Source organism: Oryctolagus cuniculus, chromosome X (genome assembly GCF_964237555.1).
Source record: "Oryctolagus cuniculus chromosome X, mOryCun1.1, whole genome shotgun sequence".
Taxonomy (NCBI): Eukaryota; Metazoa; Chordata; class Mammalia; order Lagomorpha; family Leporidae; genus Oryctolagus; species Oryctolagus cuniculus.
Genome location: NC_091453.1, coordinates 53274023 through 53346111, shown reverse-complemented (window position 1 = coordinate 53346111; position 72089 = coordinate 53274023). Strand labels below are relative to the sequence as shown.

General features: G+C 40.2%; 3 protein-coding genes across 3 annotated transcripts; all 3 read left to right on the top strand.

Moving 5' to 3' along the window:
- The first annotated feature begins 14378 nt into the window (after positions 1–14378).
- LOC100353719 (uncharacterized) lies at positions 14379–23879 on the top strand. Its single transcript, XM_051826923.2, has 5 exons — positions 14379–14503; positions 15062–15230; positions 16546–16793; positions 17479–17615; positions 20535–23879. Exons 1-5 carry the CDS (start codon positions 14446–14448, stop codon positions 23736–23738), a joined length of 3816 nt encoding a protein of 1271 aa, XP_051682883.2. The 5' UTR covers positions 14379–14445; the 3' UTR covers positions 23739–23879.
- An 893-nt stretch (positions 23880–24772) lies between these two features.
- Positions 24773–29851, top strand: LOC100353467 (RNA polymerase mitochondrial). Its single transcript, XM_070066676.1, is given in 9 exon segments — positions 24773–24787; positions 26337–26425; positions 26427–27499; positions 27502–27556; positions 27558–28080; positions 28082–28642; positions 28644–28769; positions 28882–29447; positions 29449–29851. Coding segments are annotated over 9 exon segments (3411 nt in total).
- A 16189-nt stretch (positions 29852–46040) lies between these two features.
- Positions 46041–54635, top strand: NAP1L2 (nucleosome assembly protein 1 like 2). Its single transcript, XM_070066972.1, has one exon. It carries the CDS (start codon positions 46452–46454, stop codon positions 47835–47837), a length of 1386 nt encoding a protein of 461 aa, XP_069923073.1. The 5' UTR covers positions 46041–46451; the 3' UTR covers positions 47838–54635.
- Positions 54636–72089: the final 17454 nt, after the last annotated feature.

Genomic DNA, 72089 nt, shown 5'->3' with positions numbered 1-72089 from the left:
AGGTCATTGTGAACATTATCCGAGCTGCTGTTCCGTGTTTCAGAGATGGTGTCATATTCTGGATCCACTTCTTGGAGGCTGTCAGTCATGGACCATGTATGCATAGTGCAAAGGTCCAGTCATGTATCTCTGTTTATCTCCACATGTATGCCTGTGTCTGTGTGTGCAAAGGTCCAGCTCTGTGTCTCTGCATGTTTCCCTCCTCACATGTGCATGTGCCCCTGTTTATGTTTTCTGGAGGAATCTCATTATTTCAGATGCAGGTGCTGTGGCCCATTTTCCTCATCAAGGAGATGCTTATTGCTTCAGGCCCTGGTATCAGACTCTTCTATGGGGCTCCTCAGTTCATCCCTCATTATTTCTCGGAAGCTCTTGTGCTGGGAGCCTCAGGAGGGCTGCTGCAATCTCTCTTCTGGGGCTGTCAACACTTCTGGTGACAGTTGTCAGTGCACCTGTCGGGATTCCTAATCTCCAAGAGGGACTGAATAGGTACATCTTGATTTTCAGATGATCTTAAGCTCTTATATGCAATAGCATATGGAAACAAAAAGTGTAAAGTACAGGAAGCTCCCAAGAGACATTTTGCACTGTACTTTGGGCAACAGGAGGAGGACAACAAAGGAAATGGGAGGATAAAGGCCATGTGGGCAAGAAAAGGGGGTGCATTTCATCAACGGAAAACTCAACATAGGCAGGCAGTCTAGAAAAGAGACTTAGGGCAGATTGAAAAAGTGTTCTTTGAACAATTGTCCAAAATGTGTTAATTTAACCAAAACACCAGCACACAGCCAAGGAGTATGTTATCCAAACAGCTGTTGGGAAGAGAATACTGCCTTACCTTTGGTGCCAATTCACACCAAGAATAGAATGTGAACCACGGCCTCTACAGGGTACAACAGTTACAAAAAACCCTGGGAAGGCTGAGGGGGAGAGAGTTCAATTAGCAGTTGCACAGAGAGGTGAGAGGCCAAACTTATAATCTCTGTGAGACTTGGTCTTGAAATACAGGGGTGAAATGAACCAAATTAAAGTTGTAGGCACAGGAGAGCCCTGGCCTGAGGATGTGATAGCCTTAAAACCATGGTATCCCCTGCACTGAGTCCACAGAAGGTGGGAGAGTCATCACAGTGCATAATCATCATTGCAGAGCTGAGTCCACTTAATCTCCCTAATGCCTGGTGAAGTGACATTCATTGTTCTCATCTTACAGATAGGGAAATATCTGTCTTTACAGGAGTTCTCCCACATTTGTGCCTGTCTATTCCCCTGAGGACTTCCTCCAGGTTTGCCTTTCACTTGTGGAAAAAGTGTTTGAAAATTTGTTCTACAGCCCTCTTGCTTCTCAGAGGAGAAGGTACCATAGTGGTCAGGTGAGTCTTCTGTGCAGAGGCTGAAACACAATGACAAACCGTTTACCTTGTGGTCATGGTTCTGTTTGAAGGCATAGACATTTCCATCAATAGGCCTGTACGTTTACAGCATTGTTTCATAGCTTGGATGTAATTGCTTCCTGACCTCCCAGTTCATCTTTATTTAGTTGTCCATTAGATCCAGAATATTCTCTGTGTGTTCCACATCCATCCTCTTAAAAAGATGAGAGGTTAGAATTTCATTTCCTCAATGAAAAATTAGTCAAATAATTCATGGATTTTGACTTCTTTTGACCCCTTCTCAACCCTAAGCACACCTCTGCTCTGTGATTATAGGGTGGAACCAAGGACTCAGGTGCTGGTGCCCTGCCTTTGTAGGCTTAGAGCCTTCTCTCTGGCCTTGGAGACCTTTGAAAAATCCTCTAGAGTATTAAGAACTCACATGATGTCTGATTTGAGCTTGCCATGCTTGCTTAGCTTGGGTAATTTGCTTTTTGTGTTGTTTTACTTAACATATCCTACATGCTGGGTAGGCTGAGATTCACCCAGTCAACATTGCTTGTTTCTATTTCCCATTGGTTTTTGAGGACCTGCATATTTTGATTCATAAGAAAGTTGCTGTCTCTGGGCTTCTGACAGGTTACTGCTGCTTTATTTTTTTCACAGCTTTTCAGGTTTTCTGTTGAGTCCTGTGGTTTACTTTAAGATATCTATTTATTTTAATTGAAAGGCAGAGTGACAGAGAGAGGGAGAGACAGAGAGAAGGAGATCTTTCATCTGCTGGTTCATTCCCCCAAAAGCTACAACTGATGGGAGTGAGCCAGGCAGAAGTCAGGAGTGAGGACTCCTTTCAGGTCTCCTACAAGGATGGCAGGAACCTAAGCATTTAAGCCAACTTATACTGCCTTCCCAAGAGCATTAGCAGGGAGCTGGATTGCAAGTGGACCATCCTGTACTCAAACTGATGGCTCCAATATGGGATTTCTTCATTACAGGCTGCAGCTTATCCCACTGCACTGCAGCACCGGCTCAGAATCTTGGTTTCTCAAAATTATTTCTCTTCATTTCAAGGTGAGAGTGATAGTAAAACTATGTCCATGTTTGCTCATTGCTCTGTTTTGATGCTCCAGGCTGAAAATCCCCCTTAATTACTAAAGCACAGACCTGGAAGTATCTTGAGGGCAGTTTTGGTTTGGCGTGATGTGGCGATATTGACTGGGTAGGGTTCCTTATCCTCTTTTCCATTCCTTGAAACCCCAGTCATCAGGGATGAGAGTTAGGACACGCAAACATTGCCATAGAGGTCCTGTTTCCTGGAGGGCTGGGTCAGTTTGCTGAATAAAATATCTTGAACAGGATCTTCCATTTCCCACCCTTGACTGAACTTATGTCTGCTCTTTGGTATTTTACAGCAATACAGTTTTCCTGTGTGATCCTGAGTGCTTTATAGCTTGGGCAGTAGAGAAAATTTCAAAAGAGGCAAACTAGATTTTCCCTTCAAAAGTAACAGTATCCTTCACAGAAGACAAATTTCACCACACTACACCTGGCCAAAATTATCAATGCTCTCCATGAATTCTTTCAATGATGACTTCACATCTCCCTTGGGCTGTTGTTACACTGATAAATAAATTTTTATATAGTTTTAAATTTTTTAAAAATGGGAACATACTTGTGGTGCCAGAAGCAGATTAGAGGCTATTCCAGGGGCTGAAGTGAAAGAGGTGGGAATGTCTCCTAATGAACGTTTATTTGTGTCCCTGTGAGGGAGGGTGATGAAAATGTTCAGAACTTTCGTAGTTGCACAACTTTGTGAATATACCAAAAACCTCTGGCTTACACAGTTTAACAGGGTTAATGCTGTATTATTCCTGGAGATGGGGAGTCTAGGTAACCTGATTTCTGAGATAGAATTGCCTTGCATCACAGTGAATCATTTCAGCCAGTGATGCCACTTTGCCCACTTCAAAGTTTATTGCAACTTCATCATGTGAGGTAGTAAATCACCGAAGTCCAGAACAAAACTCTTTTGATATTTTTGTCTTGATTCCTCTTGAAACTTTAATTGGGTGAGTGGTAGCTCAGACAATTGCTCTGATAGCATCTTTGCTGTTCTTGGTTGGCATAATGAAGATCAATGTTTCCCTCATTACTGTTTCTGGTCATCTATGAAACACTGATTAAAGTAATCACACTCCTGACAGGTAAGAGGCCATTGGCAGTGAACATACATGAATTAAAAAATGCATTAGAATAAGAATTCATATGGTCAGCAAGAATTCACTCTTCAGAGTACAGTGTGTGTTGTTTGTCGCTGTGCTCCATGGCCATGACACTAAGTTGTGGCACAAGAGGCCACTGTGTAGGTATCTGTAGCTGGCAAGGCTGCTGCTCGTAGCCCTGTTGCACATAGCCACATGGATGGACAAGATGTTTTCACTCATGTTGATGGTCCTTGGGCCTTGAAGAGCATCAGGTTTTGTTATGGTTGTTGACAGAATCGTAGTTGCATTAAATGACCTCTTTTTCCCAGGTCCTGAAGCTGCAATCTAGCGTAGAACATATGATTGCAATGTGATTCTACCCCTAGGGGTATTTGACAATGTCTGGAGACATTTATGATGGCCACAATGGGGAGAGGGTTTGGAGTGGAGGCTATGGGTGCAGCTGAACATCCCATGGTGCACAGGACAGCCCCACAATCAAGAATCATCTGGGCCAAATGTCAGTGGTACTGAGTTTGGGAAAACCTGCATTAGCTTTCAAACACAGCTCCTATGTTATATTGTTTAAAGAAGATGATGTCTTTGTGAGGGAGAAGGAATAAAATTTGTATCTCTGTTTTCCAAATTGAAAAACTGATACTTAGAGAGCAATGACTCCTCTCTATCCACAGGACCTGGTCACTGGTTGATTCCCTGATTCTCATCCTACCTTTCCTTGCACACATTGCACAAGATGATGTGACCTATGGGGTTCTGGGCTGCCCCAAGCTAATTGTCTACATTGGTTTTCTTCAGATGACCTTTTGCTTCCTCTATGGTCACCACCTGTCGCTCCCCCTCTTCGTGGAGGAACGACACAGGACCCTGCGCTGTTCTTTCGTCTGCTCGGCCCTCCCCGGGTTTGCTGCTGGTTCTTCCCGGGTTGGCTACTATCCCTTCCACCTCCGTGGAAGGGCAGTTCCCCCTGGCCACATTCCCCACTTCCGCAGGGGAGCGGCACACCGCCGGCCGGCTCTTCTCGGGGGCTGCACAGGTGTTCCTTCAGCTAGATGTTCCCCTTAGATGTTTCTGGTGCATGCCGTCTCTCTCCTCCTTTATAGTCCTCCTCCGCCAATCCTAACTCGGCTGCCCACACGCCGAGTACGCTGCTCTCCTCCAATCAGGAGCAAGTCCTACAGTTTATTAGCTGAACTGGAGGCAGCTGTGTAGAAGCTGTTTACTTCTCTCCCAGCGCCATATTGTGGGAGAGCAGATGCATAGAACAAGTCTTAATTCCAGTAACTCAGTCTAGTCCGGATTGCTCCCCACAACCACCCACATGCTACTTCTGCTGGAGTAAATTTCCCCTCTTATCTTCTTATAAGGGAATCTTATCATTCCTTTAAGCCTTTTGGCACTGGCAACCTCCTTCCAGGAAGTTGGGCCTCCTGCCTTAGCCGGCTTTTAGAAATGCCCTAACGCTCCTCTGAGAGCTGCAGCGTAGAGCAGGTGGGTGCAGGCTGGGAGTTTGCCTATGAAGGTGCTCTTGGCAACTTGGGGCACTATTTTCCCAGACTTATAATTCCAGTGAATTTATAAGACTTTAGTTCTCTCAAACCAATGTGACGTTTTGAAAGTGAGCAATGGAATCCAACATTTAGAAATTGATTCTTAACATGAAATAGAAAGGCTGTTGTTGCTAGCTGAAGATACGTCATTTAATCCAAATCTGTTATCCAGGTTTTCACCCATGTAGATATCTATTGATCCATCACCTTTCAATATTCATTTATTCACCTGTCAGTCTTCACCCATCTGTCTACGGTCTCTAACAGTCCCACTTCTGGATTGTCTCGCAGTGCAGCCAAAGCACTGGTGCTTGATTGGCAACGTCTCATTTCTACGAGACCCTTCACATGGTGCCCACACCTAATTCCCTGCTCAGCTGGTGTGCAACTCTCTCTTACTACTCTCTAGTCTTTTTTTTGTTGTTGTTCAGGAAAAGAAAGTGCAGTTTAGTTCTCTATGGCTGCCATGACAAAGTGATGCTGACTGGGTGGCTTAGGACAACAGAAATTTGTTGCATCACCCTCTGGAGGTTAGACATCCAAGCACAAAGTATAGGAAGGCAATTCTATCTGGAGGTTCTGGGGAAGGGTTTGTCCCAGGATCTTCTATTCTCTGGTATTTTGTTGGCCACCTTCATGTGCAGACTTGTTACCCAGATTTCTGTCTCTGTGTTCATGTGACATTATGTGTGTGTGTGTGCATGTGTGTGCATGCTCCATGTCTTATTTTGTTAATGATAGGGATTCCACGGGCCCCTGGAAAGAAAAAGAAATATACATGATATAACCCTCCAGGAAATCCAAGGGAGGGGGAGAATGGAGAAACATACACCATGTGCTATTCAGATGTTTCATCTGCCAAATGGATCTGATTGAGCACTTCTCTGCAAAACAGGTTACTCTGAGATCAGTCCCCTGATTGGTTCACATGGACTACCTCATTAGCATACACTTCAACCAATCAGGTGAAACTTCCTCCTTTAGAAGCACATACAGATCTGAGCCATGCAATCTTTTTTTTTTAACTTTTATTTAATGAATATAGATTTCCAAAATACAGCTTATGGATTACATTGGCTTCCCCCCCTCCCCAATGACTTCCCTCCCACCCACAACCCTCCCCTTTCCCGCTCTCTCTCCCCTTCCATTCTTATCAAGATTCATTTTCAATTTTCTTTATATACAGAAGATCAGTTTAGTATACATTAAGTAAAGATTTCAACAGTTTGCACCCACATAGAAACACAAAGTGAAAAATACTGTTTGAGTACTCGTTATAGCATTAAATCTCAATGTACAGCACATTAAGGACAGAGATCCTACATGAGGAGTAAGTGCACAGTGACTCCTGTTGTTGACTTTACAAATTGATACTCCTGTTTATAGCATCAGTAATCTCCCTATGCTCCAGTCATGAGTTTCCAAGGCTGTGGAAACCTTTTGAGTTTGCCAACTTCGATCTTATTTAGACAAGGTCATAGTCAAAATGGAAGTTCTCTCCTCCCTTCAGAGAAAGGTACCTCCTTCTTTGAAGACCTGTTCTTTCCACTGGGATCTCACAGAGATCTTTCATTTAGGTCCCTTTTTTTGCCAGAGTGTCTTTGAGCCATGCAATCTTAAGAAGAAGCTTAGAGCAAGCAGCCTTCCGGGGCTGGCCCTCTGAACTGCTGGACACTTTCAGTAAACGGTCTTCACTTTGCTCACTTCTTTCTTGTCCATGTGCCTCATTCCTTGTAGTTACGAGACAAAGAACTCAACATGAAATAAAAGTTCTAAAATGAAAGGCTGCAACACTCCTCAACAAATCTGACAGAGAGGAGAAGCTACAGCCTAGAATATTGCAGCACTCCTTGATGAATTCAGCAGAGAAACTGTAGCACAGAAGACTGCAGTACTCCTCTGAATGAGAAAGGAGACAGAAAGGACAGAAAGGAGAATCTGTGATACAAAGAGGAGCAACACAAAGAGCTGTAAGATGGGAGCTGTGCCATTTCAGACTCCTCCTGACACTACTTTTGCAAAACTGACACCAAAACTCCTGCAACATTAGGGTCTGTCTCAATGATCATTTCTTGACTGGATCACTGGTGTGGACTCTGTTTCTAGAAAAGGTCATACCACTCTTTTCTGTTGTGGTTTGGGGTACCACAGTTCCACCCTAATAATCCCCTACTTGCTTGCCTGTGTCCATGCCCCCCTCCACATTTCTTTCCAGTAATCCCTTTCCCTCCTCTTCTTTTCCTCCCACTTGTAAAGTGTGACCATTCCCCCACTAAACACCTACAGTTGTGGGCAGGACCTTTTCTTTGCACTACTAGAGTATGTACCACACTGCAATCAATTGCTTTATGGCTACAGTTGACTGTAAACGCCCCACTCTGTTTTTTTATTTCTTATTTTTTGGCTCCTATCTGATTGATACTAAGAATTTGCCATTAATGTTCAATGTGACTAATGGTAAGTGGTAACTTTGCCCTGCCATTTGCCAAAGATGAGTTCTAATATATGCTTTGAATTCCCTGTGATCTTTTGCTGTGAGGTTTCCTTCCTTTACCTTCTTTCATATTGATGACCGTGTTTCTGTGTGCAACACATCTTTAAGCATCTTTTGCAGGGCTGGACGAGTGGGGACAAATTGTTTCAATTTCTGTTTGCTGTGAAAGGTCTTTATTTCACCTTCATTCACAAATGAGAGCTTTGCAGGATATAATATTCTGGGCTGGCAGTTTTTCTCTCTTAGAACCTGGGCTATATCTTGCCATTCCCTCCTAGCTTGTAGGGTTTCTGATGAGAAGTCAGCTGTGAGTCTGATTGGAGACCCTCTGAGAGTAATCTGATGTTTCTTGCACATTTTAGGATCTTTTCTTTATGTTTCACTGTGGTGATTTTAATTACAGTGTGTCATGGTGAGGATCTCTTTTGGTCGTGTTTATTAGGGGTTCTATGAGCTTCCTGTACTAGGATTTCTCTGCCCTTCTCCAAACCTGGGAAATTTTCTGCTAATATCTCACGAAAAAGGCCTTCTAATCCTTTCTCCCTCTCCATGCCTTCAGGAACTCCTAGAACCCGAATGTTGTTTTTTTTTAATAGTATCCTGAAGATTCCCAACAATATGTTTTAGATTTCTAATTTCCTCTTCTTTTCTTTGGTCTGACTGTATCCTTTTCTGTGTTCTGTCTTCTAAGTCCGATATTCTCTCTTCTGCTTCACCCATTCTGTTTTTAAGGCTCTCTAATGTGTTTGTCATTTGATCTATTGAATTCTTCACTTCATTATGATTTCTCGTCACTATCACAGTTTCCTGTTGTACTAGTTGTTTCATTTCATTCCTCCTTAATATTTCATTTTCACGAGAGAGATTTTCTGTCTTGTCCATTAAGGATTTCTGTAGTTCAAGAATTTGTTTTTGAGAACTTCTTAATGTTCTTATCAATTTTTTGAGATCTGCTTCTTGCATTTCTTCTATCTCATCATCTTCATAATCTTGAATTGGGGTGTCTTTTTCATTTGCGGGTGTCATAGTGACTTCCTTGCTCTTATTACCTCGGTTTTTGCCTTTGTTTTTTGGCATATTGGAAATATTTGGTTTCTTCACTGTGGTGCTTTTTCTTGTTATACTATGACTCTTAGATTAAGTGGACTGTCTGTTTTTGATGGAGCCTTAGAGGCTTGAGATGGGTGTGGCCTGAGAGCTCTGTTTGGTGTGCCAACGGTGACACTCCCATGTTAGGCGTGATAGATCTCTCTCTCTCTCTCTTTCTTTCTTTCTTTCTTTTTTTGATTCAAAAGGGAAGTAATTCCGCACAGCTGAACGAAGTTGGATGTAGTTATCAGGCAAATGATATACCCACAGGAGCCAGAGATCAGAAGCTCTTTCCCAAGGACCACACAGGGAATCTGTTCTGCCCTCAGTGTGGGCTCAAATTCTCCTTCAGTCTCCCACTGGGTTGCCAAAGTTATGGAATTGTAGCGTCTCTGGAGAGTACTCACATGAAAACACTGGATTTCAAGCTTCTACTGGCAGTAATTGTTTTTCTCCCACCTTGTCATTCTCTCTCCCTTCCTCCAGCTCCAAATAATGCCACAGGCATAGGAGGTCCTCAACCCCCTCCAGTAACGTGGAAATTTGGAGCCAGTTGAAAGTAGGGCATTGAGTCTGTGTTTGCTAGTGTCCACCACAAGTGCCTGTCATAGCAAGGCTGATGCGATGTGGCCTGTGAAGTGTGGGTCTCTCAGGGTCTGTGAACACAGGCAGATAGCATCTGCCATGCTCGTCTATGTCTCTGGGGAAACCATGGCAGCTACACTGCTAAATAAATGTTCTTTGTGGATCTGTGTGTAAGTATACATCTGTTAAATGAAGAGGATATATGCACAGGCATTTTTGGGATGTATGACGGGTCCTCTTCTGTAACTTCTTTTCTTTTTCCCCTTCATTGTCATGTTCAATAACTTCCTCATCATCTACAGCATTTAGTATTTGGAACTAAAAAACAACTAATAGGTTTTATATTATTTCATTTTTAGAGCTATAAACTTAAAATAGTGATCTGATCCTATCCATCATATCTGGCTTTACGATAATCTGCTTGAATTTGGCACCAGCTAGGGAGTTGGACTTTATTGATTACATTTTTTGCTAGGCTCTGGTATTTACTTATCATATCCTAAACAATGTGATTGAATAGCTTTGGTTATGATACACAGTTAGGGATAGGAGGCTTTGATGTTAAGAAGACAGTGTTGGGATTGGCCAGCGCCGTGGCTCAATAGGCTAATCCTCCACCTGCAGTGCCGGCACACCGGGTTCTAGTACCGGTCAGGGCACCGGATTCGGTCCCGGTTGCTCCTCTTCCAGTCCAGCTCTCTTCTGTGGCCCGGGAGTGCAGTGGAGGATGGCCCAAGTCCTTTGGCCATGCACCCGCATGGGAGACCAGGAGGAAGCACCTGGCTCCTGGCTTCGGATCAGCGCGGTGCGCCGGCCGCAGCATGCTGGCCGCGGCGGCCATTGGAGGGTGAACCAACAGCAAAGGAAGACCTTTCTCTCTGTCTCTCTCACTGTCCACTCTGTCTGTCAAAAAAAAAAAAAAAGAGAGAAAGAAAAAGCAATTTGAAAAGGGAAGTTCATATCAATAAAAGCCCACACCTTAAGAAAATTGAAAAACTAAGACCAAAATTAATAGAAGGAATAAAACATTAAAGATCAAAGCAGAAGTAAATAAAATAGAGATTACAGAAACAATGTAAAAGATCAGTGTAATGAAGAAGTTTTTTTTTTCTGAAAAGATGAGCAAAATTGACAAACCTTTATCTATACAAAGAAAAAAAGAGATATTCAAACAAAATCAGGAATGAGAAAAGAAACATTACAAATGATAAAACAGATTCAGAGGATCATTTTAGACTATTATAGTTATTCTCCAATAAATTAGATAAACTGGAAGAAATAAATTCCTGAACACATAAAAACAACAATGAATTATGAAGAATTAGAAAATCTGAACAGATTAATAGCAAGTAAAGATATTTAGTTAGCAACAAAAAGGCATCCATTAAAAAAGGCAGAACCTGATGCTTTCATTGCTGAAAGCTATCAAATTTTGAAGATCTCATACCAATTCTCAAGTAGTCTAGAAAACTGAAGAGGATGGAATACTTCTGAACTCATTTTACAAGGCCAGCATTATCCTGATACCAAAAGCAGACAAGGACACAACAAAAGAAGAAAAGTATAGATCAATATCCATGATGAATATAGTAATGAGTATATAAATATTATATAAAATAGGCATCAGATAAAACAAAACCAGCAAGACTTAGAGAACTATATAATGATAAAATAGTTTATAAAAATATTAAAATTCGATAATGGTAAATGTCTATCAATCAACAGGACCTCAAATACATGAAGTAAAAATTATAAGATGAAAGAAAAAATAAACAAATCTACAATTATCATTGAGAATTTCAAGACTCCTATTTTAATAACTGGTAAAAAACCAGAAAGGACCAGAAGAACTAAACCAAATCATCAATCAACAAGATCTAATAGACATTTGTAAAAACATTCTACATACGAACAACAGAAAATGCATTCTTTCAAGTACTCATGAAAAATTTATCAAAATAGATCATATCTTGGGTCATTAAAGAAGTCTCAACAAATTCAAAATAACTGAAATAATACAGAATATGTTCTGTTTTATCACAATATAATTAACCAAAAATAAATAAAATAAAGATGCAGAAAATCACTTGATAAATCCAAGACTGATTCATGATAAAAATCTGTCAGCCAATTAAAATTACAGGTAAAATCATACTGAATAATGATAGAAGAATCAAGAACAAAACAGGGAGGGATATTTGCTTTTTCTATTTGTATTCTATGTTTCACTGGAAGCACTACCCAATGAGTTAACAACAATAATGCAGTAGAACAAAATAAAAGGCATAAATATTTGAAAAGAAGTAATGCTTTCTCTCCTTGTAGATGACATGATTTTCTATATAATTGTTCTTTCAAAAAGCCCTAGGAGTAACAAATGAGTTAATAAAGATTGCAGGATATATATCATCACACAAAATTATTCATATTTCTATGTATGAGAGGCAAACATGTGGAAACCAAAATTAAAAACATAATATCATTTTACATTGCTTAAAAACACATAGGTCTAGGGGCAAGTGCCATGGCTCACTTGGTTAATCCTCTGCCTGCGGTGCCGGCATCCCATATGGGTGCCGGGTTCTAGTCCCATTTGCTCCTCTTCCAGTCCATCTCTCTGCTGTGGCCCAGGAAGGCAGTGGAGGATGGCCCAAGAGCTTGGGCGCCTGCACCCACATGGGAGACCAGGAGGAAACACCTGGCTCCTGGCTTCTGATCAGTGCAGCGCGCCGGCCGTAGCAGCCATTTGCGGGGTATGCTCTCTCACTGTCTAACTCTATCTGTCAAAAAAAATATAGACATATGTCTAAATCTAACAGAGTATGCACAGGATCTCTATGATGAAATTTGGAAACGCTGATGAAAGCAATTACAGTGATGTAAATAAATGGAGAGACATTTATTTACATATTGGAATATAGTATTCTAGATATAGTAAGAATGCTAATTCTGCTAAAATTATGTTTAAGCTTAATGGAACTCCTATCAAAATCACAGAAAAATTTGTCACATACATATATATTAGCTTATTGTGAAAGTTACACAAAATGCCAGAGATCCTAGGATGGCTAAAACAATTTTGAAAAATAATAAAGTGGAAGGAATCACTGAACCTCCTATAAGGCTTCCTATATAACTACATTAATCAAAATAAAAGCATGATATTGGCACAGGAAAGTTATGCAAGTCAATATAGTAGAAGAGATATTCCAGAAATAAATTCATATAGACATACTTGTTATGGTTTTAATATGGTGTGTCTACAAAATTCATATTGAAGCTTAATATATAATGCAACGAAGTTAAGAAGTGAGACCTTTAGGAGGTAATTATGTCATACAGGCCCTGCCCTCAAAAATGAGATTATCATCCTTTAAAAAGGGCTCAATGGCTTCCATAGCCTGGGCAACTCACGTCAAGAGCCTCTGGTGATCATTGACATCATCAGAGTGTTAATTGTTAAATTAACAGCAGGTTCCACTGTGCACTTACTCCCCATGCAGGACCTCTGTCCTAAATGAGTCATAATATGAGATTCAACTGCAAAACTTGTTCTCAATTTGTTTATATTTAGTGTTTGCATGTATGCAAATAGTTGAAATATTTACTTAGTATAGAGTTGGCCTTCTATGTATAAAATTAATTAAAAATAAATCTTAATAAAGAATGGGACTGGGAATGGGAGAGGAAGGAGGAAGGAGAAGGAAGTTGAGGTGAGAGGGCGGGTATGGTGGGAAGAATCACTGTATTCCTAAAGACGTACTCTTGAAATTTATATTCATTAAATAAAAGGCTTCTAAAAAAAGAAAAGGGCTCTAACTTGAAAGAGTGTACTCTTTCTTTTTGCTATTCTTCCATGTGAAGACATTTTTTGCCTTCCCCCTTCTATTATGTGAGAACATGTAGATTGAACCATCTATGAGGAACAGGCCTTTACTAGATACTAAACCTGCCAGAGCAGTCCAGATTGTGGACTTTCCAGCCTGCAAAACCATGGGAAATGAATATCTGTTCTTTATAACTTACCCCATCTATATTTTGTTATAGTAGCGGCACAAATGGACTAAGACAATACTCAAATGACTTTTTAAACTTTCTGTTTTGAAATAACTATAGGAAGTTGCTAAAAGTATGCAGGAAGGTCTTGTATATCCTTCACCCACCTCCTCCAAATGATAGCATTTTGTATAACTCTAGTACAATGTCAGAATAATTGAAATTATATTGGTACACACCACAGTTTATTCAGATATCACCAGCTTTACATGTATTCATTTATTTCTGTGTATGTATATAGCTCCATGAAATTTCTAACATATATAAGTTATAACCACCATGACAATCATGATACAGAATTATTTCATTCTTGAATATTTTTTCTCCTTCATTGAAATGCCCATCCTGCTTTAAATCTCTTCCCTAAACCATGACAACTGCTAATATCTGATGTTCTCCATTTCTTTATTTTTCTCAAGAGTTTAATATAAATGCAATCATAGAATCATTTGAGACTTCTCTTTTCCAACATAAATTCCTTGTGATCCATTCAAATTATTGAGTAGGTCAATATTCCTTTTTACTGCAATTAATATTCCATGCTATCAGGATTGGCAGGGTTTTATTGAAGAGGTTCTCCAGAAATAATAAAAGCAACAACAAAAAATCCTTCTTTCAGCATTAATCAGATAATGAAACAGAGAGTGTATGTGGGAAAGATCTTTGAGTTTAGTGATGTGTAAGTCATCATAAAAATCTGAAAGAGAGAAGTGAGAAACACCTGAAAAAAGTACTTGGTAATGTGATTATGTTGGGGACACATGAAGGTACCAAAGGGATAGTAACCACTCAGTCCATGTAAAGGAAAGGAGGGTTTCTTAAAGCATACTGGACTAAGACTAACATCAATTTTTCAGTCTTAGAAGTTAAAAAATAAAATGTTTGCTTTTGAAGCATATTGTTGCCTCTAATTCTCCACCTTAAACAGCTCTCCACCTTAAACAGCAGAAGAGGGCAGGAAGTGATCTCACAGAAGATGTCATGATGTCAGACCTTCCAGAATCTTTGAACTCTGCCTGTATATTGCTAGGCTACTACTGCCTCAGGAGCTTCATCTCTTATCTCCCACTTGAGGCAGCATGAAAGCTGCACTTTGGCTCTACTATGTCTTGTGTCTGGTTTCTTACTGTAATTCTGGTAAGTCATAGACATGTGGACATCCTTTTCTCTTTCTCTTTTTCTTGAATTTATGAAAACATACTTTCTGTTACTTTCCTTTTCTCTATTTTACTTCATACTCCTTTCCAAACTAGTTGACCTACTCCATACTCTAGTATTTCCTCCTGTTCTCTTTTTCCCCTTCTGATTTTAGACACCCTTTTCCTCTATTTCCACTTCCTTCTTCTACTCTCTAAGTTTTCTTCCCTCTTTTATTGTCTCTAAATCAAATAGAATAACTTTTGGTACTACATATTTTGCTAAATCTGTATTTCACTAAACAAATCCTCAAAGAAGAAGGGAACAGTAGCATCAGGTTGTGATCATGGTAGATAACACGCTTATACCCACCCAAACAAATGTAGTTACATAGGTAGAAGAAATGAGACAACATAGAGTGGGAAAAAGAAATGTTATAGCTGAGGTCATTCAAATTGAGTAGTTATATCTAAAATCAGAAATTTCAACAGCATTGGAAGATTGAATTCGTTTTCACGTTATCTTAACCCATTCTTATCCCTATCATACTCTTTGCAGTGCCTGAAACTGAGAAGCTGTGGCTTCGCTCAAGTTTCTTGAGCCCAAGGGTATCTCTACTGGCTAACTCCATTGATGCATCATGGCTGGTGTCTATGTCTGGAAATTGTCAGGGAACAGTTTTGACTCGATGGTGGGTTCTTTCTACAGCGAACTGCCTGCAGAAGACGTGAGTAGGGGAAGAGCAAGTGCTCTTGAGACTTGGGTAAGGGTTAGGTGAATTTTCCTTTCAGGTTGTATATTGGTGGATCCTTCCAGAGAAACACAACGAAGAAGATGTTGATATATATCCTTTTTCTGCTACTGAAATCAGGTAACAGACTTGCTACTTCTCTTTAGCCAGCTTCCTTTTTTGTTTCCACGGTTCTCTCCTTCCATGTTGCTCTCCTGCTTTATCCTCTTGAAAAACATATATGCAGTGTCCATTTTTGTCAGGATAAGAGCTAACTTCTGGGGAATCAAAGATGAATGATGCACTCTCTTTTCTTGAAGACTTGATAGTCCTAGGAAGAGATTAACACATTTAATTAAAGATAAAGGAAGGTCTTATCTGCCATCTGAAAAAATTAGATTCTATCATACATACAAAGCAAAGTGCAAGTCTTTCTGTCTTGGTAGTGGCATCATCATCCTATCCACCTCTAATGCTTTAAACCAGAATTCTTCCATTCCTATTTAATCTCACATCAAGTCCGATGCAAAATACTGCTGATTTATATCCTCTATAATGTCTTTCAGTTCCACTCTATACCTTCATACACTACTTCTATGGTTCCAGTACAGATATTTATGATTTTGATTCTGGAATATCTCAGTAGCTCTTGATTCACCTATTTATACTCTACACTCTCCTAAACTGAATGCATACTCTTTTCTCTGCCCTCTCGGAGTTTTTAATAATTCCTCTTTTCTTAACTGCATAATACCATGTACTAGAATTGCACATGAGTTAGCATTTCTTCTCCATGGGATTTTGTGTTTAACATTTTAGTATGGAAAGAATTAAGCACATATGCAAATAGAGAGAAAAGAGAAGTCAACATCCATGTATCTATTGCTTCATTTCCAGAATTATTAGAGTATTAATCTTGTATCAACTGTGCCCTCCTCAATCTCACTAATTTTGACCCTTTAAATGAAAGGACTTATTCTTAACTTGGAAAAGGCTAAAGCCAGCGTGGAATTTGAATAAGCAATCCTTCTTTTATGAGTTTGTAGAAGAGGTCATTAAGATCCAAGCACATAAAGCAACTTTCTCAGGATCAATAAGTTGATGTGGGAGCAACAGAGATATGGAGAGACCAAAAACCTAGTACAGACCTTGAATAGACATAGTATTGTAATAACACAACCTATTTAATAATGTTGCCAAAAAAGTTAAGTACTGAGTCACAGATGCTTTCAATATCTTTCATATTAAAGTGTAATGGGTAATTTTTATTCTATTATCAACTATAATGTTATGCTTCTTATCCTGGCATTAGGAAACTGTCAAACCTGAGCATTTCAGGAATCATCGATCCACAGAACATCTTGCATGGCCAAAAGATCTGCCTACATCCCAGGTTTGACCCCACAAATGGAAAACATCCAGCCAAAGCAGATCTAGGCCTCGTTCTTCTTGCAGTGCCTATCCATTGGGATGAAGTATCACTATCTCATGCTCCAGGCATTTCCTTGAAGAGCTGTTCTAAGTGCCTATATAGAAGCTGCCAGGTGTATCAGTACTGGAGTAAGTAAAAGGAAGCAGGGTACACAATTCATGAGTTTAGTTCTAATGATTAGTTTTCCAAGGAAACTAAGCTTCTTTGAAGGTACAAGAAGAATCTAAATTTTTTTTTAAATTGGAAATTCTTTTCTATACAACCCTAATTAACTGGAGAATAAGCTGAAGCAAAAATAAGGAAGGAATATTTCCAAGATTAAACTTTCATACTTGCATATTGCCATGCTCTAGGGTTATATACAAGTTAGCATTTAACATTTTTTCCTTTTTTCTTTTTTTAACTTTTATTTAATGAATATTGTAGCTAACATTTTATTATGGAAGATATTAAACATATACACAAGTACAGAGAAAAATTAAACAAACTCCCATGTGCCTATTACTTTACTTCACTAATTATTAGCATATTTGCACACTAGTCTTGCTTCTTATTACAAAATCTTGCATTGGCACAGTTTGGCTTTATGTACTTTCAGTATATTACTCCTTCTATTCTCAGATTAAGGGAGGTGGGGGAAGTTCATAAAGCACAGAGGAAGAATATATGATTTTAATGGAGAAGAAGAAAAAAGAGAGGAAAGGGGAGAATGTATTGGGAAATCTGTGTGATTCAGTAAACAGGGTGATATTAAATTAAGTCTAGAGATTGAATGATTTGGGTCTCAACATCATTCATCATCCATTTTCTCAGGTAACAAGCAGTCGGGGATCACAAGAGTGAAGAAAGTATCAGTCCGACTCGTGGATCTGTCGCTGTGCTATCCACATTTTGACCTGACAGAGATGGAGGGCTTGTGTGTTCAGAGCCAACAATGGCGGAACTGTTGGGTATGCATGCACCAGGGCAACATCAAGAATGGGAGGGAAATGTAGAATTACATAAATTTGCAAGCAACAAGTAGATAACAAGCCATATGGAAGTTTATTCTTTTGTCCCAAACAAATAACGGATCTGGGAAGTTCCATTGAACATTTGAGGAGTTTACCACAGGGAATACTTGAGGTGGAGTGTGGCACAGGAAAGCCCTTTAGAATCAATGAGAAATACAGAAAACAACCAAGGAACATAAAAAGAAAACATATCTTTCTGTTTAAGTTTTATTATAGTCTCTCCATTGTCACAATAATAAAAGTTGTATGGCTCAAATTTAGATGGGGAGGTAAAAGACACAAATGCAACTCAGTTCACCATTCATATTCTCAATGTCCATAAATAGTATAGAATAATTGTTATGTACTATCAGGATAAAAGTATTATGGACAATAACAATACTTGTCCTGGCAAACTAGAAGGCATGCACACAAATAATATTGCAAAGACTTCAAGGGAAGCCTTATCCTGAATTGAGGAATCATGGATTATATTATTGGAGGATGTGATAAGTCTTGAAAGATAAGTCTTGAGGATGAGAAGGACATAATTAAGCAAGAATGGGTGGAATGACATTTCAAACAGAGATAGAGGAAACAGCAAGTACAAAATTAAAGAGGTAGGAGCTAGGACTTGCGGTTGGGAATAGCAGGGGATGAGGTAAATACAGATATTATTGCTGTGTACATGTACTGAATATCAATCCTTGTGTTAATTTCTAGAAATATGTGGTTGAAAAAAGACTTGGAAGAAGCATTTATTTAGTGAGATAAAAAAGTAACAGAGACCAATGTCCAGACTCATAGTCTGATAAGGGAGTTAAAAGAAACAGACTGGTTCCAATCACTAGAGAACTTACAGTATGATGAGAATTTCTGAAGAATCCTGCATTGTCTCTGCCCTCAAAGAGATCTCATTATTATTGAGCCAAGTACCTGGCTCCTGCCATTGGATCAGCGTGGTGCGCCGGCCACAGCGTGCCGGCCGCGGTGGCCATTGGAGGGTGAACCAGTGGCAAAAGGAAGACCTTTCTCTCTGTCTCTCTCACTGTCCACTCTGCCTGTCCAAAAAAAAAAAAAAAAAAGAAAAAGAAAAAAAAAAGAAAAAAAAGAAAGACAATAGGCCAGTAAATAAGCATAATAAAATACTGTATATTCATGATAGATGTCTACACAGTGTGAAATAAACACTGAGGGTAAAAGGAAGGAGTGATTGATTTAGAATGTATTGAAATTAGTAAGTGAACTCATGTTAAAAATAAGTAGCTATTCATTGATTGGGATAAGGAGGATAATAAGGTGATGGTATTCAAGTTAAAACGAGCAGAATAAGCCAAGTCTGAGAAGTTCAAAAATACTTTCATGTGCATAAGAAGTATGATTTTGAGTATGGGTGGAGACAGATGTAAGAGATAAATAATTGGGAAGATTATGAAGCTATGATTTATCTCATTATAAAACAAAGGCTTTATTATTTAGAGAATGGAGAGTCATGGACAGATTTTGAATAATTAACATTTTAGAGATCACTTTGGAGTGTGAAAAATAACTCAACAGAAAATAACTATTGAAAGAATATGATGCAATCATTCTGGAGAAAGTGATTATGTAATCTCCGTTTTGTCATAATGATATAATCTGAGCTGGTATAACGGCATTGAGGAGAGAACAGTTCGTTTTTGCCAGGGGTTTACATGATATTTAAGGGTGATCAAAATAAACATATAATGAGGCACGTGGTGATTGATGGCTTTGAATAGACTGCTTCATAATAATTACCATGGGCATAGGTTACTGTGACCTTGAATTATATGTAGAACCTGAAGTCAAAACAACTGAAATATAAGCTCAGTTTGTATTTAAAACACCAGTAACATGAGTTAAGCATAAACATATATTCTGTCTGGATTTAATTCCACTCCATAGGATTATGTGATCAGGAAAATTATTTGTAAAGATTTGTAAAGAAGTAACATTTGAATAGAGTTGTGGAGAAAGTGATGAGGCAAGGCATGTTGATAGCAGGAGAATCGTGTTACAAGCAGAGGAAGCAACCGACACAAAGATTCTAAAGCGGCAATATGTCTAGCTTGTTTAAATAACAGGAAAGAGGCCAGGTGGTTTTAGCAGACCAGATAAGGCAATAGCTATAGATGAAATTAAGGAGGGAAAGTGGGCTAGATTGTGCAGGATTTTGCAAACCATTGTAAGGACTAATCTTTTAATCTTGCTCATACTGAAATTCATTGGAGTGTTTTCAGAAGAAGGATGTAATGCTCATATTTTGAAAGAATAATTTTGGATGCAGTATTAAGAATAAATTTAAGGTAGATGAGAAGTGTGCCTTTTCATAAAGGCACTATATGCATTAACAGCAGCAGTAGCAGATCTGGATAGAATTTTGGAAAAAAAATTGTCAAAGATGACAAAGGCAATATTTGCTGATGAACTGAATGAAGGAAGAGGATGAAGGAAGGAGAGGCATCACATGTGACTTCAAGATCTTTTACTTGGGCCTTTGTAAGAATACAGTAGTCATTAACAAAAGAGAAAACCATACAGAACATTTTATATTAACAAAATCATGGATTTTGTTTTTTGTTCTTTTTCAATGTTAAGTTCGAAAGGATGACTAGGCATTTAAATTTGGTGTTGATAAGACAATTGGTTCTGAGAATCTGAAAGTTTATGATTAGCCCTAGCATTGCTATGCTCTCTCATCAATTTTTCTGTGTTTCAGTTATGTGTGTGCATGTCCTAAATTGTAAATTTTTGAGAGCTACTTGACAATAGAGACCACATTAGATTTATTTGTCATATTATGCATAGATTTGTGTGTGTGTTTCTTTTTTTTTTAATCATGATTTCCTTATTCAGGTACAACAAGGCAGTCCTGTCTTGTGTCTCCTAAAGAGCCATTGGGAATTAGTTGGCCTGATACATAAATCCTCATGGATTTGTCATAACCCTACAGTTGTCATCAGAACATCCCCTTACATTACCTGGATGAAACAGTACATCAAGGCAACCAAGCCACTGAATCCTACTTCATCCTTATACTGCAGGATACCTCATGGGAGTACGCATGTACCCCCAAACAGCCATGACAATAACTATCTCCCACCCCTGGCCCCAAGTAAATTCTCTCTAGAGTCTTTGAAGGGTAATTTAGGCTTTTCTCCACTAATAGAACATCTCAAAAAATCTTCCACAACATTCTTTCATTTTGATGGCACAGATACTTTCACTAACAATCATCAGTTTTTGCCTGAAAGAAGTCAGGTCCCCGAACATAGCAAGTTCCTAGTTGAGCAGTTGTGGACTTCTCCTGTTTCCAGACTATCAGAAAATCCAAGAAATGAATTAGCTCAATATCATCACTACCGGCCTTCCCCAAATACAGGTGATTCATGGGATTCTCCAGTAGCTACCACAGCTCAACCTTTTTTAGCTCAACTTGTTTCTGACACAACCATGTCATATATTCCTTCTAAGACTAATGTAGCAGAGGGTGATAAAGTTGAATCTTGGGATCAAATCATGGCTGATATTCTGAAACACTGGAGTTCCGCTATAGAACATGTGGATGAGCCCAGGAATTCCCATGCAGCTTCCACTACTAGATCTTGGGCTCAACCAATTGATACTATAAAAGGACTTTTGGCTCAATTTACTGATTCTACAAATGTATTTTTGGCTCACCCTACTGATACTACGAATCAATCTTTAACTCAACCTACTGATACTACAAATAGATCTGTGGCTCAACCTACTGATATTACAAATCGATTTTTGGTTAAACCTACTGATAGTACAACTGGATCTCTGATTCAACCTACTGTTACTACAAATGGATATTGGGCTCAGCCTACTGATACTACAAATCCATCTTTTGCAGAACCTACTGTTACTATAAATGTACCTTGGGCTCAACCTATTGTTACTGCAATTGGATCTTGGACTCAACCTACTGATACTACAAATGGGTCTTGTGCTCAACTTACTAATACTACAAATGGATCTTCAGTTCAACCTACTGATACTACAACTAGATCTTGGACTCAACCTACTGATACTACAAATCCATCTTTGGCTGAACCTACTGTTACTACAAATGGACTTTTGGTTCAACCTACTGTTTCTACAAATGGATCTTTGGTTCAACCTACTGATACTATAAATAGATCTTGGACTCAACCTACTGATGCTACAAATGGATCCTTAGTTCAACCTATTGATTCTACAAATAGATCTTGGGCTCAACCTAATGCTACTACAAATGGATCTTTGGTTCAACCTACTGTTACTACAAATGGATCTTCGACTCAACCTACTGATTTTTCAAATGGATTTTGGGCTCAACCTAATGCTACTACAAATGGATCTTTGGTTCAACCTACTGTTACTACAAATAGATCTTCGACTCAACCTACTGATTTTTCAAATGGATTTTGGGCTCAACCTAATGCTACTACAAATGGATCTTTGGTTCAACCTACTGTTACTACAAATAGATCTTCGACTCAACCTACTGATTTTTCAAATGGATTTTGGGCTCAACCTAATGCTACTACAAATGGATCTTTGGTTCAACCTACTGTTACTACAAATAGATCTTCAACTCAACCTACTGATTTTTCAAATGGATTTTGGGCTCAACCTAATGCTACTACAAATGGATCTTTGGTTCAACCTACTGTTACTACAAATAGATCTTCGACTCAACCTACTGATTTCTCAAATGGATCTTGGGCTCAACCTAATGCTACTACAAATGGATCTTTGGTTCAACCTACTGTTACTACAAATAGATCTTCGACTCAACCTACTGATTTCTCAAATGGATCTTGGGCTCAACCTAATGCTACTACAAATGGATCTTTGGTTCAACCTACTGTTACTACAAATAGACCTTTGACTCAACCTACTGATTTCTCAAATGGATCTTGGGATCAACCTAATGCTACTACAAATGGATCTTTGGTTCAACCTACTGTTACTACAAATAGATCTTCGACTCAACCTACTGATTTTTCAAATGGATTTTGGGCTCAACCTACTGCTACTACAAATGGATCTTTGGTTCAACCTATTGGTACTACAAATGGATCTTCGACTCAACCTACTGATTTTTCAAATGGATTTTGGGCTCAACCTAATGCTACTACAAATAGATCTTTGGTTCAACCTACTGTTACTACAAATGGATCTTCGACTCAACCTACTGATTTTTCAAATGGATTTTGGGCTCAACCTAATGCTACTACAAATGGATCTTTGGTTCAACCTACTGTTACTACAAATAGATCTTCTACTCAACCTATTGATTCTTCAAATGGATCTTGGGCTCAAACTACTGATATGACAAATGGATCTTTGGTTCAGCCTACTGTTACTATAAACAAATCATCCACTCAACCTACTGATTCTTCGAATGGATCTTGGGCTCAACCTAATGATGCTACAAATGGATCTTGGGCTCAAATGACCACCAATACAACTGGACACTTGAGTTCATTTGGGGTCTATGCAGGTGTACCTTGGAATCAATCCACTACTTCCGGAAGAAGTACATCAACAGTGCATTTCTCTCCACATAGCGAGGAAGGACCCTGGAGCATCATTCCTTCAGATGAAAGCATTGATATCACAACTCAGTCCCAGGAGTCTGATGCAGACAATAAAACTGAACATTTAGATCAAGATAATAGCACATGGATTCCTTTGCCAACTGGTACAATTGAACCTTTGGTTTCTTCTTCTGAATATTATGCAGCAACATCTGAGAATCAACCTGTCAGTGATTCAGTAATGTTTCAGAATCATCCTGTAGCTTATAAGGATAGACTCCAAGTTCTACCAATAGCTAGCATGGGTAGACCATCAGCTCCCTCTAAAATGGTTACAGAAGCATCCCCAGCAGCTACTTCTGAAGCTAAAATTGCCTCATCCCAAATTCAGTTTAGTACAACTCCGTTCCTAGGCCAGACTTCATTTGGATCCAATATACAGCCTGCAACTGATGTTGAACTCTTGAAGAAACCTGAATTTGAGACAGCTGGACGTCAAACTCAATTGTAGTCTAGAGTATGTGTTATGTGAGGTGGACTTAGTGGTAATTTTTGTCTGAACTTAAGCACACTCATTGACACAGTTACCTTTACTGCTTTATAACCACATCCAGCCTCACTATTTAAAACACCACTCTAATGCAAAACTATGTAAAATTCATCACTTTAAAAGAATTAAAATCATAATCAATTTTAAAAATATTCTGATTCTTGTGAATTAAATATTGTTGTGGTTTGGGGTTTGCCGTCTTTGACAGATTTAGTCTTTGTTCTAGCAAGCAAATAAGTCACATGTGGATCAATTTAATCTTTTAAAAGATTGTGTGTTTAAATTTTATTTTGAAATAATTACAGATTCACAAAAAATTTTGTAAATTTTAAAATTAGTTATTTAACCCTCAGAAAGGGTGTTTGGGAAAGATTGGGGGTTTCATCACTATAATTTTATGGATTTTGTTCTGCTTTTTATATTTTAAAATTTTCAGCAGAGATTTAGTTCTCACTATCTTTTACAGTTGGCTAAACATGAAAGATTCCAATTTTAAAAGAAAAAATCACATGCAATTTTAAGAAATACAGAGAAATCCTACATGTTACTTGCATACTTTCTCAAATTGTAAAATCTTGAAAAACTATGGCACAATACCACAGCCAAGATATTGGTATACCTATATCATTCATATTTTCCATGTGTTATTTGTACTCATTTGTGTTTATGTGAGTATTTATTAGCAACCTTATCACGCATGTAAGTTCTTATGTACACCTCCACACTTAAGATATAGAATAATTCCATCACCACTAAGAACCCTTGTGTTGTCATTTTATAACATGCACTGCCTTTCCACTAGAACCTTATTCCTAAAATCTGATAACCATTTATTTTCCATCTCAATAATTTGGTAATTTTGAAAATGTTATGAATGTAATCATGTGATATGTGACCTTTTGGATCTAGATTTTTCACTGAGCATATTTTCCTGAGCATTCAAGTTATTGTATCTATCAATTATTCTTTTTAATTACTCAATAATATACCAAACTATGGATATAGCACAGGTATTTAAAAGGCAGAGTGATAGAGAGAAATAGACATTGATCTCACATCCACTGATTCACTCCTCAAATGCTTACCACAGCCGGGGCTGGGCTCAGCCAAACCCAGGGGCCCAGAACTCAATCCAGGTCTTCCTCTCAGGTTGAGATGATTCAGATACTACAGCAATAACCTGATACCTTCCAAGGTGCACATTGGCAAGAATCTGGATTTGGGAGAAGAGCCAGAACTTTAACTCAGGCACTTCAATATGAGGTACAAACATCCCAAGTAGCATCTAACTGCTATGCCAAACATCTGCCCCCACGATTTCTTTTATTTACACATTGAAGAATCTGTAAATCTCACATCTGAGTTGATTCTAGTTTTTCACTATGACGAGTCCTATCATCTGTGGAAACTAGTGTGTAGGTTTTTGTGTGGACATAAATTTTAATTTTTCTAAAGTGAATATCCAATAGTGTGAATTCTGGGTCATGTTTAGATTATTACTGAAATAATAATTATTTCAAAATCAGATGATTACACTTGGGAATTGTACCAACATTTAAAAAACAACAGCATTCTTTCTCAAATTCTTCCATAAAACAAGGTGAAGAGGAAACATTTTTCTAACTCATGCTGTAAAACTAACTTCACCCCCATACCAAAGACAGGCCTATATCTCTTATGCATACGGTTGAAAACAAGGCACAACAAAATACCAGCAAGCCAAATACAGTGACTTATAAAAAGAATTAGATATCATGACCAAATCAAATGCAATCTATTCCAGGAATTCCAAAATAATTTAGAGTATGAAATTTTATCAGTGTAATGCAACATATTATGAAGAAAAAAAACACAGTCTTCTCAACTAATACAGGTATATATTTGACAAAATCAAACCATCTTTAATGATGAAAAACACTCAACAAACCAGGAATAGAAAATAACTTTTGAAAATTGGTAAAGGGGATATATGAAAAACCCACTACCGGGATGGGCATTGTGGCACAGCAGGTTAAGCTGCCACCTTCGATGCCAGCCTTCCATAAGGGAGCTGGTTTGTGTCTCAGCTGCTCCACTTCTAATCGAGTTCCCTGCTAATGTGCCTGGGAAAGCAGCAGATGGTAGCCCAAGTCCTTGGGCCCCTGTACCCATGTGGGAGATCCATAAGAAGCTCCTGGCTCCTGGTTTAGGCCTGACCCAGCCCCTGCCATTGAGATCTTTTAAGGAGTGAACCAGCAGATGGAAGATTCTCTCTCTCTTTCCCCTCCCCCTTTGTAACTCTGGATTTCAAGTAAATAAATCTTTAAAAAAAAGAAGAGGGGTAGGTTGCATGTTGGCACTGTGCTGGGGCTGCCACGCAGTGGAGCTTTGGCAGGATCTGTGGCCCTCTGGCTGCCCCACTGGAGGGACCCTTGGGGGCGCCCTGTGCCACAGCCGGAGGTTGTTGGCCAGCCCCTGTGAGCAAGACCTCCAGGACTGGGGCCCCAATTAGCTGCTGGAGGCAAAGCCCAGAGTGGAAGATTCTAGCCATGTGAATCACATTGTGTCACCCTCCACCAGTCTCCTCTCAGTCTCTCTTCTGGAAGTGCAGTGCGGCAGCTATATGCCAAGAGTGTGTTGGAGGTGAAGGTAAAGAGGATAGAGGTAGCATGGCGGTGGGGATGGCGGCCTCCAGCTACCCAGAAAGGCCCAGACTGGCACTGTGCCAGAGCCTTACAGCCACTGGACAAACAAACTGGACAAAGAGAAGCAGGTGCTGCAGAGGCACAGGCAGCAGCTGGAGGTGGAGCTGAAGGTATGCACCCAACAGCAGGCCCACAGGCTGCAGCCCAGGCCCCTGAGCGTGGAACCCCAGATGCTGATCCAGCAGTTGGCCAGCTACCTGCAACAGGGGGCACGAGGGGCTCCTGAGAGCCAATGGGAGTAGTGGCAGGCCCAGGCCCTGCAGGATATCCCTCAGAAGCTGATCCGCAAGGAGGCGCAGGCCCTGGCCCACAGGCAAGCGCTGCTCTCGGGGCAGCAGCAGAGGCTCTTGGCCTTCTTTGAATGCTGCCTCCTCACTGACCACCTGCCCCTGGCCCACCACATGATGGTCAGCTACCACAGCAGGCCCCAGAGGTAACAGCTGCTCACACTCACCATGTACAGCACTGTGTTGCTCAACTGGGCTCTCAAGGGCTCCTTCTGGGAGCTGGTGTATGTGCTCTTCATGGTGAGTGACGCTGGCCTCACCCCCAAACCACGGTCCTATATTGCCACCCTGCAGTGCATGGGGCAGCTGGACCAGGACGCTGGCACTGTCAGAAGGTGTCTGCAGCAGATGCGCCAGGGTGGGATACTACTGGCATAGCTCTTTACTGCCACACCCTTGTTTGAGGAGGAGCGGATGCTGCTCTTGAGGGCTGTGGTCAAAGTGGAGCCCACTTTTGCCTCTCCCCCTCCATGGCCTATGTCCCAGCTCAACACCTTGATGCTGCTCAGGGAGGTCTACACCTCCAACTGCCCTGCATCCTACCCAAAGTTTCCCCTACTCCTGAAGACCCTGCAGAAGCGCTTCCGTAAGCAGCTCCTCATGGAGCTGGGCAGCAGCATACATACCAAGTCCGTGGAGACGGCCCTGCCACCCACCAGAAAAACCCTGCATATGAGACAGACCCTGAAGGCCCTGTGTGCACAGTGGGTGGTGGTCCTGCACCCGCCACTGCAGGAGACCAAGGCCAAACTGGGCTGGAGGCCCATGAAGGCTGCCCTTCATTCTACCCCTTCCTGTGCCTGCTCAGCGAGAGAGTTCATACAGATGCTGATATAGACCCTGCAGGTGTTGCCCGCCTAGGGGGAGTCCCTCACCACCCTGACCCACGACCTGAGCCTGCAGACCTTCATCTGGCACATGGTGCAGAGCAAGCAGCTCAGCAGTGAAATGTGGCAGCTGGAGTGGCAATAATTGCTGTGTCTGTACCTGCTGACCTCTGACACCCAGGTGGCCAAGCCCTGCCTGCTGTGGCAGTGCTGGGAGGGCCTGGGAACACCCGTGGCCCTACTCCGGCAGCCCTGGCCCCTCTGGGTGGTGTTGCAACTGGGCAAGCAGGTGGCAGAAGTGCTGGTTCAGGCACTGCAGATGTGCAATCTGGCTCCGCCCCAGGGCTTCTGCAGGCTCATCCCGGTGCTGTACCATGTGTACTCTTTCCTCAGCTTCCACCAGATTGGCATCTTGAAGCTGCACCCAGATACTCCACAGGGGCTAGTGACTGTGGCCGAGTCCACACTGACTTTCAAGGCAGCTGAGATGCCCATGCTGTGCTCCCCCCGAGGTGCCCTGGACTTCACAACACACCTAGGCCTTCCTGTCGAGCCCCACAAAGCTGATGTGGGCAGTGGTGGGCACTATGCAGCACCAGCGGCTCCTGGAGCACTGCCTGCCCGCCCGGTTGCATGGAGCCCTGGACATCCTCACCCAGTTTGGGAACTGCGCCTGGAGCATTAAGGGCTGCATGCTGGACCTGGTGCTGCAGCTCTTCAGGGCCAAGGGCTGTCCCTGCCTGGGAATACCTCTGTTGCTCTCAGAGGCCTCCTGGCCCCAAAAGGGCCGCCTGCCACCCTCACCCCACAGATCTCTCACCCCCAAGGCGGGACTTTGCCTGAAGATGGTGAGGGAGATGCACAGCCTGAGGGCAGACACCCTGTATCACCTCTCTCTGGCCCAGCACCTGCAGCACTGTGTCTTCTGGCTGCCCCACAATATGTACTTCTGGGGCCACACCTACCCCTACACACCCCACTTCAACCACTTGGGCAGGGACCTGGTGTGCAGCCTGCTGGAATTCGCCAACAGCTGCCCACTGGGCCCCTACAGGCTCGACTGGCTCAAAAATCCACCTAGTAAACCTCACAGGGCTCAAGAAGTTCGAGTCCCTGCAGACCCGCCTGGCCTTCACCAACGAGGTCATGGACAATATCCTGGACTCGGTGGCACCCTCTGATGGTCCACAAATGGTAGATGGAGGCAGACAAGCTCTGGCAAGCCCAGGCCTACTGCATGGAGGTGGCATGCACCGTGTGAACCTCCAACCCCACTGCCCACGTATCCTATCTCCAGGTGCGCCAGGATGACTCCTGCAATGGCCTGCAGCACTACACTGCCCTGGGCCACGACAGCGTGGGCGCCATCTCGATGAACCTGTTGCACTCAGACCTGCCACTAGACTTGTACAGCGGGGTCACTGCACAGGTGGAGGTGTTGTGCAGGCACGATGCAGATCAAGGCCTGTAGGTGGCCCAGGCCCTCGAAGGCTTCGTCAGCCGCATGGTGGTAAAGCAGATGATGATGACCATGGTGTACGATGTCACCCGCTACAGCAGGTGCCTGCAGATCGAGAAGCGCCTCTGAGAGCTCAGCGACTTTCCCCAGGAGCTGGTGTGGGAGGCCTCCCACTACGTGGTGTGGCAGATGTTCCACAGCCTGCAGGAGATGTTCTTGGGCACCCAGGCCATACAGCACTGGCTGACGGAGAGTGCCCAGCTCATCTCCCATGTGGGGTTTGCGGTGGTGTGGGTCACACCCCTGGGCATCCCTGTCGTTCAGCCCTACCACCTCAACTCCAAGCTGCTGGTCAAAGGTGGGATCTAGGGCATCACCTGCAGCAACAGCTCAGATATCAGCCAGAGTCCAAGGTGCTGAAGCAGAGAATGGGTTCCTGCCCAACTTTTTCATCCACTCCCTGGACTCCTCCCACATGGTGCTCACTGCCCTGCACTGCTACAGGAAGAACCTGACCTTCGTGTCCATCCACAGCTGCTTCTGGACACACGTGGCCGACGTCCCTGTCATGAACCAGATGTGCCAAGAGCAGTTTGTGCAAGTTCACTGCCAACGTGTCTTGCTGGACCTATCCAGGTTCCTGGTGCAGCAGTTCTGTGCCAGCCCCAGCCGCAGGCCCCAGAAGCTCTCCCAGCACATCCACACCACCAGGCTTTTGGAGACGCTGCTGGTGGTGTCTGAGATGAGGACCTTTGACCTGGAGCAGGTGAAACACTCTGCCTACTTCAGCTGTGCAACAGCCCCTGCCTGTGTGTAAATAAAACTGTGTCCACTCTGGAACTCACTGCCTTCTGATTAGGGCATGCAGACACCAAAAAAAGAAGAAAAACCCACTGCTAACAACATATTTAATGGTAAATGACTGAAATCTTTTCCCTTAAGATTCTTACCACTTCTAGTGAATGTTATTCTTGAATCTCTACCAAAGTAATTAGGAAAGAAGGTAAACTTAAAAGTATGTGGGGTGGCAATGAAGCAATGCCGTATATGATAAGACATATATAGAGAAGCTAAATAACATACCAAAAATTATTAAAGACAACAAAATATCTAAATGGAGTTGGATTTTCACAATCAGTATGTCAAGATTTTATCAATACAGTTATATCTCAGTATCTGTGGAGATTTGTTTCAGCACATTTGGCAGATGCCAAAATCCAAAGATACTCAAGTCCCTTATCTAAAAGGGCATATTATTTGCATATAAACTTATGTACATCCTCCCATATACTTATTTTAATCATTTGAAAGACAGAGTGACAGAGGGAGAGAGAGATACAGAGAGAAAGAGATCTTCTATCCACTGGTTTACTGCCCAAATGGCCACAACAGTTGAGACTGGGCCAGGCCGAAGCAAGGAGCCTGGAACTCCATTGGTGTCTCTGAGATGGGTGTCAGGGGCCCAAGTGCTTGAACCATCTTAGGCTGCTTTCCCAGACACATCAGCAGGGAGCTATAATGGAAGCAGAGCATCTGGGACTCAAACTGGCATTCCTATATGGGATGCCAGTATCACAAGTGGTGACTTAATTTGTTGTGCCAAAATTCCAGCCCCTCCCATATATATTAAAACATCTCGGCTGGCGCCGCGGCTCAATAGGCTAATTCTCCACCTAGCGGTGCCAGCACACCGGGTTCAAGTCCTGGTCGGGGCGCCAGATTCTTTCCCAGTTGCCCCTCTTCCAGGCCAGCTCTCTGCTGTGGCCCGGGAGGGCAGTGGAGGATGGCCCAAGTGCTTGGGCCCTGCACCCCATGGGAGACCAGGAGAAGCACCTGACTCCTGCCTTCGGATCAGCGTGGTGCGCTGGCCACAGCGTGCCAGCCGTGGCGGCCATTGGAGGGTGAACCAACGGCAAAAGGAAGACCTTTCTCTCTCTCTCTCTCTCTCTCTCTCTCACTGTCCACTTTGCCTGTCAAAAAAAAAAAAAAAAAACTCTGGATTTCTTACAATACCTAATACAGTATAAGTACTATGTAAATCATATAAATTGTTGATATACTGTATTGTTTAGGGAATAAGGACAAAAAAATTGGCACATGTTCAGTACAGATGCATTTTTTTCCAAATATTTTTGATTTGTGGTTGGTTGAAATCCTGAGTGCAAAATCTTTGCATAAAATGGTTCAACAGTAAGATTTATATACAACAGTAGTTAACAATCTGAAAATGAATTTAAATAAACTATTCATAATAATATAAAATACCAAAATACTTTGAAAATAATCTGAGGGATTGCAAGATTTTCCACTGACAACAACAAAATACTCAGAAAACAAATGGAAGGATATATATTCATGGCTTGGAATCTACTATTGCTAAGATGATACTATTTCCTAAATTGATCTAGAGATTCAAGGATAAAATTATAACCATCATTTTTTGTAGAGGTAGAAAAGTAGATCCTAAAATGTATATGACAATGCAAACAAATTCAATAGTCAAAATAGTCTTGAAGAAGGAGCACAAAGTTAAAATGACACTTTCTGATTTTGTCACTTACTACAAAACTACCATAACGGCCGGCGCCGCCGCTCACTAGGCTAATCCTCTGCCTGCGGTGCCGGCACACCAGGTTCTAGTCCCAGTCGGGGTGCCGGATTCTGTCCCGGTTGCCCCTCTTCCAGGCCAGCTCTCTGCTGTGGCCAGGGAGTGCAGTGGAGAATGGCCCAAGTCCTTGGGCCCTGCACCTGCATGGGAGACCAGGATAAGCACCTGGCTCCTGGCTTTGGATCAGCGTGATGCGCTGGCTGCCGCGCGCCAGCCGCGGCGGCCATTGGAGGGTGAACCAACGGCAAAGGAAGACCTTTCTCTCTCTCTCTCACTGTCTACTCTGCCTGTAAAAAAAAAAAAAAAAAAAAAAAAAAAACTACCATAAAGAAGGTAGAGTGGTACTGGCATAAAAAGAGGCACATATATAAGGGAATACAATTGAGAGTCCAGAAATAAGCCCATATATCAATGGCAGATTTATTTTTCAACAAGGGCATCAAGACTATTCAAGAGGGAAATGAATAATCTTCTTAACAAATAGTACTGTGACGGCTGAATATCTGTATGCAGAAGAATGCATTTACACTGCTATCTCAGGTCATATAAAATAAACTGCATCAAAGACCTAAATATAAGAAGCAAACGTGTAATATTCTTATAAGAAAACTTTCTGTACTAGCAACAGATTTTATTTGGCACGACACCAAAAGAACAAGTAACTAAAGAAATAGATAATTCTGACGTCTTCAAAATTAAAAACTTTTGTTCATCAAAGCACTCTATCAACAGATTGAAGGCTCTTCTAGGCAAAGAATGTGCCTACTTGGGTGACGTTTATTGCCAGATTGGAGGTTAGGAACACTAGACCTGGGCCAGTCTCTTCTGATTGATGTGGAGTCATAAGGCTGCCTATCGCTTATGTTCCTCCAGTTATGGGGTCCTCAGTAGATCTGTCTTCCTCTTTCCTTCTTTCAGAGTTCTCCTTTGGTGCCTCTTACTTGTTTCCAAGGTTTTTAGTTTTAGTTAGCTAGGAGTAATATGGAGAAACAAGTTACATGATCTTGACCAGGTTGTCCTAAAGGCTTGATTTTAAGTTTGGTAAAGGAGGTCAAATTTGCATTTAGGAATAGTTTAGAAATCTTAGTAACGTGTGGCTCTACTGGAGTTTCTACTGCATGCCCCTTTCATATAGGCAGTTCATTTGAATTATGTTAACAAGTATGAACTTTTTAAAAAAGATTAATTTATTTATTTGAAAGAGTTACACAGAGAGAAAAAGAGGCAGAGAGAGACAGAAAGAGAGGTCTTCCATCAGCTAGTTCACTCCCCAATTAGCCGCAATGGCCGGAGCTGTGCCGATCCAAAACCAGGAGCCAGGAGCTTACTGCGGGTCTTCCACGAAGGTGCAGGGGCCCAAGGACTTGGGCCATCCTCCACTGCTTTCCCAGCCCATAGCAGAGAGCTAGATTGGAAGTGGAGCAGCAGGACTCGAACTGGTGCCCATATGCGATGCTGGCACTGCAGGAGATGGCTTTATCCATTATGCCACAGAGCTGGCCAAGTATGAACTTTTTAATTGTTAAAACAACCTAATTGTGGTAAACCATTTTTTAAGTTATTTATTTGTGAGGTAGAAACAGAGAGGTGAGAAACCCCATCTGCTGGTTTACCCCTAAAATGCCCACAATGTCTAATGTTGGACCAGCTGGAAACCAGAAGCTGGATGCTCAGTCCAGGTCTCCCACATGGCAGTAGGAATCCAAGTGTTTTATACATTATCACTGTCTCCTGGGGTCTTTACTAGCAGGAAGTTGGAGTTAAGAGCCAGAGGTGGGTATTGAACCCAGGCAATACAGAAGATAGAAGATTTCTCCCTCTTTGTATGTATCTCTCCCTTTCTCTCTGTAATGCTGGCTGTCAATAAAAAATAAATCTTTAAGAAATGAGTATCAAGTGTGTTACTATAGGAAGATGGGATATCTTTCCATTTATTTGTGTTGTAGTTGGTTCTTTCATGTATTTTAGTTTTTAGTATGCAATTCTTTTACCTCCTTGGTAAGTTTATTCTTAAGTATTTTATTCTTTTTTATCTCTTTATAAACATATTCACAATTATTTTTATTTTATTCTTTTTGATGCTACTATAGATGGATTTTTTTCTTTTTAAAATTTTATTTATTTAATTAATTTGAAGGGGGGGGGAGAGAGAGCGAGCAATCTCCATCTGCTACTTGATTCTCCAAGTGCCTGAAACATGATCTCAATCCAGGATCTCAATCCAGGTCTCCCATATGGGTGGCAGTGACTCAGATGAGTTAAATATTGAGTACAGTTGTTGTAAAGAGTCCAACTTCATTCTATTACAAGTGAGTATGTTCTTGTCTTGGTATCATTGTTTATTTTTATTTTTTTCACAGCCAGACTGAATTTATTAAAAGAAAATAAACATAGATATTGACCAACTGCCAGCATGCACACAGACCCAACACATGGTAGAGGGCCCAGACCCCAGCAGGCTGGGCCTTTTTATATCTTAGGTGGGCTAGGGGTTGGCTTGAGGGGCAGTAGATTGAGATGAGCTTCTGCATACAGGTTTTTCAAGTTTTTCTTGGGCTTTCAAGCCTAGAGAAAAATGCAGGGGTGAGGTGGGGAACAGTAGAGTGTGAGACTGAATTGGTCTCTTGAAAGAAAGCAGGGTTAACAAGAACCTAAAATGGCTGAGACTTATGTCCTTGTTCCATGGGTCATGAATCTCAGTATAAATACGGAAATGGAGCACTGGTTTCTTTCTGGCTACTACCTGCTGACACGGGGTGGGTTATCTATACTCCAGATCAGATTGATTGAATAGCAATCTTGTGTTGTTCCTGCATGATGGCTTGGGATATAGCAGTCATACACTCCTGTAAGGACTTTTGAAATAAGTTAATTATCCATAGTATGAATAGGAGCACTATGATTTTGAGGGTAAAAGGAGAAATTAGAAATATTTCCCATTGTGGAAAAGATGCCCAAAATGAGGAGGACAATGGAGGATACAGGAAAGCAAGAATCTTTCTAGTTAGTGGAAAGATAGATGAATGCCTGGATGCCAAAGGAAAGAATGCTCTTTGTTTTGTTTAGTGTGTGGATGCTGGAAAGGATGGAGTTAGTCTGGCCTGCTTCTAGTCCTGTGCTCTCTCATTTCATCCCTCTTTTGATGGAAACCCTGGCTGCTGTCAGGGTTAGGGCGAGGACTACTCTGACTTCTTCAAGCTGAGTAGGGATGAAGTAGGGACCTGTATCAAGGCAGGTTTCCAGCAGAAGGTGGCCTCTTGAGGGGTATGCAGCACTACCTCACAGAAACTGTCTCCACTCAAGGTTTCATGTGCATGGCCATCTAGAATTTTGCTGCTTCAAGTCTACAGGAAATGAATCTAACAAGCAGATTAGATAAACAGGGTTCAAAACTAAGGGCAGAGTAATTATTAGAAGATCTAAGAAAGGCGCTTTTCAAAACAGGAGGGAATTTTCCCATGAGAGGCAAACAGAAACTGACAAAAGGGGCTTAATAATAATCAAGTGGACGTTAAGGTCTAGCCAGGTATATATGAGGTCCAGACCTATCTATCTCTTCATATGTGGTACTGGATAAGACATTATAAGGGAGGTGTGAACCTCCTTAGGGAAGACATCCTGTTGACTTCCATTACCTAGCTGGCCTGGGAGGAGAGCTGGCCTGCATAGGTTGTTAGTATCAAATAGGTGGCATCTCTAAAAAAATTTACAGCTTTGCCTTGATTGTTACTGACCCTAGGCTGTCCTCCTGATGGTTGTAATTACTTTGTAAGCTGGGCAGAGTGAAGGGCTTTTTAGTGTGGGGCCAACAGGATCTGTGGTTCTGACCCATGATTCCTTCAACCCCTAGGGCAATTCCATTTCCAGTGGCCTAAAGCTGACAAGGCTTTTCACGACAGCTGATTGCCCATTGCCATGACTCCTCATATAGAAAACAAGTGCCATTTGGGGGTGGACTGGCCTTGTTTGGTCTCCTTGATATCAGATCACTCTGTAAAGCAGCCATTAATTGTCCTGCCACCTATCCTTACATTGCTGCTGCTGCCTAGATCATTCCTCTTCCTCTTGGTCTCTGTTAAAGCAGACCACAGAGGAAGCCTTTAGGAATGTCAGCCAAGGGTAAGCTAAATCTCATCCCTAATCTTTGGTGGCCCGAGCTGAAAATCTGTGGTCACAATGCTCTTTCTGTGAGATAAGACAATGCCCATGAGGAGAGCTATGTCCTTCTAGGTAAGATCAACATGCAGACCACCTTATCCAAGCTGCCTATAAAGTTTGAAGTAATTGTTAAAACTTTTTAACTCTCCCTTAGTTTGGTTTGAAAAGGGAGATTTTGCTTGTTTACTGTCCCCATGGCAAAATAAATCTAACTGTGAAATCATAATTTCTTCTATATGTGGCCAGGCAATTATTACAGAAAATTGTTAGCCATCCCTTAAATTCTGAAGATCAAACTGTACATCCTGATTGAGAGTTCTTCAGAATAGAATCAGTTTTGCATCTTGAAGAGAATACAGAAATGAGGGAACAAGTCAGACTTCCCAGATTGCTTACTCTCAGTAACTCAATATCAAATGAACACTTTACAAACAATTTTAGCTGTCAAATAGCTTATAAAAATATTTACTGAAAGATCCAATGTCTTCTATAAATTTTAAGAATACATGTAGTTGGAAATATTTCTTGAATATCTAACACAAGTATAAGCTAATTAAAATAAATCTCAATAAATTTTCCCATGTATGCATGTGATATGTACACACGTATAATACATTACAGGAGAGAACAACAAAACAGTTTCAGTTATTAACAGAGATTTTGGCTTCTGCTAGACAAGGCAGGGGAAAAGATAGAAGAAGGCTAGGCATGGAGCATTCTTTGGAGTGAAGTTGCTCATGACTTACCACTATTTTGCCAAATATATTACTGGAGACGGCTGTAACAGAGAGAGAGAGAGAGAGTGAAAGAGAGAGAGAGAGAGGTCTTCCATCCACTGGTTCACTCCCCAGGTGGCCGCATCAGCCGGAGCTGCACCGATCTCTGATGCTAGCACCACAGGTGGCAGCTTTACCTGCTATGCCACAGCACCAGCCTCATTTTCATTTCTCTTGATAATACACCCAAAAATAAAAACTGTGGATCATATTGGGAATATATTTAATTTTTGAGACCTATTTCATTGTTCCCCACAGTGGTTTCAAACAAGATTTTCACTAAAACATAATGATGAACCCATACAATTACTCTCTTTTTCATTTTCAGGACAGTATTCAGAATTCCACCAAACATTTAAAGAATTAAGACTAGTCCTTCTCACAGTTTGCTGAAAACTTGAACATGAGGAAACATTTCTTAATTCTTTCTATGATGCCAGAATTTCTCTGGTTTCAAAGTCAGTAAAAATTTTACAGAAAAGTAAAAAACTACAAACCCTTTTGAATATTGATGCAAAATGTTAGCAAAATACTAGAAAACAATGTGGCTGCAATATTAAAAGAATTATATCCCATGGCCAAGTGAGATTTATTCCTGGAACATAAAGATGGTTTAACATATGAAGATCGGGGCTGATGCTGTGGTGCAGCAGGTTAAAACCCTGGCCTGAAGTGCCGGCATCCCATATGGGCGCCAGTTCGAGTCCTGGCTGCTCCACTTCCAATTCAGCTCTCTGCCATGGCCTGAGAAAGCAGTAGAAGATGGCCCAAGTCCTTGGGCCCCTTCACCCACGTGGGAGACCTGGAAGAAGCTCCTGGCTCCTGGCTTTGGATCAGCGCAGCTCTGGCTATTGCAGCCATCTGGGGAGTGAACCAGCAGATGGAAGACCTCTTTCTCTGTCTCTACCTCTCTCTGTAACTCTGTCTTTCAAATAAATAAAATAAATCTTTAAAAAAACATATGAAGATCAACTTATGCAAATCATTGCATGAACAGAATGTAGAGAAGATACCAATAATTGTGTCAATTGTTGCAGAAAAAGTATTTGACAAACTTCAACATCTTTTCATGATAAAACTCTCAACAAAATAGGGTAGAAGGAAGCTATCTCAATATACAAGCATGCTTCAAAATGTTCATGGAGGAATGGAATTAAAAGATAAATTTATTTTAGTTAAAAAATTTCAAATACATGCAGAGATTTCTCATAATAAGAATTTTCCATGAACTTTTCATACTCCTCATATGCATGGATTTCAAATTATTTTGCACTAAAACATATTTTACTCCATTTCCATGAACTTTTAAAATGACACTAATAGTAAAATCATATATGGAAAATCCAGAGTGAACACCATGAACATCATACCTAATGGTAAAAGACTGAAAACATTTCTTCTGAGATCAGGAACAAGGGAAGGATGCCCACTTTACACTTTTATTCAACACAGTACAGAAAGTTCTAGTTAGAACTTTTGATCAAAAAAAGAAGTTAAAGTCATCCAAATTGGAAAGCAAGAAGTAAAATTACCTCTGTTCACAGATTAGATGATTGTATATGCAGAAAACAGTAAATCTCTCTCTCTCTCCCCCACATGAACACATATATACACACACATACAAAAGGGTTAACAAGTGAATTCAGAAAGAATTAACATACAAAAAATCACTTATATTTCTATATGCTAACACTACAATCCTAAAAGGAAATTGAGAAGGTTAAGAAAAACAATTCTATTCACAATGGCATCAAATATAATAAGAGTTAACAAAGGAGCCAAGATAAATGTGCAATGAAAATATAGCTGAAAGAAATTTAAAAAGACATAAGTAAATGGAAATGTATCACATATTCATAGGTTATAAGACTTATTATTATTAATATGTCAATACTACCAAAAGTAGTCTTCATATTCAATACAATCCCAATGTGTTCACATATAAAGACAATTCAAAAATTCATATGGAATCACAAAATATCCTGAGTAACCAAAGCAATTTTGGACAAGAACAAAGCTGCAATCAATTGCTTCTAGATTTCAGAATATATTATAAAGCCACTGTAATCAAAACACTGTGATACTGGCATAAAAATAGATAGATATGGGCTGGCGCTGTGGTATAGATGGTTAAACTTCTGCCTGCAGCGCTGGCATCACATTTGGGCACCAGATTGAGACTCGACTGCTCCACTTTCCATCCAGCTCCCTGCTAATGCGCCTGGAAAAGCAACAAAAGATGGACCAAGTATTTGGACCCCTGCATCCAAGCGGGAGACCCTGAGGAAGCTCCTGGCTCCTGGCTTCGGGCTGGCCCAACCCCAGCCATTGTGGTTGTGGCCATTTGGGGAGTGAGTTAGTGAATGGAAGAATCTCTCTCTCTCTCTCTCTCTCTTCCTCCTCCTCCTCCTCTCTCTGTATTTCTGCCTTTCAAATAAATAAATAAATAAATAAATCTTTAAAAAATCTGGAAACATAGATCAATAAAACAGATTTAAAAACCAAAAACTAAAAACATGCAAATACAGTTAACTGACCTTTGGTAAAGGTACCAAGAATACACAATTGAGAAAGGACAGTTTCTTTAATAAATTTTTTTTTTTTTTTGCGGAATACTGCATATCTGCATGCAAAAGAATGAAACTGGATCATGGACCTGAAGGCTTAAAACTGCTGGAAGAAAGATGAAATGAAGCTTTTAAATCTTAATCTTGACAATGATTTTTTAGATGTGACACCAAAAACACGAGAAACAAAAGCCAATTAGTGAAGATGGAGTATGTTAAACTAAAACATTATTCAAAAACAATGAATAAGGAGTTGGCATTGTGGCTCAGTTCAAGCCACTGCTTGCAGCACTGGAATCTCATATAAGCACTGGTTTGAGTTCCAGCTGTTCCTTTTGCAAGCCAGTTGCCCATTAATGTGCCTGGGTAATCAGTTAAAGATTGCTCAAGTGCTTGGGTCTTTGTACCCACACGGGAGACTTGGAAGAAGCTCCTGGCTCTTGGCTTCAGATTGGCATAGCTGTGGTCATTGCAGCCATCTGGGGAGTGAACAAGTGGATGGAACAGCTCTCTCTCTACCTCTGCCTCTGCCTCTGCCTCTGCCTCTGCCTCTGCCTCTTTGTAACTCTTCCCTTCAAATAAATAATCTTTAAAAAGTAAATAAATGATTTTTTTCCTTTTAAAAATAGGAAAGGTAGTCCATGGAATTGGGATAAAATATTTGCAAACTCTTATATCTGATAAAGTCTTAATATCCAAATATATCAAAAACTCATACAAGTGAAACTCCCTCTCTTCAACACACAAATACCTTATTAAAAATAAGAAGAAACTAGATAGATCTCCAAAGAAGACTTACAAATAAACAGCAGACACATGAAAAGTTACTCAACATTCTTAATCATCAGGGAAATGCAAGTCAAACCACAATGAGATATTACCTCATACCTGTTAGGACAGTTTTTATTTGAGAAAGAGAGAGGAAGAGGGAGAGAGGGAGAGAGGTGGAGAGAGAGGGAGAGGGAGAGAGAAATATATATCGGTAAGGATGTGAAGAACAGGAAAACCTTTATGCATTGTTGATGGGAATATAAATTCGTGTAGCCACTATGAAAAACAGTATGGAGGTTCTTCAAGAAAACAAAACTAGGGGTGGGTGTTGAGACCCAGTGGGTTAAGCCAATGTTGGGAATAGCACATCTCGTATCAGAGTGTCTGGGATCAAGTCCCAGGCCCACTTCTGCTTCCAGCTTCCTGCTAATTGCACACCCTGAAAGGAATCAGGTGATGACCCAAGCACTTGGATCCCCGGACAACCATGTGGGAGCCTTGGGTGGAGTTCCTGCTTCTTGGCTTTGGCCTGATACAGCCCTGGCCATTGTGGCCATTTGGAGAGTGAACCATAGATGGAAGATCTCTGTCTCTGCCTCTGTCTCTGTCACTCTTTCAAACAAACAAACAAACAAACAAGCTTTAAAAACAAACTAGATCTACCAAATGATCCAGCAATCTCACTTGCAGGTATATTGGCATTGCTTTCTCTCCTCTGGGGCTCCTATTGCTCTGATCCTAGCTCCTATCAGGGGGCCTAGCCTGTCTCATCTGCAATGTGATGGGACACAGTCGCTTTGAGCCAAGGCTGCCTTCCTGGGTACAGAGATCGAGTCCAAATAGTTCATCCCTCGTCCCATATAACCCATCACTTCCACATTCCACCCTCTTCCGAAGATGAGCAAGCCATCATCTGGCTCTTCCTAGCCCCAACTGCAACCACAGTTCAGGCCCAGAGTCTGGGTAAAAACAGACTCAAATCACCTTCATAGTTAAAAGTCTATTAAGAAAACCAAATGGAAATTCCTGATTCTGGAAAGGAACACCCATGAAAGCCTGGTTTTATGTAAAAGGTGAAGCTTTGAGAAACATTGCCAAGGAACCAGAAGCAAGACTGGCAGTAAAATGGGCTGCCTAGGCAGCAATAAGACAATATTCATGAGAAAATTGGAACAAATAAATCTGACAATCTGTGCTGAAATATTCACTGAGATGACTTAAAAGTGTACAAGAGGATGTATATAGGTTATACACAGATTATGCCATTTTATATAAGGAGCTTTTGGTATCCAAGTGGTCTTAGAACAAATCCCACATGAATACTAAAGGATAACATTATTTCATTTGCTGCTTTGTGGAATGAAAGCTCTGACAATCCTGAAGAGGGTGGGAGGGGCAGGCAGAAGAGAAATCCACTTTAAGGTTCTGTTAAACACACCCTTTTGCATTACACCCCCCTTTGCCCACCTCCATCCCTCAAAATGCAAGCAAGAAAACAGTCTTGAGAAGCTTTTTAATTCCAATGAGTATGGGATCTTCATCTGTTCATTGTAGCATTATTCACAATAGCCAAGATGTGAAAGCAACCTAAATTGTCATCAACAAGTGAATGGATAAAGAAAATGCTGAACAACAGAATATTATTCAGTCTCAAAATAGAAGGAAATCCTGGCTTTTGTGACAACCTATCTGAGGACATTATGCTAAGTGAAATAAACTTTAGAGAAATAAACAAAAACAAATGGATAGAATGCCCTTGTTCATGGATTAGAAGACTTGCTATTGCTAAAATGCCAATGCTCACCAGATTGATCTGTAGATTCAATGAAATCTCTGTCACAATCTCAGAGGATTTTTTTGTGGAAATTGACAAACTTACTATAAAATTTATATGAAATACAAAAGATGCATCATAGTGAAAATTATTTTGAAAGGAAAATGAAGAAAGACGTTCACATTTCAAATAAATTTCTTTAAAGATTTATTTATTTATTTGAAAGGCAGAGTTACAGAGGCAGAGACAGAAAGAGAGAGGTTTTCCATCCACTGGTTCACTCCCCAGTTGGCTGCAACAGCCAGAGCCATGGTGATCCGAAGCCAGGAGCCAAGAGCTTCCTCCAGGTCTTCCAGGCGGGTGCAGAGGCCCAAGGACTTGGGCCATCTTCTACTGCTTTCTCAGGCCATGGCAGAGAGCTGAATTGGAAGTGGAGCAGCCAGGACTCAAATCGGTGCCCATATGGGAGCCCGGCACTGCAGATGGTGGCTTTTACCTGCTTCACTGGCCCCACTGGGCAGGATTTAATGATAGGGCAAATCTCTCACCACAGGAGACCTTCCTAAACAGCATCATGGAGCCACAGCCCAGAAGGTGAAGTGAGTGAGGGAATTTCCAGTGGTGAGGTGAATCAGAGAAGTAGATTGTTCTTCTAGGTGACATTGTTCAACAGCAAGATAAGGAATCTCTGGACCAGAAAGCTCCTAAGGGCAATAGTGGTTTGGAACCTTCTTATCCACAGTTAGCAAATGTTGGGTGTAGTTTTGTGGAGTACCAGGCAGGCTCTAGAAATTACAAATGTATGTTTATCTGGGCTATATTGAAACATTTGGATATGTAAAGATTTGAGTTTGTCAGGCTAACCATGCTAGCCTGCTGTGAAAAAAGATAACAACAGGGGGGAGAAGAGTAGGGAGAAAGCTGATACACAAGTGACATCTTTGGCTCATTTATATAACAATGGGCCACTGATTTTATGATAAAGGTTACCAAAGTAATTAATTAAGGAAAGAAGAGCCTTTTATCAAATTGACTAGACATGAATATCCACATGTTGAAAGCAATTTTCTTTTTCTGGAGGCCTTTAACTAATACCATGCACAAGATTAAATCTTTACTGTGTGTTTTCATATACAATACAAGGAGGTACTACAAGGAGAAAAAAATGCTCTGAATCAGTTATTTTAAAAATAAAGCTGGCATGAACATTATTGTACCTGCCTTTTTGTGTGTGTACCGAAATATCTGAAATTGCTAGGTCCTATGCAAAGCTTGTGTTTAGATTTAACAGATACTGTCAGTTTTTCAAAGGTTTTATACCAATTTACATTCCTAAATCAAAATCTAAAGATTTAAATTTCTTTACTTCTTTGTAAAAATTCGGAGTTGTTAGATTTTTTAATATTAGCCATGAAAATTCTCTTTATATGTTAATAATTTGTTTTACATATATATGTATTTGTGTGTAATGTACACATTCCATCTCTTCGACTATTTCTCATCATATATTGTTTATGTCTTTGTTGGTTTGTTTTTCTCAACATCTTTTATTATGGTAAAATATACATAACATAATATAAAATTTAACATTTTAATTGTACCCAAGTTTACAGTTCAGGGGCATTAAGTACATTCACGTTGTTGTGACTCATTATCACCATCTAGCTCCAGAATACTTTCATTTTTTTAAACTAGAACTCTACCCTTTAAACAATAGCTTTCATTCTCCCTTGCCCACAGCCCCTGGTAGCCATGATTGTACTTTTGGTGCCTATGAATTTGATTACTTTAAGAAACTCCTTTAGTGAAATCATATGATATTTGTCCTTTTTTATCTGGCACATTTCACTTAGCATAATGTTTTTAAGTTTCATCCATATTGTAGTGTATGATGGAATTAAATTTCTTTTTAAGACTGAATAATATTCCCTTACACACATACACACATACACACACACACACACACATACCTCATTTTATTTGTACATCAATGGACATTTAGGCTGTTTCCAACTTTTTGCTATTGTCTTCATTGATGTTATTAACTGTTGTTAATGATGTTCATCTTATGTACATAGATGCTTTAAACATTTTTGGTATATTCTCAGAAGTGGAATATTGCTGGGTCATATGGTCATTCTTCTGTGTTTAATGTTTTTGAGGAAATGTTCCCATTGCTTCCCATTGTTTACATGCTTACCAACATTTAGTATTTTCTGTATGCTTTTCACCATAGCTATTCTATTGCATGTGAAGTTGGATCTCATTGTCGTTTTGATTTGCATTTCCCTAATTAGTGATATTTTTTCATGTCTTTATTGGCTATTTGTTTCTTTGGAGAAATCTCCATTCAAGTCCTTTGCCCATTTTTCAAGTAAGTTTGTTTGGTTGTTGGTTTGTAGGTTATTGATTTGTTTACACATGATATTAATCTATCAGATACATGATTTGCAATTATTTTCTCCCATTCCATGGGTTGGTTACCTTTTAATTCTCTTGACAGTGTCCTTTAGTACACAAAGTTTTAAATTTTGAAGTCCAGTTTATCTATATTTTAATTTTGCTGCTCGTGTTTTTGGTGTCACATATTTTTTTCTTTTAAAGGATGAAACATCATTTCCCTCGTGGTTTCTGTGACTGTTTGTATGCTTTTGAGGACTCTTAAGTCTTAAAAGTAGATAAATATACTTTTTCATTATCTTTTATAATAGTTCAGTTTAACTGTATAATATATGTAAGCAACAATGAATTTTATTTTTAAAATCACATTCTTGGAGAGCATTTAAGGAATGGTGAGATATGCTAATAAAAGAAAAAGTGTGTGGAAGAGTCTATCTAAATTTAAATCTTAGAAACCTCTAGCCTAAACACAAACATGTGAGTATAATATTAGAATAAATAAGTTAGAAAGAAAGGGACCAACATGTTCAAGTTGGTACTCAACGGATTGTGAAATTACTACTGATTATTGTTAAATCCCAAAATCTCATTTTCTAAATTTTCTAAAATGAGCAGGTATGGTGTTTGTTATCAGAAAACTGCAGGAAACGTTACAGTTACAGAAATAGAAATGGAAAAGTTTGAATGATGGGACTCATAACTAAGGACATGAGCCTGAAAATTGAATTTTATAAATACTCTAATTCTGTGAAGTACATAGAACTAAAATAAGTTAAAAGATTATCTCCAAATTAACAGGACCTGGAAGTAAATGCAAAAATATGTGAGAGTGCTTATCTCTGTGATAATCATACAATGCAAATTATTCTCTAAATCTGGAAAATAACAGGTAATTATGATTATAAAAATTGTTCAATTAATAAATTATCAACATTGGAGATGTGGATAAAACAAACATCACCAGTGATTTCTACCTAGAGAAAACATTTGACTACTGCATAGACTGCATAGTGTTCTACCCTATGACTATCATATATTTAACCATCTTTTTGGTGATGAGATTTGGATTATTTCCAATTAACTATATAAAGTATCAAGCAAATGCTATATTTTTAAGCAGAACTATTACTTATAATTTGGATTTTCTTATTAAAATTCTCCCACAGCTTTTTAAAGAGCCAGCATGAAAAAAGAGGAAACGGAAAGTCACTATTAGAACTGAGGTTATTGGTAAGTCAGAGAATTGGTTTACTGTCTTTTGTTTTCATTGGTTATGTAGTTGGATGTGCCACGTTGGCTCTTTATCACCGGCTCTTATTCACTCTCACCTCCATTTCACCTCTTCCTCCCCCACAAGAAATGTTATGTGAATTTTCTCATTTAAAGTAATATAGCTGGTGGAAAAATACAAACAGAATACAGCATATTTAAATGACTGAGAGTCACACTACTCAAGGACCATTAATGTTAATTTTGAGTATTTGAAAACTTTTCTAGCTTCTCTTTGTAAATTCTACCCCTTCCCAGCTCTCCCCTCCCCACAGCCTGGGGCTGAAATCAAAGGGATAGACTTAAATGCCTAGGAGCTTTTCCTCTCATTTTTCGACATTTGGGTTACGATATTCTCTTAGCTCTACGTTAAATTCTAAAAATATAACATTAGTTGAAAGCTAAATAAAAGCTGGGTTTCTAGAAAACTCCGTGGGAAGTGTGTGTGTGTGTGTGTGTGTGTGTGTGTGTGTGTGTGGCGGGGGAGGAGGGAAGGGTGTACTGTGGGGGATGGCTGGGAGGTGCATGAATCAGCCATATTTCAGAACCTGCCTGGAAAGGTGAACGAAGTTGGAAACCTGATACAGAAATGTATTGGCTTAGGGTTTGTCCATCACTACAGCTCAGCAAATGAGATTAGAGCAGAGTTGTGGGAGGAAAGGGAGTGACGCAGCCAGCTACTTGCACCAAGAGAATTTAGCCAAGAGACAGCTGCGTAATCATATTGCGGCGTTGGTGTTTTTTTTTTTTTTTTTTTTCTTCCCTTTGCTGCAGCAGCTGCTTACGGAGGTAATCGGCTCACTGCGGCTCTCTGCAGTCTCTGGCTCGCTCCTTCAGGACCCATCACTGCAGCCATCGCCGCCCTCAGCAGCGCAGCCCAGGCCGCCGCTGGTCTGGCTCTCACAGTCTCAGCATCGTCTTTTCTCCCCCACAGCACCGTCCCCCGCCGCTGCCACAGTCCGGCCGCCACTCCTGGTTCCGCCTGTGCTCCAGCCGCCGCCGCTTTTGACATTTCGGTGAGTCGTTTTCCTGCGGCGATCAGCTCTCATCTCAGTGGTAGCCAGCCACCTTGGGCGTGTGTAGTCCTTTGAAAAATGGCCGAGTCAGGGGACCGCAAGGAACTGTCAGAGTCCAACCAAGAAGAGGTTGATAATCAGATAATGATGGAGGGATCTGGGGACCATCAGGAGCCAGGTAAAGATGCCGCGGCTGGGCCTGGAGATGGGGAGCTAGTGGAAGCTGCCGCTGGGCTCGGAGAAGAGACAAAAGGTGAAGATGCTGCTGCTGCTAGGTCAGCGGAGGGAAAAGGTGGGGATTCTGAGGAGGAGTCAGAACCAGACCGTCCAAAGGGACTAATCGGTTATCTGTTGGATACGGACTTCGTTGAAAGTCTACCTGTGAAAGTTAAGTACCGTGTGTTGGCCCTTAAAAAGCTTCAAACTAGAGCAGCCAATTTGGAATCTAAATTCCTTAGAGAATTTCATGACATTGAAAGAAAGTTTGCTGAGATGTATCAACCCTTACTGGAAAAAAGACGTCAGATCATCAATGCTATCTATGAGCCCACGGAAGAGGAATGTGAATGTAAGTTAGATCCTGAGGACGATGAGGAGGAGGAAATGGATGATGAGGAAGAACTATATGATAATGAGGAGAGTGTGGTACATGAATGTGTGGATGAGGATGATGGTTATGAGGACTATTATTATGATTATGCTGTTGAGGAGGAGGAGGAGGAGGAGGAAGAGGAGGAGGAGGAGGAGGAGGACACTGATGCTACAGGAGGAGAAGAGAATAAAGAGGATCCTAAGGGAATTCCTGATTTCTGGCTGACTGTTTTAAAAAACGTTGACACACTCACTCCTCTGATTAAGAAATACGATGAGCCTATTCTGAAGCTGCTGACAGATATTAAAGTGAAGCTTTCAGAGCCTGGTGAACCTCTCAGTTTCACACTAGAATTTCACTTTAAACCCAATGAGTATTTCAAAAATGAGCTGTTGACGAAGACCTATGTGCTTAAATCAAGGCTGGCCTATTATGATCCCCATCCTTATAGGGGAACTGCAATTGAATATTCCACAGGCTGTGAGATAGATTGGAATGAAGGAAAGAATGTCACATTGAAAACCATCAAGAAGAAACAGAAACATCGGATCTGGGGAACAATCCGAACTGTGACTGAAGATTTTCCCAAGGATTCATTCTTCAATTTCTTTTCTCCTCATGGACTCAACTTAAATGGAGGAGATGGAAATGATGATTTTTTACTTGGTCACAATTTGCGTACTTACATAATACCAAGATCAGTATTGTTTTTCTCAGGTGATGCACTGGAATCTCAACAGGAGGGGGTGGTAAGGGAAGTTAATGATGCAATTTATGACAAAATTATTTATGATAATTGGATGGCTGCAATTGAGGAGGTTAAAGCCTGTTGCAAAAATCTTGAGGCATTAGTAGAAGACATTGATCGCTAAAGCAGAGTATATATGGTCCTGAGATTTACTGCACTAAATCTAGTCACCTAAGATATAAGAAGTTAATTATAGTCTTGTATTCTGTATTTTTCTTGTAGTGTCAGTTAAAACATGTCTCAGAAATAGAAGAAAAGTTCAAATATTAATTTATTTGATCTTGTATTTTAGTAGTAGGATGTTTTCAAGAAATGTAGACTGAGGTAAATGACTTGACATCAATATAGTATTGTGTGGTTTATTCCTTTTATCCTGTAACTATTAATCTGTGGCTGTGAATGTTACTGGAAATGATAAATTAAACCAATATTTTATTTGTTTTGAAAGAAAAAAACTTGGAAACCAACCCAAGTGTTTTTACCCTTGTTGTTTTTGTATTTTTTCCTTAGTCATTTGGCTAGTGGGTTTAATTTTGTTATGCCTGCCTCATTTTACAATAGAAATGCAGTAGAACTTAAAACTTGAAAGCTTAAGAGGCCTGCATAGAATTAAGAACTTCAGGCAAAACCACACTTACTGTTAATAACAGCTTATTTATAGGTTCTTATATTTTATGTGACTGTGATAAATAGTAAAACTTTCTCAGAGTTACTGTTTATCAGTGAAGTGTTAATCACAGTATTTTCAAAGTGTGCACATATTCTGTGTAATTATATAAACATGATTATAGTGTATAATTCTCTTTTCCTGTATTATATTGAATCATTCATTGAAAGCGATCATTTTATCATCTTGAGAAAATATTTCATGTTCCTTCACTGTAAAATAAAATTAATTAAAAATCAATATGTCTTTTTTAAAAACTAATTTTTTTTTATTACAAAAGTAGTATGTCCATTGGAAGCCATTTGGAAAATACTAAAAGAATGTATTAATTAAAACCCAAATCCATATACCCATTTCTCTAAAGGTAAAAACTAATAATGTTTTTTTATTTTCTATAAATTCTTATGTTTAGACATAAATGTAAATTTACTAACACTAATACTATACCAAGAGATATAAAGTGTTTCTTTATTATTTTTATCGTTTAGGAGTGATTTAATCTTAATCTTGAGTCTACTTCCATGAGACAGAGTTGCAGAGAAGCAAAAATCCTTCAATTTTAATCAATCCACTGCATTCATTGCTATTTAATAATTTAAACAGTATAACAGCCTCCTATGTGTTATTCTGTATTTCATGTTTCATAGTTACCCTTCCACAATGTCATCTGGTTGTATACAGACCTACATTACTTTATGATACCAAGTGGTAAATGCTGACACAAAGTAGAAGTATTTTTATGATTGGCAACTAAATAAAACATATATAGAGGGGCAAGACTAGAACAAAGGTAAAGATGTAATTGGTAAATAATTTGGAGTCACTCATTTTAGTTTGGATAGTGGGTGCTTCATATTTGGTGAGTGGTACAGTGACCTTGTTTCTATGTGCTTAGACAAAATTAAGTGGCCTTGCTTTGTCTCATTTTATTGCAGTCCCACAGTAATGTTGTTGATGTTTTGACTTTATGAAATGGTTTCTATCCAATAGGAAAGTAACATGGCCTAGCTGCATGTACAAGCTTTCTGATCTGAGGGCCTGCTTTTTATTTTTCTTTCTCTTTCACTTCTTAGGGAAGCAGTTTGAGATTCTCACTACTCTCTTAGTCTGTGGTTATGGAAGTTCATTCAATTTGAGTTTAAAGGAATGTAAAAATCCTTTAGGGCTGGAGGATTAGCCACCAACTTTAGACGACGTTCAGACAGGCCTGTACTAGGGTTTAGAATCCAAGTGTGACAAAAAATAGAATTTTACCTTAATTTTCATTATTTTTTTTAAAAAGATTTATTTTTTTACTTGAGAGGTAAAGTCACAGACAGAGAGAAAGGTCCTCCATTCTTCCAATGGCCACAATGGCAGAAGCTGGGCCGATCTGAAGCCAAGAGCCAGGAGCTACTTCCTCTGGGTCTTCCATGCAGATTCAAGGGTCCAAATACTTGGGCCATCTTCCACTGCTTTCCCAGGCCACAGCAGAGAGGTGGATCAGAAGAGGAGCAGCCAGGGCTCAAACCATTGCCCATATAGGATGCTGGCACCACAGACAGAGGCCTAGCCTACCACTCCATGGTGCTGGCCACCGTTAAATTTATTTTTATTTTTATTTATTTATTTATTTTTTTGACAGGCAGAGTGGACAGTGAGAGAGAAAGAGACAGAGAGAAAGGTCTTCCTTTTGCCGTTGGTTCACCCTCCAATGGCCGCTGCCGGTGCGCTGCGGCCAGCGCACCACGCTGATCCGATGGCAGGAGCCAGGAGCCAGGTGCTTTTCCTGGTCTCCCATGGGGTGCAGGGCCCAAGCACCTGGGCCATCCTCCACTGCACTCCCTGGCCACAGCAGAGGGCTGGCCTGGAAGAGGGGCAACCGGGACAGAATCCGGCGCCCCGACCGGGACTAGAACCCGGTGTGCCGGCGCCGCTAGGCGGAGGATTAGCCTAGTGAGCCGCGGCGCCGGCCAAATTTATTTTTAAAATGCATCATTCATGAGGCCAGTGCTGTGGTGTAGTGGGTAAAGCCATCACCCACTAGTTCCGGCATCCCATATGGACACTGGTTCAAGTACCAGCTGCTACACTTCTGATTCAGATCTCTGCTATGGCCTGGGAGAGCAGCAGAGGATGGCCCAATCTGCATGGGAGACCCGGAAGAAGCTCTTGACTCCTGGCTTCAGTTCAGTTCAGCTCCAGCCGTTGCTGCCATTTGGGGAGTGAATCAGCAGATGGAAGACTTCTCTCTCTCTCTGTGCCTCTGCCTCTCTCTAACTCTGCCTTTCAAATAATAAATAAGCATTAAAAATGCGTCATTCATATGGCACTGAAGGGTTTGAGATGTCTGTTAAACTTTGTTGGCATTTTGGTATTTCTAGGGAATATACTGGAATACAAAAATACAATAAAATTCTCTTTTTGTATATACAATAATCTACAGTGTAAACTACAGTATTTAGTATGGTATCTAATGTAGCAGAATTAGTCTTTGAAGCAAGGCTGTCTGGATTCAAATTCCAACTGTTACTTATTAGCTGGATGACTTGTGCAATTTACTTTATGTATCTCAGTTTTCATATCTGTGAAATTATGGCAATAATTGTGCATCTACCTTATAAGAGTATTATGAAGAATCAATTAATTTTGAAAAAGTACTTAGAACTATCTGTGGTACATAATGCTGTGTAGGTATATGTATATTATTTTTAGTAAGTTTATACCTGTAAAAATCCTCAAAAACTGGTATACAATAAGGGTGAAGATAGTTTTTATCAAATTTTTAATAATTATTCATCTATTTCATTTTTAATGTACACAAAATGGAAAGTATATAATTTGCCCTTTGATAACAGATGCTCCAAGATGTCTGCAAGTATTAAGAAGGGTATGTAGTAAGTTTAGCAGCTGTCCATAAGTTCCTGACAAGCCCGCCTAATAAAAAGGAGGATATAGTGACTATGGTGCTACTTCCTCACCACCAAGTAAATTTGTTAGCTTTTTATTTTTGTAAACTAAGCTCAACTCTTAGACCATTTATTTATCGGCCAATAAATGTTCCATGATACTCATTTAAAATACTTGGAAACCTGAGAGAAGTAGAATATAGAAATAAATCAAAATCAAATTATGCATCATCCATAGGTATACAACAGATTTGACTTTATAGGTAGCACACAGATATATGCAAAATGCTTGTTAAAGCAAAAAAGAAATGTAAAGAATAACTTCAGAACATATCTGTGAAATCCATTTCAGTTGAATTATTTGCCAAAAACATCACTTTTTAAGTAAAAGTGAAAAGAATATCCAAAGTGAAACATGTTCTACCTTTTTAAAAACCACACTAATAATTATTTCTTTATCTATTCTCATTTTTATACAATAAAAACTCTATAATTCATGCAAGCAGTGGCTATCCGCCTTGCCCCATTCCACAGACTCTCACACGACTACCCCAACATGAGCTGTGTCTGTTTGCACAAGCTTGTGCAGAACTGTCAATGAAGTGAGATGTGAATGCCTGAGAGGAGTCAGTCACTGACCACACGGGACCCAGTCCTTGTAAAATTTCTCTCTGGGCATGTGCTGGATGAGCTGGCAGGCACGCGTGCGTGCGTGTATATGCACTTTCACAGTGTACAAAAGAAATGAGAATCATTCAGTGTCGGGTTGTTTATGAAACTATATTTTATGTGTGAAAAGGTATATGTGGTCTGTGGCTGTTGAGAAGAAAGGTACTTCTGGTACAGGAAACTAGGAGTGATGACATACTCTTCCACGTAGAAGTCAAGATGGTGCTTCCTGCTGGCTATAGCAATTATACCCAGAGTGTAAGGAAGAGTACATGAAAGTGTAGATGGAAGGCCCTGGCTTGGTTAGCGTTACTCTGAGAGACAGCCAGGGAAAACAAAAACTTAAGTGGGTGGTGAGAGGACAGTCCTGGAAATGGCAGGAATAAATACACTTTTAGTTGATGAATTGTAGTGGCACCTTGGACCTGGGACAGGCTTAGAACTCCGGTGTATATAAATCCAGGTACATACATGCATACAAGAATCAGTGCACATAAGAGGCTTTGCAGGTTCTCAAACCTACTGAGTACTTCCATATCAATGCTAGTTTACGAGCGTTTGGAAGAAGAAATAAGTACTAATTTTCTAGTTGCAGTTCACTGCTTCTGTGAAACAGCTAAATTATCTGTTAATTTAAACCTAGTGCAAGATTTTCTGCTTTATAACCAACTGTATCACTTGGCAATGAGGAAAAAAGTTCCAAGTACTCTTGTTCAGGAATTTTAGTGCTGAAGTAAAAGTTTCACAAGACAATTTAATGAAATTATAAAACATAACTGCATTTCTATTACATTTGCTATTTCATACTTAATATGCTTTCAGGTGAGCAACTGTGCGCATGCATAAACACACACACACACACGGATGAAGGCTGGCACTGCAGCATAGCAGGGGGTGGATGGAGAGAGAGAGAGAGAGAGAGAGAGAGAATATATCATCAACATGCTGGCTCATTTCCCAGATAGCCACAACAGCCCTGGGTGAGCCATGCGGAAGCCAGGAGCCTGGAACTCTATCTGAGTCTCCCATGAGGGTGGCAGGGACCCAAGAACTTTGGCCATCTTCCACTGCTTTCTCAGGCACAGCTAATAGCAGGGAGCTGAATCAGAAGTGAAGCAGCTGAGACTTGAATCAGCACCTGTATGGGATGCTGGCATTGCAGGAGGCGCTTAACTCACTGCACCACAATGCCAGCCCTTACTAATTTTGTGTATACTAGTTCTAGCAATTGATAAAGTAAGAAGAGGTCATTAACATCCTTTACTATAATTTTATATTTATCATCTCTCAGTCTATTATTTCCAGCTCAAAATATTTGGATCAGTGTTATTCTATGCATAAAACTTGGGGCTGCTATATTTTCTAGGTGTAATTTTCCTTTTGAGAAATATATATATATATATCTCCAAATATATGAGTAGGGCTATGCAAACACATTCACACATATTAATGATTTTAAGTTCCCAATTCAATAAAATTATGTTGGGCAACATCACAACTATATATTTCCAAAGTTTCTTATTACCACAAACAGAAACTTTGTAATCATTAAATAATACCACTCTGCCCTCGTCTCCAGCCTTTGGTGACCTCTAATCTATTTCTTGTCCCTATGAATTTGCCTAAACTAGAGATTACATTTAAGTGAAATCATAGAATATTTGCCCTTCTGTGCCTGTTATATTGCACTAAGCATCTATCATTTTACAAGCATCGTTATCTTTTATGGCTAAAAATATTCCATCATACAAATACACCACAGGTTTTTTTTTTTACCCATGGTCAGTTGTAAACATGTGGCTGTTTAGACTTTTGACTATTGTGAATATTGCTGCAGTATCATTTTGACTCTATTTTTAGTTCTTTTTGGGTAGATGCCTAGAAGTAGACTGGCTGAGCCAAATGGTAAGTTTAGCTTTTTGCGGAAACATCAACTTTTCCACAGTGACTGCAACACTTTAAATTCCCATTACAAATGCACAACAGTTCCAGTTTCTCCACATTCTTGTTAATGATTGCTACTTTACATTTTGAAATAATTATAACTATTCCTGTTGAAGTGAAATGGACACTATGAGAAACGGTGTCTTGATCAGCGTAGCCCTGACTGTTAATGAACAACTTAATACATTATCCCTCTTAGTAGTTTTTTTTTTGTCTGTTCTACTTAATATGACTGGTTTAATTCTGTAATTAATACACAGTTATTCTTAAGTGTTGAAATTTAACTGAAATGTGATCCCTGTTAAACATAAGAGTAGGGATAAGAGAGGGAAGAGATATACAATTTGGGACATGCTCAAGCTGACTTGCTCCAAATGGTAGAGTTAGAAACATACCAGGGGACTCCAATTCAATCCCATCAAGGTGGCATGTACCAATGCCATCTCACTAGTCCAAGTGATCAATTTCAGTTCACAATTGATCATAATGAAAGGACTAAGAGTCGAAGGGAGCACATAAAAAGTCTAGTACCTGCTAATACTAACCGATAGAATAAATAAAGGGGAGAGTGATCCAACATGGGAAGCGAAATACTCAGCAGACTCATAGAATGGCAGATGTCCTAAACAGTACTCTGTCCTCAGAATCAGCCCTAAAGGCATTCGGATCTGGCTGAAAAGCCCATGAGAGTATTTCAGACATGGAAAGCCAAGACACTCTGGCAAAAAAAAAAAAAAAAAAAAAAAAAAAAAACCCAAAAAAAAAAAAACCAACAACAACTAAATGAAAGATCTCTGTGAGTGAGATCCCAGTGGAAAGAACAGGTCTTCAAAGAAGGAGGTACCTTTCTCTGAAGGGAGGAGAGAACCTCCACTTTGACTATGACCTTGTCTAAACAAGATAAGAGTTGGAGAACTCAAAAGGCTTCCATAGCCTTGGAAACTCATGACTGGAGCATAGGGAGATTACTGATGCCATAAACAGGAGTGTCAATTTGTAAAGTCAACAACAGGAGTCACTGTGCACTTACTCTTCATGTAGGATCTCTGTCCTTAATGTGCTGTACATTGAGATTTAATGCTATAACGAGTACTCAAACAGTATATTTCACTTTGTGTTTCTATGTGGGTGCAAACTGTTGAAATCTTTACTTAATGTATACTATACTGATCTTCTGTAAAAAAAAAAAAAGAAATTATCAATTCCCAACTTGACTCTCACTGGGATTAAACATGACAATAAGTCTGATCTGATTTTATCATCATTTAAAAAATCATCTATTATTTTTCACTTTATGTTTCTGTGTGGGAGCAAACTGTTGAAATCTTTACTTAATGTATGCTAAACTGATCTTCTGTATATAAAGAGAATCGAAAATGAATCTTGATGTGAATGGAAGGGAGAGGGAGTGGGAAAGGGGAGGGTTGCGGGTGGGAGGGTCATTATGGGGGGGAAGCCATTGTAATCCATAAGCCGTACTTTGGAAATTTATATTCATTAAATAAAAGTTAAAAAAATGAACAATAGGTATATTCATGGGAAAATGGCAGGACTAAATCATTACTTATCAATAATGATCTTCTGAAATTCAAATTGCTAACAGATGCATGAAAAAATGCTCAGGATCACTAGCCATCAAGAGAAAAGCAAATCAAAACTACAATGAAATTTCATCTCACCCCAGTTCAAATAGCTCTCATACAGAAATCAAAAACCAATAAATGCTGATAAGGGTTCCCTAATCCTCTGTTGGTGAGAATGCAAACTAGTAGAGCCATTGTGCAAGACAGTATGGAGATTCCTGAGAAATTTGGAAATAGATCTACCATAAGACCCAGCCATCCTACTCCTGGGAACTTACCCAAATGAAATGAGTTGAAAGCATATGAAAGAGCTGTCTTTCATGTTACATACCTCCATGTTTATTGCAGCTCAGTTCACAATAGCTAGAATATGGAATCAACCCAGATGCCTATCACCAATGACTGGATAAAGAAAATGTGGTACATATATGCTATGGAATATTACTCAGCTATTTTTTAAAAAAAAGGATGAAATCTGGCCGGCGCCGCTGCTCAATAGGCTAATCCTCCGCCTTGCAGCACTGGCACACCGGGTTCTAGTCCCGGTCGGGGCGCCGGCTTCCATCCTGGTTGACCCTCTTCCAGGCCAGCTCTCTGCTGTGGCCCGGGAAGGCAGTGGAGGATGGCCCAAGTGCTTGGGCCCTGCACCCCATGGGAGACCAGGATAAGCACCTGGCTCCTGGCTTCGGATCAGCGCGATGCACTGGCCGCAGCATGCCACCCGCGGCAGCCATTGGAGGGTGAACCAATTGCAAAGGAAGACCTTTCTTTTTTTTTTTAATGAATATAAATTTCCACTTGGGTGATTGACACAGCTCCCCTAATGACATCCTCATTAATGCTCTGTGCCATAAGCACCCAATGAAGCAAATGAAAGACCATGAACTGTGCTGTCATAGATTTGTGTAATGTAATTGCTATCTCAGCATCCAGTTTTAGGCCTGGCATAAATTGTTTGAAACCCAGTCATATCCCATTACATTTGGCCTACTGAAAACTTTCATAATAGCTCAAAGAGGATGTTGAATGTTCTCAAAACAAAAAATTAAATGATTGATGCAATAGATCTGCTAATTACTCCAACATAACATAAATTGTTTGTCACCCACTGACCCCAAACTCAACATGTCACATAGATACTGACCATTATAAAACCTAAAGGTTGGAGACCCAAGATGGCTGAATAGGGAAAAGAAAAGTGCTGACTTTCACCCTGGAAGATAACAGAAGAAAAGCAGAGTAACAGCATTCCCAGGAAAGGGTTGGAGACAAGTTTTCAGTGGAAATTCTACAGAAAGCAGATAAATGCCATGAAGCAGCATGGGCAGTACAAACATACAGCAGTGAGTGGGCACACCAGTGGGACTTCCGCAGCCAGGGCTCAAAGATAAACCTTCTTCTTTGAGTGAGGTGAAAGGAGTCTGCAGCAGCCCATGCCACTGGTTGTATTGCCTGAGGGAGAACCTTAAAAAACACACTGACTTTGAGTCCCACCTGGAGTGCTAGTGGGGGGCAAAGTGCCTACCTAACCCTGTGAAGAAGAACACATTGCTTTCTTCCCATCAGCTAAAAAGGGCACCCAGTGACTAGCAGGGAGGAAATGCCATCCTTTTTTTTAAAGATTCATTTATTTATTGAAAGTCAGAGTTACACAGAGAGAAGGAGACACACACACACATACACACACACACACAGAGCGAGCAATAGCGAGAGCGGGCAAGAGAGTTCTTCCATCCACTGGTTCACTCCCTAGACAGCAACAATGGCTGAAGCTGCACCTATCTGAAACCAGGAGCCAGGAGCTTCTTCTGGGTCTCCCGTGTGTGCAGGGGCCCAAGGACTTAGGCCATCTTCCACTGTTTTCCCAGGCCACAACAGAGAACTGGATGGGAAGTGGAGCAGCTGGGACTTGAACTGGTGCCCATATGGGATGCTGGCACTGTAGCTGGCGGCTTTACCTGCTATGTTACTGCGCCAGCCATTGGAAATGCTGTTTTAGCAAGGTGAGTAGAGGATGCTGTGGCTCAGGCATGTGTCCAACTGGGGGATTTTATTTGAGGCATACATTCACTGTGGTGGACAGTTGGGAGGAAGTGAGACATCCATTTAGGCTTGTGAGGTACTCCTCTCCCCTCACACTATCATAGGTGCCTGGACTCAAACTGCCAATCTGGAGCACCAACAGACAGCTGGCTCTGGAAATGCCTTGGGTCTCTCCATGGATGAGGCAGGCTTACAGAGGTGAGGGTGAATGCCCTGTTTCCTGTAACTGTGGGAGACTATGGGCTATGACTGGGAATTTTGTGACTGCTCACTAGGGTGTGGAGTGTAATGGGTCTCTCGGCTATGAATGTCTGGCTTCAGTGACTCAGAGTTCCCCTGAGTGCCTGGGGTGGGTCATTGCAGAGGATTATGTGTTCACACTGAGAACTTAACAGATCCTTTGGGTACTTCATGCACCTGGGTGGGTGGAGTGTGTAACCACTCTATGATCACACAAGCCGTTGTTATCATATCAGCCCCCCTGCTGATGATAGATTAGATATACCATGCCCAACTTGGGTGTCACTCTGAACCTTTGCCTCACCCTTGAGCACTGACAGGAGCTCCCTGGCCCCACGTAAAACATGCCTCTGGATATCCACTAAAGGAGCAGACACTCCACTAAGCCAATGAGGATATTTCAAAAGGCCACTAGAGGACAAAACCAAATGTTTCCACAAATGCCTAAAAATAAGCACAGAAATATAAAAAAATGAACAAAGAAGCCCAAAATTACTCCCCAAAAGCAACACAACAATTCAATATTAGAATGTGAAGACAGAGATTGATGAAATGCATGAAAAGAAATTAAAAAGAATGACCATAAAATTTCTAAAAAACTTAGAGAAGCAAAAACATGAGTTAAAAATCCATATATGAAATGGATGAAAAATTTAGCTGCGAGATAGAGATATTGAAGGGAAGTCAAACTGGAATATTAGAAATGAAGAAATCAATACATCAAATAAAAATACAGTGGAAAGCCTTAAGAAAACACTTGATGAGGCAGAAGAAAGAATATTCTAGTTAGAAGACAAATTTTTAGAAATATTTCAGATAAAAAAGAAGAGAATAATTAGAAAAATTGAAAATAATGTTCAGGATTTATGGGATACTATTGAGCATGTAAAGAGGTCCTGAAGTTTTGGAAATAGAGAATGGATTAGAAGGCCTATTCAGTGAAATGATAGCAGAAAACTTCCCTAACTGGATGAATAATAAGGAGATCCAAGTATAGGAAGCACACAGAACTCCTAATAGACATAACCAGAAAAGATCTTCACCACTGCAACAGAAAGAAAAGATTGCAAAATGTGTATTAGAAAAACACCAGAATACTTTCAGGGGATCTCTGATTAGATAGCTAATTTCTCATAAGAAACCCTACAGGCTAGGATAGAATGGAGAGACATAGTCAAAACAAAACAAAACAAAACAAAACAAAACAAAACCTGTCAACCTACAATAATGTACACAGCAAAGCCCTCATTTATAAATGAAGGTGAAATAAAGACCTTCCAAAACAAACAGAAATTGAAAGAATTTGTCACCACTCATCTAGTCTTACAAATGCTACTCAATGAAGTGCTACCCAAAGAAACAGAGAAATATAGTCATAATTATGAAACAATGTGAAGGCAGAAAGTCTCCTAGTAAAAGTACAAAGAAAATCCAAAAACAAACAACAGGAATGCTTATGGGAAAATGTCAGAACCAAGTCATTACTTATCAATAAAGTTGTAAATGTAAATGTTCTAATTTCTCCAATCGAATGATACAGACTGGCTGAGTAGATTAAAAAATAGACCCATCTATTTGCTGCCTGCAGAAAACACATCTCACCAACAAAGATATGTGGAGACTGAAAGTGAAGGGATGGAAAAAGTTATTCCATTCTAGTGGAAAGGAAAATGAGCAGGAGAAGCCATACAAATATCAGACAAAATAAACTTTAATACAAATACTGTTAAAATTGACAAAGAAGGGCATTATGTAATGATTAGGAAATCAATCAATAAGAAGACATGACTTCAATAAACACACACAATGTCGGGGTGACCAGCTCTTTAAAACAAATGTTAATGGATCTAATGGGTGACATACACTACAATACAATGAGGGATGTCAACACATCACTTTCATCAGTGTACAGATCAATTGGACAAAAAATCAACAAAGAAACAACATAGCTAATCTCCACTATGGAACAAATGGACCTAAATGATGTGTACAGAACGTTTCACCTCACAACTGCAGAATATAGGTTCTTTTCATCAGTGCATGGAAATTACTCTTGGATAGACCATATATTATGCCATAAAGTCTCAACAAATTTAAAAAATTGAAATTATACCATGTATATTTTCTGACCACAGTAGAATGTTGCTGGAAATTAACAACTTCAGAAATATAGGAAATACGCAAACACACAAAAATGGAACAAGATGCTCCTTAGTGAACAGTGGATCAGAAAAAAAATCAAAAGGGAAATAAGACAATTCCTAGAAATGAATGAATATAATAACACATCATATAAAAACTTATGGGATACAACAAAAACAGTGTTTAGAGGAAAGTTTATCATGATTGGTGCCTACATCAAGAAATTGGAAAGGCATCAAATAGATGACCTAATGATGCATCTCAATGACCTAAAACAACAACAATAAACAAAACCCCAAATTAACAGGAGGAAAGAAACAATTGAAATTAGAGAAGAAATAAACAAAATTGAAACAAAAATAATGGAAAAGATCAGTGAAATGAGAGCTGTTTTTTTTTAAATAAAGAAAATTGACACATCATTGGCACAACTAACAAAAAAGAGAGAAGACCCAAATTAATAAAATCAGAGATGAAAATGGACATGTTACAAAAGATACCACAGAAATAAAAAAATCAGGAATCACTACAAACAGGTATATGCCAAAAGCTGGAAAATATATAAGAAATGGATATATTTCTGGACACATAGAACTGCTAAAATTGAGTCCTGAAGACATAGAAAGCCTAAATAGACCAATAACCAAGATAGATATTGAATTATAATAAAGACCCTCCCAACAAAAAAAGCCCCACACTGGATGGCTTCACTGCTGAATTCCACCAAACTTTAAAGAAGAGCTAATTACAATTTTTCTTACCATTCCAAAAAATTTAAAGGAAAGGAATCCTCTCAAGCTCCTTCTGTAGGGCCAGCATCACCTTCATTCTAAAACCAGAAAAAGATACAACAAAGAGGACTACAGACCTATGTCACTGAAAATAGATACAAAAATCCTCAAAAACAATACTAGCTAATTGAATCCAACAACACATCAGAGACATCATTCACATGGACCAAGTTGGATTTATCTTTCATGTTCATGGATGGTTCAACATATGGTAAATCAATAAATGTGATACATCACATTAACAAACTGAAGAATAAAAACCATATTGAGCTGGCACCGTGGCACAGTAGGTTAATCCTCCGCCTGTGGTGTCAGCATCCCATATGGGTGCTGGTTCTAGTCCCGGTTGCTCCTCTTCCAATCCAGCTCTCTGCTATGGCCTGGAAAGCAGTAGAGGATGGCTCAAATCCTTGGGCCCCTGCACCTGCATGGGAGACTGGGAGGAATCACCTGGCTCCTGGCTTCTGATTGGCGCACCTCTGGCCATTTCAGCCATCTGGGGAGTGAACCAACGGAAGGAAGATCTTTCTGTCTCTCCCTCTCACTGTCTGTAACTCTACCTCTCAAATAAATAAATAAATAAAAACTTTAAAAAATGACTATCTTAATAAATGCAAAGAAAACATTTGATAAAATACAACATTGTCTCATAAGAAAAACCTTAAGCATATTGAGTATAAAAGGAACATTCCTCAACATCATCAAAGCAATATATGACAAAACCATGGACATCAAATTGAATGAGGAGGAGCTGGAAGCATTTACACTAAGATCCAGAACCACAGCCGGCGCCGTGGCTCACTAGGCTAATCCTCTGCCTTGTGGCACCGGCACACCGGTTTCTAGTCCCGGTCAGGGTGCCGGATGCTGTCCCGGTTACCCCTCTTCCAGGCCAGCTCTCTGCTGTGGCCAGGGAGTGCAGTGGAGGATGGCCCAAGTGCTTGGGCCCTGCACCTCATGGGAGACCAGGATAAGTACCTGGCTCCTGCCATCGGCCGTGGCGGCCATTGGAGGGTGAACCAACTGCAAAGGAAGACCTTTCTCTCTCTCTCTCTCTCTCTCTCACTCTCTCACTGTCCACTCTGCCTGTCAAAAAAAAAAAAAAAGATCCAGAACCAGACAAGGATGTCCATATTGCTGTGCAATATATTTCTAGTAGTTTTATCTGGAGTCATTAGGCAAGAAAAAGAAATCAAAGGAATAGAAATTGGAAGGATAAGTAAAGTAATCCATGTTTTCAGATGACATGATACTATATATCAAGAAACCAAAAGACTAAACTAAGAGACTATTGGTACTTACAAGAGAGTTTGATGAAGTTGCAGGATATAAAATCAACTCACAAAAATCAATAGCTTTTGTATGCACAGACAATGCCATGACTGAAAAAGAATTTGTAAGATCAATACCATTCACAATAGCTACAAAAATGTAAATAACCTGGGATAAATGTAACCAAGGATGCGAAAGATCTCTACAATGAAAATAACAACATTATACAAAACACAAAACATTGTAACAATCTTTCATGCTCATGGACTGGAAGAATCAATATCATCAAAATATACATATTACCCAAAGCAATTTACATATTCAAATCAAAATACCAAAAGCATGATTCTCAGATCTGGAAAAATCCATGATAAAATTCATATGGATACGCCAGAGACTTCAACTAGCTAAATCAATCTTAAACAACAAAAACAAAGCCTGAGTCATCACAATACCAAATTTCAAGACATACTACAGGGCAGTTACAATAAAAACAGCCTGGTACCGAACAAAAATAAACATGTAAATCAATGGAACAGAATAGAAACCCCAGACATTAACCCATGCAATTACAACCAACTAATCTTTAACAAACAATTAAAATCAATCAGGACAGTCTCTTCAACAAATGGTGCTTTGAAGATTGGATCTCCATGCTCAGAAGTATGAAATAAGACCCTTATCTTACACCTTATATAAAAATCAACTCACAATGGATCAAAGATCTAAATCTACAACCTGATGCCATAAAATTTCTAGAGGATAACTTTAGGGAACTCTGTAAAACATTGGCATAGACAAAGACTTCTTGGAAAAGATCCCAGAAGTGCAAGAAATATAAGCAAATGCAAAAATAGACACTTGGCTTTAAATCAAGCTAAAAAGCTTCTGCAAAGGAAAGACTCAACAAAGTTAAGAGGCTACCAATAAAATTGGAGAAAATACTTGCAATCTACCCAGCTGATAAAAAATCAATATCCTGGATCTATAAAGAGCTCAAGAAACTCAACAACAACAAAACAAACAATGCAGTTAAGAAATGAACAAATGACTTAAACAGGCAATTTATTTTTTAAAAAAAAGATTTTATTTACTTATTTGACAGGTAGAGTTGCAGACAGTGAGAGGGAGAGACAGAGTGAAAGGTCTTGCGTCCTTTGGTTCACTCCCCAAATGGCCGCAGTGGCTGAAGCTGCACCGATTTGAAGCCAGGAGCTAGGTGCTTCTTCCCAGTCTCCCACATGCGTGCAGGGGCCCAAGCACTTGGGCCATTCTCTGCTGCTTTCCCAGGCCATAGCAGAGAGCTGGAATGGAAGAGGAGCAGCCAGGACTAGAACCGGCACTCATATGGGATGCTGGCACCACAGGTGGAGGATTAACCTACTGTGCCACAGCACTGGCCCCTAAATAGGCAGTTTTCAAAGGATGAAATATAAATGGTCACAGGCATATGAGAAAATGCTTTGGATCACTAGTCATCAAATAAATGCCAATAAAAACCAGAATGAGGTTTCACTTCGCTCCAGTTAGAATGGCTATTAGACAAAATTAAAAAACCTATAAATGCTAATGAGGATGCAGGGAAATGGGTACCCTAATCCACTGTTGATGAGAATGCAGACTAGTCAATCATTATGGGAGACAGTATGGAGAGCCTCAGAAATCTGAAATTAGATTTGTCATATTGCCCAGCCATCACACTCCTGGAAATTTACCCAATGAAATGAAATCAACACATGAAATAATTATCTGTACCACCATGTTTATTACAGCTTTATTCACAATAACTAAGATAGGGAATCAACCCAGATGTCCATCAGCTGATGACTGGATAAAGAAAATGTGGTATATATACACTATGCAATACTACTCATTCATAAAGAAGAATCAAATCCTATCTTTTGCAACAAAAAAGATGCAACTTGGTGAAATAAGCCAGTCCAAAAAAGACAAATATAATATGTTTTCTGTGATATGTGGCAGTTAATATAGAGTATAAAATATGTGCAGGATGTACAGGAATAAAACAGATGTCTTATGATATAATTGTCATTTTTAGCCCCTGTTCCTATGAACCTGAGGTCTTCCTACTTTTTACTTGTTGAATATTATGGTTAGTGGTGAATTCAGCCTGTGATTATAGAATGGATTGGAATTATGTCTTTGCAAAAATTAAAGAAAAAACAAAGGAAAGAAGGAGATTAGGGACTATGGTTATCTTCTTAGAATTGTATCAAGGAAATACGTGAAATTTGTTCTCCTTATATTACTAACAATTTAACAGCCCTAAAGTTTAACACCAAAGTCACAGAAATAAATTATCCCCTTTTAGCACAGATTCATTAAACTGGCTAATAGGCAACTCCATGGGAAAAATCTAAGAAACAGCAGCACCAGAGGTAGCATTTAGCCCAGTAGTTAAGACACAAGTTGGGAGACTGACATTATACATGAGAGTGCCAGCATTTGATTCTCAGCTCTGGTTCTTGACACTTTTTTCCTGATAATGTAGACCCTGGAGGATAGCAGTTATGACTCAAATACTTGTTTACTCCCACCCATACCAGAGTTACAGATTGAGTTCCAGTTTAAGCTTTGGCCTAGTTCAACGTTCATCATTAGGGCATCTGTGAAGAGCAAGTCAAGGAGTGCTTATCCCTCCATTTAAGATTCAATAATTAATAATTTTTTTTAAAAAAGCAGAAACATCCTTGATGTTCATAAAAACATAACCCTCAACATCTGGATGACCCTCCACGAAATGCTTAAGGGAGACCTTCATTAGATGTGAAATGATAACTACCAAGAAGAAAACAAGTGAAAATAAATATATCAACACTACATCATAGTCACACAAGAGAAAAAGAAAAAAGCTAATGATTCATGTAGTTTTAACTGTTTGGCATTTGATTTCAATACATAAGTAGTTAAGGGCTTTTTTCCACCAGTATAAATTAAGAATTTAGTATTGCGACATTTTTCCTTCTTTTCATTAGCTATCATTATCAGTGATGTGTTGTCCTCTTTTTTATGATGAAAGGCAGAGCAGTAGATAAAGATAGAGACATAGAGAAAGTGTGTGAGAGAGAGATTGAGATAGAGAGAGAGAGAGTGCTTTGAAATGCCTGCAACAGCAAGCAGTGAGCAAACCAAATCCAGGAGCAGGGATCCAACAACATGGACAACTACTTCCTCCCAGTGTGAGCATTAGCAGGAAGCTGGAATTGGGAGCAGAGCCAACAGAATTTGAGTGTCCCAACCAGCAAAATTCTTTAGGTTAGACGATGGGTAAAATGTTACAGCTGGCATGAACAAGGTCTGGTGTTCCATTGCACAGCAGGATGACTATAGCTAACGAGAACACATTGTCTATTCCAAACAGCTTAAAAAAGAGTCTGAAAGTTCTCTACACAAAGGAATGATAAATGTTTGAGTCTTCAGATCTGCTAATTACTCGAATTTGGTCATTAAGTGATATACACGTGTATCAAAACATCCTGTTGAACCCTGTAAATACACATGTATAGTTACATGTCAATTTTAAAATTTAGGCAGTGGTACAGGCCCCAAGTCTCTCCCTAAAGTGACAGTTTTGTCCTTGAGTTGGCTTGTGATTTGACCTAAAGCGTGTTGTGAGTTGATGTGGTAAAGAAGTGTTGAAGCCACTCAAGCCTTATCTTGAAACCCAACTTGAAGGAAAACATAAACTAAATCAGTTTTCATAGCATAATAGAACTTTGTAAATATTGTCAAGGAGAATTTTATTCTTTTGTGGATATTGTTGGCTGGGTCTCCAGATCAGAGATTTTAGTTTTCTATGGGGCCTTATTTCATTTAGTGTTTTCTAAAACGTTCTTTTTGTAGGTCAGGTAGTTTGAAGTTTGAATCACCTAACTTCCTGGAAACCAGAAGTGATGCTGAGAACACTGTGACAGCTTAAGTGAAAACTGAGGAGCATTTGATGTGTGTGAGCCCTCATCCAGGGGCACACTGGAAGAGGGAGAACAGCAGGCTACCATTCATCAGGAGCCCAGTGAGGGCCCAGGCCATGTTGATTACAACAATAGTAAGCACAACAATGTCTGGCTACCTTTCCCAATGCCAAAAAATTCTTTCTCGTTATGGAGAACATGTTGACTGCCAAAAACGCATGTTTCCACAGGTCATGCTGTCATCTCATTGACAGGTCTGTTACGAGCTGGAATGGCTCCTACCTAGACTTGATGGAAGGTTCTCCCCTCCACTTGTGCTAGAATTGAAAGATGGATGCATAAAGTTGTACAAGATAGCAGGATTTTAGAATAAAGAAAACGTGCAAACTTGAGATCTAAGGTCAGCTAGAGAGAGTGTGTGAACAAACAATCAAAATACAAAAATGCCTCAGAGAAACACCTCACACCAAGGAGAAACTCGCAACATCAAAAAAAAAAAACCATCAAAAGGAGCCCCCATCAAAAAGTTTAGGCCTTCCCTATATGCGCTCCAGAAGCATAAGGATAAGAGTGGATCCTAATGGAATACTCAAAGGGTGTGGCATTTGGGGAAGGAAGGCTCAAGCACAGCCCATTTCCATGGCTTTAAAAAAAATACCAGAAGTGTTATGGCATCAGGTGCATGATGGGAGTGTGAGGGCATGACCCCTAAGGTAATTTTCTTATATTGACTTTATAATGACCTAAAGGTCATCTGAGAAACACATCCTGCAGCCACGTTGACCATTCCCAGCTAGTGCTGGTTCCAAGTTTGCCACATTGTACAACATTGGGGACTCCCCTAGATGGAAAATGGTAGAGGATGACTGGCTTTGCATGGATGGCGGGCCTGAATAATGCACAGAAAGGAAAGGGGAGTTGGATAGTGCACAGCAGGTCTTCGTGGCTGTCAAATGGTGGATTGTCTGGACCCGTCAATCAATGGACCTCAATCAACGGACCTGTGTGCATCAGCGGTCCATGCTGTCTCAAGGATCGTCAGTAGCTCTTTGGCTCTTAGGCTGTGGCTGTCAGACCTGATCTCCCTACCCTTGCTACCTATATTCCCACAACAGGTTGAGCTCTCTGTCACATCCAGAGGTCCCCTTAACCTCTCATTCACCCTTACTCTCTGAAGCCATGAGTAATAAATCCTTTCTCTTTCAAGCATTTTGATTTCACTTCCTCATTGTAGTCTCACCTGACTGGCAACCCAAGCTTGACTCTCTTATGGTCAGAGATCTCTTACAGAGTGGTTGTCTTGGCTTTTGGTCATTCCCAGAAGACCAAGATGAGATACCTCAAGACCAATTAGAAAGTGATCATCAGAGTGAAAAACATATGTCCATGATTATTGAGCTGGGTGGACATTGTGAACCTATTTCCATAAATCAAGGTAGTCTCAAAATAAATAATTGAGCGGAAGGTCATGAGGTATACCAGCCATATCTTTGTAGAAGCAAAAGCTACTCGATTGCCAGCTTTTTTGGTGCAAAAGCCAATCAACTTCTTTAATTGCAAGAGACCTCTTAGAAAATGTTGCTACACATTCCTTCTTCAGACTGCTGGTGGTCATAGTCACTTCTTGACTTAGGGTTACATCACCCCATATCTGCCTCTGTGGTCACATTCCCTTCTCCTTTTCTGTCTGGCTTGTCCCAAGCTCCTTCTACATAAAATTGCTTGTGATGACATTTAAAGCCCACCCAGATACTGCAGCCAAATTTCCGCAAATTTCTTGCCATGTAAGGTGACATTCCAAAGTTCCAAAGATTGGATGTGCACCTCTCCAGAGGCCTACCACAACTGCCTCATCTAGATATTCTCAATAGCTTTTATCAGCATTAGGGACATCATCCATGGTTTCTACATTAGACAAGTACCACATGTTCTCCTTCTTGGGCAGGGACTAAAAATAGTCAATATGAATGTGGGAATGATGGTTACCAGAGCCTGGGAAGAGTGGGAGAGAAGGGATGGAGGGAGGCTAGATATCAGAAATGAAAACACACTTAGATCTAAGGAATTAGCTGTAGTGTTCCGCAGCACAGTGGGGTGACACACTACACAAAATATTTTACCATTTTATGAAAAACTGAACAAGGAATTCCAAGATGGTGGATGAGGGAAAGGGCAGTCTGCTCTCGGCTAGGGGAAAATAGTTTTTAAAAAGTGGAGAAAGTGCATTCTCAAGGGAGATTTGGGGAGAAATCTGCAGTGGAGATTGCGTCCCAGGAGGAGAGACACCATGGATCTGTGTGGAAGGTGCAGATGCACAGCAACAAACAGGGACACAACATATGACCCCAGCAGCCATGAGCCAGAGAACCACCATCTTGAGAGAGGGCAGTTGCCATTTTGGACATCAGCAGGTAGCAGTTACAGCAGATCTTGTGTGAGCACCCAGCAACTGGTAAGGACAAAATGCCGTCTTGTCAGCAAAACACCTGTGGCATATCAGGTACATGCACATTGAAACAGGCGGGGAGAAGGAACCATTCAGACACCAGTACCAGCAGCAGAGACTGATGTATGCATCAAGCAACCAGTGGGGAAAAGGGACAATTGTGAAAGGAGTCCGGCTGCAACCGGTGACTATTGTGCACGAGTGTGATCCAAGGACCTTTCTAGAGGGAAAAATCCACACTCTGCACTTGCCTTTTTAAAATTTATTTATTTATTTGAAAGAGTTACACAGAGAGAAGGAGAGGCAGAGAGAGAGAGAGAGAGAGAGAGAGAGAGAGGTTAACTCCTAATAGGCTGCAATTGCTGGAGCTTTGCCGATCCGAAGCCAGGAGCCAGGAGCTTCTTCCAGGACTCCTACGAGATTGCAGAGGCTCAAGGATTTGGGCCATCTTCTACTGCTTTCCCAAGCCATAGCTGAGAGCTGGATCGGAAGTGGAACAGCCGGGACTTGAACCGGCACCCATATGGGATGCCGGCACTGCAGACAGTGGCTTTAACTGCTACACCACAGTGCCTCCTCCCCTCCCTGCCACTGGCTTTATGTCTGGCTGGGAGGACTGACAGGGAATTGGACACCCTCTTACAACTGTGAGGTGCCCCCACCTTTCAAGATATCAAGGCTCCAGGGATCAAACTGCCTAGACAGAGTACACACAAACAGCTGGCTCTGGGAATGTCTCAGCCTCTCACTAGTCAGGACAGGCTAGTGGGGCAGAGTGGATCCTCTGCACCCCGTGTGTGTAGGAGCCCTGTGTGCTGAAACTCTGGGAACTGTGTGACTGCCTGAGAGGGCACAAGGGGTATCTGGGTTTGGGGCAATCACTGTGTACAGCTTCTCATGCTCAGAGCTCCCTGATTGCATGGGCTGGGTCTTTGTGCAGCTCATGCAGAAGCACAGTGAGTATGGCACCTACCGAGGGTTAACACCTGGGCATTGATCAGCTCGGAAGAGAGGAGGTGAGAGTGCGACTACACCAACACTAGTAATTACACTCTCCTCTCTTTTAACAAGAGGAGAGCCATCGCACCCACCTTGGGAGTCTCCCTGGATACTTGCCCCACACTGTAGCACTGACCAGAGCTCCCTGGCCATACTCAGCACAGACCTCTGGGTATTCACTGAAAGAAGAAACACTCCACTAATCCAGAGAAGCACAGTTCATAGGTAAAAGCAAGCCGAGGAAAAAACCAAGTATCTTCACAAATGCCTAAAAAGAAATGCAGAATTTCAAGAAACAAGGTTAAGGAAGACAACACGACCACCTCCCAAAGAAACACAACAACACACCAATATTCAAATGGGAAGGTGGAAGCATTGATGAAACGCCAAAAACACAATTTGATAGGTTAATCTCAAGATTACTCAGAAGCAATAAGAGGCAAATTCACGAACTGAAGAAATCCATACATGACATGAATGGAAAATTTTCCCATGAAATTGAGATTTTAAGGGAAATCAAAATGAGATATATTAGAAATGAAGAATTCAACATGTCTAACAAAAAATACAGCAGAAAACCTTAACAACTGACTTGGTGATGCAGAAGAAAGAATATCTGAACCAGAAGAAAAATCTTTGGAAATTTTTCAGTCAGACCCTCAAAAAAGAAGAAATTAGAAAAATTGAAAATAATGTTTGAGATTTATGGGGTACTATTCAATGACCCAACATATGGGTCTTAGGAGTTCCTGAAGGTATGGAAAGAGAGAATGTATTAGAAGGCCTGTTTAGCAAAATAATTACAGAACACTTCCCCGATTTAGAGAAAGAAAGGGACATACGAGTAAAGGAAGCACATAGAACTCCTAATAGACATGACCAGAAAAGAACTTCACTAGCACACGTGTAGTCAAATTTTAAACAGTAAAATTTTATGTTTTATGTTTTATGATTCTAACATGTACACAAGAGAAATATCGGATTACTCTCAGAGGATCTCCGATTAGACTTTAGTTGACTTCTCCTCAGAAACTCTACAGGCTAGAAGAGAACGGAGAACATAGTCCAAGACTTAAGAGGAAGATTCTGTCAACCCAGAATACTATGTCCTGCAAAGTTCTCATTTATGGTGGAGGTGAAATAAAGATCTTTATAAAAACAGAAATTGAACGAATTTGTCATGGCTAGTCCAGACATACAAAAGACTCTTAAGGATGTGCTACACACAGAAACAAAGACTGATAGTCATCCTTTCGAAAGACAGAAAATCCCCCTGTAATTGTACAAAGGAAACCCAAAGTAAACAGTGTGAATATTTCTGGAAAACTGGCCAGGGCAAGCCATTACTCATAACTAGTAACCTTTATGCAAATGTCCTAAATTCTCCATTAAAAGACACAGACTGGCTGAGCGGATTAAAAACCAAGATCATCTTTTCGCTGCCTACAAGAACCACAGGTCACCAACAAAGATAAACGTAGACTGAATGTGAAAGGATGGAAAAGGACATTCCATGCTAACAGAAAATGAAGAAGGGCTGGTGTATGTATCCATCCTAATATCAGAAAAACAGACTTTAATGCAAAGACGGCCAAAAGACACAAAGAGGGCACTATGTAATGATTAAGGGATTCATTCCACAGGAAGATGTGACTGTAATAAATGTATATGCACTTAATCTCAAGGTCCCTGTCTATTTAAAAGAAATGTTAGTGATTCCAAAGGGAGACGAAGACTCCAATGTAAGAATAATGGGGGACATCAACACCCACTTTCATCAACAGATCAACCAACTAGACAGAAAGGCAACAAAGAAACAACAGCGTTAATTGGCATTGTGGACCCAAAGAACCTAACTGACCTTTACAGAACTTTTCATCTCACAGTTGCATAATACACATTCTTTTCATCAGTGCATAGAACTGTCTCTTGAATAGACCATACGTTGTGCCATAAAGCACTTCTAAGCAAATTCAAGACAATCAAAATCATACCATGCATCTTCTCTCACCACAATGGAATGAAGCTGGATATCAAGAACTCAAGACTCTCTAGAATATATGCAAACACATGGGGACTGAAAAGCATGCTCCTGAAAAAACAATGGGTCACAGAAGTAATCCAAAGAGATAACAAAAAACTTCTGGGAACAATTGGAGACGACAATACATCATATCAAAATGTATCAGATACAGCAGAAACAATGTTAAAAGGGACGCTTGTAGCAATTGGTGTCTGAAATTGGAAAGGTACAGAATAAATGATCTATCCATGCATCTCAAGGATCCAGAAGACAACAACAAACCAAACCCAAAATTAGTAGGAGGAAAGTATAATTGCAATTAGAGAAGAAATAAACAAAATGGAAACAAAAAATACAAAAGATCAGGGAAATGAAGAGCTGTTTTTTTAAATAAATAAGCAAAATTGATACACCATTGGCCCAACTAACCAGTAAAAAAGGAAGAAGACCGAAATCAATAAAATGAGAGAAGAAAAAGAAATGTAACATCAGATACCGCAGAAATGAAAAGAGTCATCAGGAGTTACTATAAACTGCTGTATGCCAACAAATTGGAAAACCTAAACGAAATGGATAGGTTCCTGGACACCAAAATTCAGCCATGAAGACATAATGGACCAGTAACCAAAGTGGTGATTGAATCAGTAATAATGACCATCCCAACAAAGAAAACCCCAGGACCGGATGGCTTCAACACTGTATTTTACTAGACTTTTAAAGAACTAATTCCAAATCTT

Excerpts from the sequence above, each read along its gene's own strand:
- LOC100353719 (XM_051826923.2), top strand. The coding sequence starts at position 14,446 with ATGAAAGCTGCACTTTGGCTCTACTATGTCTTGTGTCTGGTTTCTTAC. Across the intron at positions 16,794-17,478 it reads CCAGGTGTATCAGTACTGGA|GTAACAAGCAGTCGGGGATC; the intron begins GTAAGTAAAAGG and ends CCATTTTCTCAG. Across the intron at positions 17,616-20,534 it reads AACAATGGCGGAACTGTTGG|GTACAACAAGGCAGTCCTGT; the intron begins GTATGCATGCAC and ends TTCCTTATTCAG.
- NAP1L2 (XM_070066972.1), top strand. The coding sequence starts at position 46,452 with ATGGCCGAGTCAGGGGACCGCAAGGAACTGTCAGAGTCCAACCAAGAA.